Below are 61,005 nucleotides of genomic sequence, written 5' to 3' on the forward strand. Positions count from 1 at the left end.
TATGACATAAAATAAATTATTAATAAAATTATATTTGAGAATGACGGATTATCCGCCCATCCACCATGAATTATCCGACCCGAAACTGCTTAATCCGCCACTTAAACGAGTCGAATATGGATTATGATTTTTTCACCCAATAATCCGCCTTATCCGTCACGGATTATCCGACCCGATCCGCTTTGCCAAGTCTACTGTCTACAGAAGAGTCGGTAGCCACCCACATAACGGCCCCATCCCAAGTTTATTAACTACCCTCACTTAAGGCGGAAGAATACCGTGGTTACAATTAGACCTGGCAAAGTGGATCGGGTCGGTTTATCCATGATGGATAAGGCGAATTATCGGGTGAAAAAATCATAATCCATATTCGACTCGTTTAAGTGGCAGATTAGGTGGTTTCGGGTCGGATAATTCATGGCGAATGGACGGATAATCCTCCATTCTCAAATATAATTTTATTAATAATTTATTTTTTATCATAATAATTTAAATTGTATACGATAACTTGCGATTAGTTTGTGTATTAAATTTTTTAGTAACTAATAGGACCAATAGGTTTAAAATTCCCCACTTTAATAGAATTAAATTTCTTCGGTACCAAGGCTATAAAGGAGGAATTAATGCTTTTACTAAGGACTCCATTATCAAAGAACTGCACTCAACCTATTAGCTAAGACTTTAGTAATAATCTCAAGGTTGATAGATGCATTAAGAGAACCTTATTTTTGTAGGCCTATATATACATGATTTTATCTCTTTATTCTTTGAGTTTGAGTAATAATGCCATTGGCTCTTCTCTAATGAACAAAAGTTGTCAAAAGAATGTGTGCATGCATCATACATGTGTGTGTTTGTACATGGTCAATCTTTCAAAAATAAGTATATAATGTTTATAAATTGCATTAATTGTTTTATAAATCATTACTGAAGTAATTATGTTTTACTAGTGAAGAATTAAATATAAAATATTAAGTTAATATGTTAATGTTTGTATTAGCAAATACCAAGTCTTCTTTAAAGAATTTGCAAGGAATCAATATTTAATATATTTAAAATTAAATAAAAATAGAAGCATGAGGAAGAAAAGTAGAAAAATAAAATAAAAATACAATACACAGTGGAAGTGTGGAACAGACGAACAGTGGTGGAAGGCATAAGCCATAAAGAGTGGAACTCGGAGGGACTACCAGACTACCTTCTGAGTTCTGAAGTCCCCTTAGATAGAGGAGATGAAGAACAGTGGAACACCCGCTAGTTTTGATTCTGAAGCCCCCTCTTGCTGGTTCAAAGGATCGAAGCTCCTACTGGTTCAAAGCTCCTGGCCCCTACTGGTTCGAAGCTCCTACTAGTTCGAAGCTCAAAGCTCCTCGCACCTGCTGTGGCGATCGGGTATCCAAATACTGGTTCGAAGGATCGAAGAGACTCGCGAGTCGCGAAAGGTCAGAGACTCGGAGGGTCGAGGGCTTCGAAGGGTCGAAGAAGAAGGGTCTTGTGCGGCCGTCGGCTGGTTTCCACTTCCCCACTTCTCCTTCTCTGAGTCTCTGTGGCTAGGGCTCGAATGGCGGAATGGGGCTGACTTGGGGGTTGGAAGCCTGGGACTCTAGGAGTGGGAGGGCCAAGGGGCCGAGACTTAAGAGGGGCACACGTGAGTTTGAGCTTTGGGCAGTGCTTCAGTGGGTTGGAGCCGCTGGACCGACTGGCTTAGGGGGCAGTGGGCTTTTATGGGTTAATATTTAATAATATAAGCTGGTTGGTGGATATCCGCCGGATAAACCCAACCCAATCTGCTAAGGGGGCGGATATGAAAATGAAAACTCATATTCGACTCATTTAACAAACGAATGATTATGAATCGGTTAAAATAGGTCAGATACGGTTCGGATTAACGAATTTTTATCCGTTTTGCCAGGTTTAGTTACAATACTGCCTTTGGAAAATTACAATAACCATAACAAATTTTCCCAAAGACCATCCATAATTAAAACTATACAAAACTAACCACACAACTTACTCTAATTCCTCTTTATACAACCATACCCTTACCCATCTGGCACTAGTCCTCGCTGAACAGCTGCGGGTGCTTCTGGCGTATCTCCGTTTCTAACTCCCAAGAAGCCTCCTCAACTGCATGATTTCACCACAGCACCTTCACTAATGGTATATCCTTAGTACGCAGTTCCTGTATTTTTCCGATCCAAAATCTGAATTGGTACCTCCTCGTATGCTAGAGTATCCCTAATCTTCAACGACTCATAACTGATCACATGTGAGGGGTCTGGAACGTACCTCCTCAATAGACACGTGGAACACGTCGTGTATCCTGGACAGCGCTGGGAGTAGTGTTATCCTGTACGCCGCCAAACCAATCCTCTCTAGAATCTCGAACGGCCCAATGTATCTAGGGCCCAACTTGCCCTTTTTTCCATACCTCATCACCCCCTTCATCGGAGCAATGACGACCCGAAGAATAATAGTAATTAAATAATAATTAGGAGAGTGGAAAATGGAAAAGAGAAGTGAAGGTGGCAGTGGCCACGTCGATGAACGCGAAGCTTTCATCGACGAAAATATAATTGGGCTCATTGACGAGGAAATACTAGGGGGATGATTTTGGGGTTTCTGAATTTCATTGACGAAGGGGAGAGTTCGTTGACGAATTTTCTCTTGACCTCGTCGACGAGGTGACGTGGTTCGTCGACGAAGGCCACAGTTTAAATAGGCATAAAATTCATTTTTGGCCAAAATTTCCTACGCATAACTTTTCTCTCTCTCCCCCATACAGCTTCTCCTCCTTCTCACTAATATTTTGGGCCGAATTTCCGCTGGTTCGACGATATGAAGCCACCATGACGCTCCTGAGAAAGTTCTCTGCAAATCTGCCGGAGCGGATCGTCGGTGGGGCTGAGTTGGAAACCATTCCAAATCCAGGGTAAGGTTTTCTACTCAGTATTTGGTTATTTGACAGTTGTAGGAAGTATTATACGCGTAGAAATACTGAACTTTAGTTCTGGGGAATGATGTTTCCAGGGTGTTGAGTTGGGAACTCTGCGGGTGTGGGGCAAATTTTCTTAGGGGCTTTTCAAGAATCAAGTAAGGGGATAAACTAAACTAGTATTTTATGAAAATATGTATATTGTTATAGCATTTGATTTCAGGAATTAAATATATTTATACATAGTTTATATATTTGGGAAAATGTTGTTGAAAATGATGGTATGTTGAATATGCGAAAAACCTGTTAGTGTGGCATGAGTAGAAATTGTTATGGAATATTGTTTCCTAGGAATGTGTTAATGATATGGATTTTTATAATGGAAAACCAATGTATGGGTTGAGATTTTGATATATTTTTCGGTGTATGGGCCGAGCTATGTGTATAATTTGCCGGCGTACGGGCCGAGCTATGTGTATGATTTGCCAACGTACGGGCCGAGCGATATGTATGATTTGCTAGCGTACGGGCTGAGCTATGGATATGTTTGCCGGCGTATGGGCCGAGCTATGGAAATGATTTGCCAGCGTACGGGCTGTGCTATGAGTTGCCGGCATACAGGTCGAGCTATGGTAAAATGTGAAATACCGGCGTATGGGCCAATGATTTTTCATGATATACGTATATATGCAAAATGATATGATTGATTTGATAATTAATGATATGAAATATCCATGTATCACAGTTTCAACATATATTATATGGTATCAAAACCTGGTTGACTTGGTCTAGGCTAACACTTGCACGGTACCGTTGTTATGTGTCCATGGTTTTCATGATCATGATATTTGTATTAATGCCGCTTTATAGAGTGGTGTGATATTGGCAGGTCGATGTGGTTTTTAAGAAGTGTGTGAGCGCCCCTAGTGTACGGACCAGGTTTGGCAGACCCATCAGATTTACAGACTGAACTTTTGACTTGGCAGTGGTTGGCCAACCATTGTTAGGTCCCACCTTCGGGCCACACAACCTAGTCATGTGGGGGTAATACATGACAACAACCAACTAACCTACGAGGAATGTTTTTGTATTATTATTATATGAGATGAAATATGTTTATGAAAATGCAGTATGTTCTGCAATGTTTTGATAATATATATGTTTTCCCAGATTTGACAAAACAGTTACTGAATATGTTCTGTATGGTATATGTATAACACGGAATACTCATGTTTCCACACACTGGTATTATTGATTTTATTATATTTTGGAAAAAAAAATGTGGAAATGAAGCAGGTCATCACATTTTGGCAGTCTGAAATTCGTCGACGAGGGGTGCAAGTTCGTCGACGAACTTCTTCAAGTATTCGTCAACAAGATGACGTGTCTCGTCGATGAATCTGGGGCTATAAGTAGCTACAACCCAGATTTTTGGCAGAAACTGGCACAGGAATTTTCCCTTTCTCTCTCTAAACGCCCCTATCCTCTTCTCTCTTCGATCCCGACCCCGTTTCTGGCCAGATCGATTATTTGAGGCCACCACGATGCTACTGAGAAAGTTCTCTACAAGTCTACCGGAGTGGATCGTTGGTAGGAAAGATTCGAATTCCATCCCAATTTCATGGTAAGACATTTTATTCAGAATTTGCCTTTTTCATAGTTATATAAAAATGTTGTACATAGGAAAATAATGACATTTTATTCTGAAAAATGTTGTTTTCAGGGTGTTAAGTGGGGAAACCTGCGGGTGTAGGGCCAGATATAGAAAAGAGGGCTTTTCAGAAACTAGGTAGGGGAAATATACTATGCTAGGGAGTTTTTACAATATATAATGAGAAGATTTTGTACGTATACCTACAAGCATGTTGATCAATTTGTTTTTCCTAGAATATCATGGGTATTATTATTTCAAAGAAATTACAGCTATGAAGCATGAGACTTTAATTACACAGTTGTGTGACCTAAGTTTATTATAGTTTAACATGTTGATTATGAAATTTTACAGATATTCGGTTATACAGTTTATTAGTAGAAAGTAAGATTTACAGCATTTTTTAGAATAACATGATTTCTAAATCATAACACTCAGACAAATATTACAGATAGATAATACAGATATTTCAGATAAATCTTTCAGATATTACAACTCAGATTTATAGTGTTATGGTTGTTTTGAAATCATGTTAAAAGCAACAAGATAAATATACATATATTAGTATTACACAGTATCAAATCCCTGTGGAAATTTCAGACAGACACAGATAGCAGAGCACGGTACCGTTGCTAGTACAGATAGAGTGCAACCACATAACTCAAATAGTATGTGGATTTTGTCTAACCGTGCAAAGAGAGATTGCAGTCTCCCTAGCGAGCTAGGTTGAGGTGGCCGGTTAGACGATGTTAGATATGGAGATTGCTCGAAGAGATTGTAGTGGGCCAGATTGGCGGATGTTAGATACAAATTGACTTTCCTGGTAGGCCAACCAGAGTAAGTCCAACCTACGGGCCATACAACCTTGTCATGAGGGGTTATATCATAACTTACAAATCTGAGGGTATAGCAGAAGTTCCTATGTATAGATATAACACACAGCAGCAGCTTTATTATTATATTAGCAGTATGTACAGCTAGTAAACTCAGATACACAGTTATATTTTAAGATACATTACATGTGTTTTGTTTAGTATATCAGTTTATTCATTTTACAGTATCAGTATTATTTCAGTATATTATATGTGCAAATCAGCCGCCACACACTAGTAATAGCATATTTCCTCTTACTGAGCGTTGTCTCATCCTAGTGACTTACTATTTTTCAGAAGATCCAGCTAGGCGAGCAGGTCAGGCTCACGGGTAGAGGTTGTCTTGTGCTGCCCTTACTAAAAGGGTAGGTGTATTTTGGTGCCAGTGAGTTAGGGTAGATCTTAGGTTTTTGATGTTGTCACTGGGTATTTTTGCGTTTCAAATATACTTTAGAATATTACAGTTTTCTGATATTGTATATATGACAGTTTATAGTTTCTTGTATACCGCTGCTTAGGTATGCTTGACACACAGAGTTTTCTCGGTGCTCCTTTGAGCCTGGGATGTTTCGGTAGTATCTCAGACAGATGGCATTTATGTTTATATATATGAGAAGAAAATTATTATGTTATATAAGTAACAAGTCATTACATATGGTATTCTGATTATATATGATTTCACGTTTCTTACTGCTTAGGTAATGCTGATGAATTACAGTTTACCCCTGATACCCTTGGGTTCAGGTGAATTATAGTTTATAAGAATATTATTATTATGAAAAAAAAATCTATATGGTAAATTAAGCAGGTCATTATAGTTTGGTAGCAGAGCCTAAGTTGTTAGGTTCTATAGACTTTAGAATGCAACGGAAACGATACCAGAGTATAGGAAAATAATTTAAGGTTTTGTTCTACAGTCTAAATGCAGGACTTTAGTGGTGGTTTCGGTGTTTTTCCTGGGGAGACAATTTCAAGAAAATCAAAGTAAACTATTGTCTGGTTGTGTTCCTAAAATGTAGGACTGGAGTTAGGAATGGGCTGAGGAAGTTAAGATAAGGAACCATGTTAGGTGTGTAAACTATAAGTATAGGGTTTTTAAGTTACGTTTATTATTTTTCAGGATGGATCAAGGAGGAAGTAGTGCCCATGTGAGCGGCAGTGATGGAGCAGAGCCCTCGAGTACAAGCAGGACCGATTCTGATGCAGTACTACACTGCGTGGCTCAGCAGGTTATGGCTAAGATTGCTAGGAGCTCTAGAGAGCAGGGAGGTCAGTCTGCAAGTCATGGGTGCACGATAGAGAAGTTTACTAAGATGAATCCTCTGAAGTTTACAGGAGGAGTTGATCCTGCAGCCACCGAGAATTGGATGCAAGAGATCGAGAAAATCCTGGTTGTATTACAATGTACAAAGGAACAGAGGGTCCTCTTCACCACCTATAAACTGACAGGAGAGGCCAAAAGGTGGTGGACTGTTGTGAGACTTCTGAAGCAGCAGAGGACAACACCGATAGCCATGACGTGGGATCGATTTAAAGATTTATTCTTTGACAGATATTTTCCAGCTACTGTCAGGCAAGCTAAAGTGGAAGAGTTCCTGAATCTAAAACAGGGACAGCTGTCAGTCCAGCAATATACGGCGCAGTTTATAGAGCTCTCTTGCTTCTCTCCATTTATTGTTCCTCATGAGATAAAGAAGGCGAGGCAGTTTGAAAGAGGATTGAGGAGAGGCATGTACAAGAAAGTGGTGGTACTAAAGATTCAAGATTTTGCTAGGTTAGTTGACAAAGTAGCCTTGGCTAAGGTTCGTAAGCGTATGGATGTAGAGGAGCAGGTACAAAAGAAGAGATTGACACCAAAGGCATTTAAAGAACATGTTGATCATATGAGTCTTTGTTGTAATCTTTGATGTATAATAGTGGATCTTTATGGTTTGTTCTATGCATGTATAATGATATCAATTAAAGTGTTTCTAAACCTTAATCTGTTTACCATCATTTACGTAATTATGGAAGATGGATTACTGTAATGGCCCGAATAATAATGGTATTTAAATAATAAGAGGAAAGGAAATGGAAACAGAAACAAAAGGAAGCAGCAGACTTCGTAGATGAACGCGAAGCGTTCGTCGATGACAATGCATTTTGGGAGTAATAACCGAGGAAACTTATCAGGACCTCGTCGATGAACACAAGGGATTTGTCGACGAGGGTATAAGATGGCCTCTTCGAAGAAGACAAGTTTCGTCGACGAGAAGATACTGAGAGAGGATTTTAGGGAAATCTGAAATTCATCGACGAAGGTGCAGGTTCATCAACAAAATTTCTACAGGACTCGTCAATGAGGTGATGTGTCTCGTCGATGAATCCAACCCTATAAATAACTCAAAACTCGGATTTAAACGCAAAAATTAAGAAAAATCACTCCCTCTCTCTCTCCCTTCGATTTCTCTCTCCTCTCTCTTCGATTTCGGCTCCGTCGTTCACCAGATCGATGATCTGAAGCCACCATGACGCTCCTAGGAAAGTTCTCTCCAAATCTGCCGGAGCGGATTGTTGGTGGAAGCTAGTCGAAATTCATCCATAAGTTGAGGTAAGGTTTTTTATGCCAAATTTGGATTTCTCATAGTTACAGGAAATGATATTCACGTGAAAATACTGAAGTTTAGTACTAGGAGTTTTCATTTTCAGGGTATTGATTAGGAAATCCTACGGGTGTGAGTCCAGGAATACATAGGGCCTTTTTAGTTGTCAGGTAAGGGAATAAACTAAAGCAGATATCTTCCATGCATATTATTATTATTTATCACCAAATTAATTTTCAGGGAAGCATGCATGATATTTGAATATTATTGATAAATTGTATGTTATTGGGAAAATACTGCTATTATACGAAAAATGTGATTTTAGAATGAAATGTGCGAAATTACTCAACTTTGTGTGGCATGAATGTTACTTTTCATGAAAAGTAATGATATGACAAATTTTATGAGTAAAGCATGTTTTTAGGAATTATGAAAAGATACAGTATATTATGATGATTTTGATAAGTACATGATAATTGATTTATTTTCAAAATGATATGTATGAAATGTTTTTGGCGCAAGGCCGTATATATATGAAATGATTTCAGTTCGAGGCCGTATATATATGAAATGATTTCGGTGCGAGGCCGTCTTTATGAAATGTTCAGCGCAAGGTCGTATTTATAAAATGATTTCGACGCGAGGCCGTATTTATGAAATTATGAAAAATGTTATAATATCATGTATTATATGTTATCAGAACCCAGATGTTAGTTTAGTTCAGTTTCAAGAGCTCGGTACCGTAGCTTATTGATCAGATATCTATGTTCAAATTGGTGCTAACCACGCCACAAGGGGGTGGGAAATGGATAGTCGATGTGGCTTTTAGTGTAGAGTTGTAGACGTCTACCTGGCAGTCCAGACCAGGGTGTGGCGGACCCATCATACTTAAAGAAATTTTTTACTCGGCAGTGGTCGGTCAGCCATTGTCGAGTCCCGCCTTCGGGATGCACAACCCGTCATGGGGAGGTAATACATAACATCAGCTAGTTATTCATCCTGGGTATGTTTTCAGTATTATCAGCTATAACAGACATTTTATAAACGATATGATTTATTAGCAAATATGAAAGTATATGATTATTCAATACGATATGATGAATGTTTATAGATATATGAAATGTATTGTATATGTATAATTGCATTAAATGTTTATGTTGCCACACAATTGTATGTAATTTATTTTCCCTTACTGAGAAGTGTCTCACCCCCGAACTTAATTAATGTTTCAGGAGACCCTGAGAGACCGGCAGGTCGTGGCCGCCGTTGAGTTTTTTGAGTTACCCTAGGAGGGTAAGTTTTTGTACTAGGATCAGGATTATTTTGTTGTGAGATCCTAGTTGTATTTGGAATGTCATGGGAGATTGAAAATATATATACTGCTGCTTAGATGGTTGTAATTTTATACTCTGTGTAAGTAGACTCTGGTATTATGTTTCATGGTTAGATGGTTGTAATTTTATACTTACTGTTGCTTAGGTTTCCGTTGTTTATGACTGGTCTATCCCCATTGTCGTCGGGTTGGGTTGATCATATATTTTAATATGTTTATTATTTGATAAGTTAAGCAGGTTGTTACAGTTTGGTATCAGAGCCTAGGATACTAGGTTCTGTAGACTTTAGAATGCAACAGTAATAATACCAGAGTATAGGATAAGGGGATTTGAGGTCTGATTTTGTAGTATAGATGTAGGACTTCCGTGGTGGTTTGTGTGATTTTCTTGGGGTGACGATTTCAGGAAAGTCATGGTAAACTATCGTCGGGTTGGGTGTCTAGGTTGCAGGATTGAACCTTGAATTAAGATCAGAAGAGATGAATTAATTAGGAGTAAATATTATACTGATTGGGTGATATGTATAGTGAAGGGGTTCTGAGTTAAGTTATTTGCTTTCAGGATGGACCCTAGTGGCAGTAGTGCCCACGCCAGTGGGAATGAGGGTGTTGGACCCTCAGACGCTGCAGGCAGTCATTTGAATGCAGTTTTACGCAGCATGTTACAGCAAGTTATGGTAGAAATTTCTAGGAGCTCGAACGAACAGGGTGGTCCATCGGCAGGCCACGGCAGTTTGATCGAGAAATTCATTAAGATGAATCCTCCGGCTTTCTCAAGAGGAATGGATCCTTTAGTTGCTGAAAACTGGGTGTAGGAGATAGAGAAAATATTTGTAGTGCTACAGTGTACTGAGGAGCAAAGAGTGTTGTTTGCGACATATAAACTGACTGGAGAGGCCGAGAGATGGTGGTCGGCGGTGAGATTATTAGAGCAGCAGAGGACAGTACCTGTAGAGATGACGTGGGAGCGATTTAAGGAGATATTCTTTGACAGGTATTTTACGACTTCGTCCAGGGAAGCTAAGATTAAGGTGTTCCTAAACCTGAAGTAGGGACAGCAGACAGTACAGCAGTAGACGATATTCATCAAATTATCCCACTTCACCCCGTACATCATACCAGATGAAGCAAAGAAGGTACGGCAGTTTGAGAGAGGCCTGAAGAGAGAAATATATAAGCAGGTATCGATATTGACGTTGCATGATTTTGCTGAGGTGGTGGATAGAGCCACTATAGCAAAGATTGGGTAGTGGTTAAAAGCTGAGGAGCATAGGCAGAAGAAGAGATCCGCACCTTCTGGTTCCCAACAGAGAGTCGGTCGTAGTTTGTGGAAGAGAGGTGGCTATTACAGAGACCAGAGACACGAGACCGGAAATCACAATTTCCAAGGTGTGCAACCATCTCCAGCTTGCCCGTCTTGCGGGAAGAGACACCTGGGGGAGTGTTGTGTCAGGCGAGGTGTCTGCTACCAGTGTGGGGAGCCAAGGCATATGATGAGGGATTGTTAAGCTCAGATTGGTGCAGCTCCTACTCTTGCTCCTAGACCTGCTCGAGGAGGCTATCAAGCGTCACGGGGGGGCCAACAGCGGAATATGGCCCCAATCAGGGTTTTTGCTCTAATGTCGGGTAATGCTGAGGCAGTCGGCGATGTAATGACAGGTACGATTAATATGCTTTCATTTAAAGTTATTGCACTTTTTGACTTAGGGGCCACACACTCGTTTGCATCTGTGGAATGTGTTAAATTATGTGGGGCTGAAACATAGGCATTAGATGTTGAATTATTAGTAGCTACGCCGACCGAGTCAGCAATGAGATGTAGCAGGGTGCTTCGTGGTTGTCCAGTTGATGTTCAGGGGAGAATTTTATCTGCTGATTTGGTGGTGCTGAATATGCACGAGTTTGACATTATCTTCGGCATGGATTGGCTAGCAGCTAATTCTGCTATTATAAACTGTCGTGCAAGAGAAGTGATATTCAGACCTCTAAGGAAACTAGAATTCAGATTTACAGGGTCACGAGTGAAATCTTTACCTTAGATGGTCTCAGCTATTCAGGCGAGGAGGCTGCTCCAGGGTGGCTGTTAGGGATTTGTGGCTTTTGTGAAGGAAATGTCAAAAAATGAATTGAAGCTTATCAATACGCCTGTGGTAAAAGAATTTACAAATGTGTTCACAGATGAATTATCAGGTTTGCCGCCTGATCATGAGGTAGATTTCCCTATTGATCTACTTTCAGGTATAGCACCGATTTCTAAAGCACCGCATCGAATGGCGCCAGCAGAGTTGGCATAACTGAAAGATCAGTTGCAGGATTTGCTTGATAAGGGCTTTATACAACCTAGTGTATCTCCATGGGGAGCTCCAGTATTATTCGTGAAGAAGAAAGACGGGTCTATGAGGATGTGCATAGACTACAGAGAGATTAATAAAGTGACCATCAAGAACAAGTATCCTCTACCCCGTATAGATGACTTGTTTGACCAGCTCCAGGGTACATGGGTGTATTCTAAGATCGACCTCAGGTCAGGCTACCATCAAGTAAAGGTAAAGGCAAAAGATGTATCGAAGACGGCTTTCAGGACCAGGTATGGGCATTACGAGTTCCTTGTTATGCCATTTGGTCTGACAAATGCTCCTGCGATATTTATGGATTTAATGAATAAGATTTTTCATCCATATTTAGATCAATTTGTTATTGTTTTTATTGATGATGTATTGGTCTATTCAAGGAGCTATGAGGAGCATGAGATACTTTTGGGGCAGGTTTTGCAGATGCTCAGTGAGAAGAAGCTGTATGCTAGGTTCAGTAAATGTGACTTCTAGCTCGAAAAAGTTATGTTTTGGGGCATATTATCTCAGGAAACAGAATTTCTGTGGATCCTAGTAAAATTAAGGAGTAGTGACTTGGGCTAGACCGAGGAACGTTCAGGAGATTAGGAGTTTCTTGGGGTTAGCTGGGTACTACCGTCGTTTTGTAGAGGGGTCTCAGCTTTATCAGAGCCTCTGACATGACTGACTAGGAAAAATGCCAGATTTGAATGGGACGACAGTTGTGAGCAGAGTTTTCAAGAATTGAAACAGAGGCTAGTCACAGCGCTAGTACTGATCATCCCATCTAGGGGTGAGGGTTATACTATTTATAGTGATGCGTCCTTGAAAGGACTTGGTTGTGTATTGATACAGCATGGCAGGGTGGTGGCATATGCGTCCATAATGTTGAAAGAATACGAAAAGAACTACCCTACCCATGATCTTGAGTTGGCTACAGTGGTACACGCATTGAAAATTTGGAGGCATTATTTGTACGGTAAGCAGTGCAAGATTTTCTCCGATCACAAGAGCTTAAAGTATTTCTTCACCCAGAAGGAATTGAATATGAGACAGAGAAAGTGGAAACATAGCGGTGACGGCTATGGAGATCCAACGTCCGATCATGATGGATCTAGAGAGACTAGGCATTGAATTTATAGAGAGTAATCCTCCAGTATGTATCGCCAGCCTAGTGGTACATCCTACTTTGCAAGAAAGAATTAAAGCTGCTCAGAAGGAAGACCCAGAATTAGCAGAGGTGATGGATAAAGTATAGACTGGTTAGGGAGAGAAATTCTGCATTTCAGATGATGGAGCTTTACTGTTCCGTTCCAGACTGTATGTTCTTGATGATGCTGGGATTAGGAAGACTATTTTGGAGGAGACTCACAGATCTTTGTATACAGTTCATCCCGGCAATACAAAAACGTACAGGGATTTGCGAGAGTTCTATTGGTGGAGTGGTATGAAGAGAGAGATCGCTGAGTATGTAGCCTAGTGCTTAACGTGCCAATAGGTAAAAGCTGAGCACAAGAGGCCGGCGGGTCAGTTGCAGCCGTTATTTATCCTAAAGTGGAAGTGGGATCATATATCCATGGATTTTGTCTCAGGGCTACCGTCGACATCGCATGGCCAGAATGCTATTTGGGTGATAGTAGATCGGTTGACTAAGACCGCCCATTTCCTCCCTATCAAGATCAGTTATTCTCTCAGTCGTTTGGCGGAGATTTACATTTGGGAGATAGTCCGTTCTCAAGGAGTGCCTATGTCCATAGTGTCAGACCAAGACCCGCGTTTCACGTCGCGGTTCTAGAGAAGCTTGCAAGAAGCATTATTGTAACGCCCCGAACCCTTTTACCCGGGTCCGGCGCGTTATACCTAATAAAATCCCTGATCATTCATAATCCATAATATATGCAGCGGAAATATAATCATAATCTCTATATAACATAATACCAGAGTTTACTAATTCTAACCACTAACCATAATAAATTAATCATCCACCAGTATTCAAATATATACATGTCTCCAAAACATTATCCACAAATACCAGTATGTTTCACAACTATCCTTTCATATCTGACTTAAAACATAAAGACATAAAACATAAAATATACATATCAAAATTAACATAAAAATATACCATTTTTCTTATATCTTCCAAAAATGTTATAAAATCTCGAGCTCTCAAAGCTCGATCTTGAGAAATCCTGAAAAAAAATGAATTCATATTCGGGTGAGACACATCGCAGTAAAGGAAGAAACAATATATTAAACTCAGCGTGTGGCCATCATGAGATTATACGTATCATTTTATAATATTTGCAAATCATTAACATAATACTGAAAGTCATTTTCTAATCCTAAACAAACACATGCAAATGTTTAACCCACGAGATTACCCGAGGATAAGGGTGGTTACCTGCCCATACAAGTAGCACCCCTCTGCTCTGATACCTAGGCAACCCAAAGGGCGCAGCTAAAGCATACCAGGGCACTCACCTTACTCAATAAGCCCTCAAGTGTTAAATTAATCCCGTACTCACGCATTCAACAATAGTTTACCAGCAAAAGCCCTAAGGATAGGGAATTCTACCCACCCATACAAGTAGATTCCCTCTGCCCTAGTGCTTTATGCAGCTACTACCACATCTGAAGCTACTAGTGCACTCGCCTTACTCAACAAGCCATCAGGCGAAAGGTATGCCTCGCCCAATCGTAACATGTTCTACGTACATACATACTTCTATTATCATAATACATCATTTTTTTCTATCATCATACATTCATGCACACTCATTCCTGTTCATAACTTAACTTTCCATTTCGTTTCACTTTAAGTGGCTCTTTCCCATTTACATCATTTACATTTGTCATTTCATTTCATTGTCATTTCATCGTCATTTCATTACATAACATTTCATTTCATTACTTCGTACTACAGCTGGTCTTTAGCCATCATCAGTTAGTCTACGTAGAAACGTGTTAGATCTGCTAACACAGCTCCTTTTAGCTGTCATCAGTTAGTCTACATAGAAGTGTGCTAAATCTGCTAACATGGCTGTCTTTCAGCTGTCTTACATTTACATGGTTACATTTAACATACACAGGCAACATTGTCCATATCATATTTTATTTTCATTGCTTTACTTACTTAGCCTGCATCTCATACATTTAATATATATTTGCACAAAATCTCATGCCACACAATTTAGCAATAAAATTCATACATTGCCTATAAAATAAGCCAACCAACATTTAACATTTATATACTGAAAATACCTTTCATTTCTTACTTAATTATCCTGAAAATATTTCTCACTTTTATCAGTTCATTTTTGCATACACATATCTAATAAACAGCCCTAAACTCAAAAAAATATATTTTAAACAGTTGGCATTTTACCCCTACTGAAACATATACACGTACATTTAACACAATTTATTTTTTTATTAAATTCATAAAAATTATGATTTAATATATATATTTTCCCTTACCTAATTTCTTGAACTACGCCAACAGGGACTCCGAAAAATACCTGCGGCGCTCACCCGGACCTTGAAATTAAATTCATAGTTCCAATAAATTATTCATGAATAAAATATTAATTTAATACTTCTTAGGGCCATAATTCCTAAATAAATAAATATACCCTTAAATTTAACCAAATTGCCAAATTTCTCAAATACCACTCAAAATGAAAAATTACCTACGTCAAAATGACGACAACGACGATTAGGACACCGTGGTGGTGCCTGATCGTCGATTCAACAGCAGATTTAAAGCAAAATTGAGAAATTAGGGAAAATATACCTTTCCCCAGGAATAGGGTCTAAGCCGTTCCCACAACAAATCTACCCCAGTAGAAATGTCAGTGACGGAGTTATGAATCTAACGACACCTTCCATTTTCTGATCTACCATAAACTCGTCGAGAAATAAAGGAAGAAAGAGAGGCGGAGACGGAGGAGTGGCGACGGAGAGTGAAGGAGATTGAGAGAGAGCTTTCTAGAGAGACGCGCACTGAATTCAGGTTCAATTTCTCAGCTTCTTTATCTTCTTCTTCTTCTTCTTCTTCTTCTTCTTCTTTTTTTTTTTACTTTACTTACTTTAAGATTACTTTTATATATATAAATATATATATTATACTTTAACTTTTATATATACATATATTAAACTTACATATATATATATATATATATATATCTTTAATCCTTTTTCTTTTTTTTTTACTATTTTTGTTTATTTATTTATTTAATTTAATAAGGTTTAATTAATTAATAATTACTTTTTTTTTCATACTATCTATTTTTATTTGTTTATTTAATACATTAATTTAATAGTGTTTAACCAATTAATTAATTACTTTAATTTTTATTTTATTTTTTTAATTTAAATTTTTTTTCTCGAGTTATTACAATGGTCTTAGTTCTCGTTTAGCACGACATTCCATCCTCAGTCAGACAGGCAAACTGGGAGGACAATACAGATACCAGAAGATATGCTCTGAGCATGTGTATTAGATTTTGGGGGTAGCTGGACTCAGTTCATGCCATTCGTGGAGTTCGCGTATAATAATAGTTACCAGACCAATATTGGCATGGCACTGTTTGAGGTTTTATACGATAGGAGATGTCGATCTCCTTTGTATTGGGACGAGATGGGTGAGCGGCGAGTTATGAGACCAGACCTTGTACAGCAAGCGTATGATTAAGTTCGGCTTATCAGGGATAGAATCAATACGGCTCAGAGCCGACAGAAAAGTTATGCCAATAATCGCAGTAGGAATTTAGAATTCAATACTGGTGATCATGTGTTTCTGAAGATAGCTCCGTTAAAAGGAGTTATGAGGTTTGGAAGAAAGGGTAAACTTAGCCCTAGGTTCATCAGTCCATTTGAAATTTTAGAGAAGGTGGGACCGGTTGCCTACAAGCTAGCTTTGCCACCTACACTATCTAGGATGCACAACGTATTTCACGTATCTATGTTAAGGAAATACATCTCAGACCCTTCTCATATTATTAGTTATGGTGAGTTAGAGCTCAGTGATTCGTTAGTCTATAAGGAGGTACAGTGCAGATTCTGAACAGAAAGGAACAGGAACTACGTAATAAGAAAATTCCTCTAGTAAAGGTTTTATGGAGGAATCACGCAGTAGAAGAGGCTTCTTAGGATCTTAAGGAACAGATTAGATGGAAGTACCCACAATTGTTCTAAGAAGTTCAGATGTAATTGGAAAATGTGAGTAAATATGTAATGTTTCTTTTGTAGGACCATGTAATGCTTTAGGCAATAAATGGTATTTTAGTTTTGGGGGAAATTTTCTTTTGGTATATGTAATCTCCCAGGACTTGAAATGTAACAACGGCATTCCTCCGCTATAAGTGAGGGTAAGTAATAAAATAAGTAGACAATTTTGCCTTTAAAGGATGAGGAGTTATATGAATAGTAAATTTCGAGAATGAAATTTTATAAGGAGGGGAGAATGTAACGACTTGAATAATGATGGTATTTAAATAATAAGAGGAAGGGAAATGGAAACAGAAACAAAAGGAGGTAGCAGACTCGCGTTCGTCGACGACAATGCATTTTGGGAGTAATAACCAAGGAAACTTATCAGGACCTCGTCGACAAACATAGGGGATTTGTCAACGAGGGTATAAAAGGGCCTCGTCGACGAAGACAAGTTTTGTCGACGAGAAGATACTAAGAGAGGATTTTGGGGAAATCTGAAATTCGTCGACGAAGGCACAGATTCGTCGACGAACTTTCTACAGGACTCGTCGACAAGGTGTGTGTCTCGTGGACGAATTCAGCCCTATAAATAACCCAAAACTCGGATTTAAACGCAGAAATTAAGAAAAATCACCCCCTCTCTCTCTCTCCCTTCGGTTTCTCTCTCCTCTCTGTTCGATTTCGGTTTCGTCGTTCGCCGGATCGACAATCTGAGGCCACCACGACGCTCCTAAGGAAGTTCTCTCCAAATCTGCCGGAGCGGATCGTTGGTGGAAGCTAGTCGAAATTCATCCCTGAGTTGAGGTAAGGCTTTTTGTAATGCCCCAACCTAGGTCTGCCAAGGAGCACTGCATCTCTCCTCCTCCACCTGGACCAGACAACAGGGGGGGCGGGCCTTATCGGACTAATGACTGGTCCCAAAAACCAACACGTGTCCTTTTTAGCGTATTTTGTCCTCACTCACACACTTCCTGAGAAAACTTCCCAGGTGGTCACCCATCCCAAGATTACTCCAAGCCAAGCACGCTTAACTATGGAGTTCTTATGGGAAAGCTCCCGAAAAGAAATGTGCACCTTGTTGATATGGGTAGTAACATCTAATCTTTTAAGTTTTTCATCCATGGGGTATCACATTCTCCCCCACTTATAGAACGCAACATCCTTATTGCGAACCCACATTTCCAAACCTAGGCGATATGAATCTCATCACACTTCCGGCTGGGTGTTGGCTCTGATACCATTTGTAACGCCCCAACCTGGGTCTACCAGGGAGCATTTCGTCTCTCCTCCTCCACTTGGACCAGACAACAGGGGGGCGGGCCTTATTGGACTAATGACTGGCCCCACAAACCAACACGTGTCCTTTTCAGTGTGTTTTGTCCTCACTCACACACTTCCTGAGAAAACTTCCCAAGTAGTCACCCATCCCAAGATTGCTCCAAGCCAAGCATGCTTAACTATGGAGTTCTTATGGGAAAGCTCTCGAAAAGAAATGTGCACCTTGTTGATATAGGTAGTAACATCTAATCTTTTAAGTCTTTCATCCATGGGGTATCACACTTTTTATGCCAAATTTGGATTTCTCATAGTTATAGGAAATGATATTCACGTGAAAATACTGAAATTTAGTACTAGAAGTTTTCATTTTCAGGGTATTGATCAGGAAATCCTACGGGTGTGAGTCCAGGAATACATAGGGGCTTCTTAGTTGTCAGGTAAGGGAATAAACTAAAACAGATATTTTCCATGCATATTATTATTATTTATTAGCAAATTAATTTTCAGGGAAGCATGCATGATATTTGAATATTATTGATCAATTGTATGTTATTGGGAAAATACTGCTATTATACGAAAAATGTGATTTTAGAATGAAATGTACGGAATTACTCAACTTTGTGTGGCATGAATGTTACTTTTCATGAAAAGTAATGATATGACAAATTTTACGAGTAAAACATGTTTTCAGAAATTATGAAAAGATACAGTATATTATGATGATTTTGATAAGTACATGATAATTGATTTATTTTCAGAATGATATGTATGAAATGTCTCCAGCGCGAGGCCGTATATATATATGAAATGATTTAGGCGTGAGGCCGTATATATATGAAATGATTTCTGCATGAGGCCATCTTTATGAAATGTTCGGCGCGAGGTCGTATTTATGAAATGATTTCAGCGCAAGGCCGTATTTATGAAATTATGAAAAACGCTATAATATCATGTATTATATGTTATCATAACCCGAATGTTAATTTAGTTCAGTTTCAGGAGCTCGGTACTGTAACTTATAGATTATATATCTATGTTCAAATTGGTGCTAACAACCCCACAAGCGGGTGAGAGATGGATAGTCGATGTGACTTTCAGTGTAGAGTTATAGACGTCCACCTGGTAGTCTGGATCACGGTGTGGCGGGCCCATCGTACTTAAAGACATTTTTTAATTGGCAGTAGTCGGCCAGCCATTGTCGGGTCTCGCCTTCGGGCTGTACAACCCATCATGGGAGGGTAACACATGACATCAGCTAGCTATTCATCCTGGGTATGTTTTTAGTATTATCAACTATAACAGACGTTTTATGAACGACATGATTTATTAGCAAATATGAAAGTATAAGATTATTTAGTATGATATGATGAATGTTTACAGATATATGAAATGTACTGTATATGTATAATTGTATTAAATGTTCATGTTGCCACACAACTGTATTTAGTTTATTTTCCCTTACTGAGAAGTGTCTCACCTCCGAACTTAATTAATGTTTCAGGAGACCCTGAGAGACCGGCGGGTCGTGGCAACCATTGAGTTACCCTAGGAGGGTAAGATTTTGTAGTAGGATCAGGATTATTTTGTTGTGAGATCCTAGTTGTATTTGGAATGTTATGGGAGATTGAAAATATGTATATGATATCTTGGTGTAAATAGACTCTGGTATTATGTTTTATGGTTGGATGGTTGTAATTTTATACTTACTGTTGCTTATGTTTCCGCTGTTTATGACTGGTCTATCCCCATTGTCGTCTGGTTGGGTTGATCATATATTTAAATATGTTTATTATTTAATAAGTTAAGCAAGTTTTTACAATTACTGTTGAACAGAAATGGTCTTTGACAATGACATTACAGGGACAGTATAGTAACTTCCTATTATGGATCATAGTTAAGTGATTTATTAGTATTGTGGTACATGGAAGGAAAGATATCGCTCTAATGATATTTACCGCCATGACTCATGCTAATGGGTTGCTCAATTATGATATTATGGTAATCTTATTGAAAAATATAACTAAACTAATGTTTTGTGCACATTATGGTTGTTTGTTAATCCATATTAAATATCATTCATATGGGTCAAGTGGGAGAATGTAGGATTTATATCCCTAAGGATATGTCCCACATGAATGATATGGGTCCGACATGAAGGGTATATACCCATATGTTGAAAAATATGAATGGATGTATTTATGGATTAGTAAGAAAATTAGCTTAGTATTAATGGGACATTATGGAGAAAGTTGGAAGGTTATTCCTATATTATATATTAGCTACTGTTATGGGGAGTAGCTGAAGGAGGCATGCTAACCTTAACCTAAACCAAGAAAGAAAGCTAAAAGAGAGAGAAGTAAAAACCTCAAAAGGGTTAGGTATATGTATGGTGACTTATCATAAGTTTTAGCTGAAAATTGATGTGAGCTGCAACGAAAAGATCAAAAGAAATGAATTGTCTTATCTCTGCCTCTACTTCTCTAATTATCAGGAGATCTCATAGATCTGATGAAGGAAGGAAAGAGGAGGAAAAGTGGGAGAAATAGTTTCTTCGAATTCTCTGAATATTCTTCTCGATAAATTCGATATAGCCATTTCCAGTAAGTAAAGTTTATAATTTATGATTTATTTATTTTCCACATAAAGATTATTGATGTGAAATTCATGGTAATCAAAGATCCTTGACTGCAGTATATTTATAAAAGTCACAGCTGTTTTGAATCAAGACCATCATCCCAAATCTATTTCCACTTGTCATGTCCAAACGACTCTTAAGCTTCAAACTATTTAAGTTGATAATAAATAAAATCATAGCTGTTCTGAATCAAGACCGCCATCCCAAATCTATTTCCAATTGTCATGTCCAGAAGATTCAATGCCAACAAGCATTCGAAAACAAATACCAGGATGCGAAGAATTTGAATATTATCTTTGAAAAGCTTAAAACATGTGTACAATTGAACCCTTTGAGAACAAGAGCCAGGAGCACAACGGAACATGATTAAATTACTAAAAAAAAATAAAGGCTGTGGTTGCACACAGGTTCCTATTCCTCTCCCTCTGAAATTATGCACCAATCCATCATTTCAAATCAGCCTTTTTATCGCCTCGTCCGACCCTTTGTGTTGTATGATTATCCACAAAACATAACTCACCAAGTACTCCAAATTTTTTAGCTGAGGTGCATTAAAGAACCCAAAATTCAGTTTACTGATAACTCTTGTAAATCATACAACGGCTGTGAAACACAATGCCCTCTATTGATGGTACAGAATAACAGGCTAAACTACTCTACCCTGTCCAAACAACAATCCCAAACTTTTTTAACCAGTACAATTAAATTAAAATTGGGGTGGTGTAGAAGAAGGGATTGGAGTCAGAAACATGGGACATTTTCCATTGTTTGCAAAAAGCTGCATGTTGAATAAATGGAGGCTGCAGCCGCACGAACAGCTAAATCCCTCTCGGAGTCGTCTCCTTTCTCTGATCTGCTTGCCAGAAAACTGGGAAAATTTTAAAATTTGGGGATTATAAGTTATACGGCCAATAATAGCATGCAGAGAATGACACATATTTACATAATGGTATGAGATCCATGCTGATGTTAACTACTAGAAAAGCTTACTGCATCCTAATTGCTAATATACAAAAAACTATATGGTTTGTAATATTATCTGGCAAGGAAATAATGAAAGTTTTAAATGATCAATGAACTACCATTTTTTTCCTGATCTTCAGTTAATGAACACCAAACAATAAAATCGACAAGCAACACTACATTTTTTTTTTTTCAAATTCAATGGCCTTGTGATGTAGGACAAGATGCTGGACTATGGGTAATCCCTCATTCTGAGACTAATTCAAAAGAACCAGACCAAGGACTTATTCAGTTTAGTTAATAGTTTATGGTGTCTAGTTTAATTAGTATAGGGTTTTGTTTATTTGGGGGCTTGTTTGTAATATTTGTGTATTGTAGGGGCTTGTCGATGATATACTCTGCAACTTTCAATTATAGATCATGGACATATATATATTTGGTGGAGTCCTGCACAAAAGGCTGCTCTTTTATATTTATTTTTAAGAAAAGAAAAACAACACAAAACGGAAATCAACAAAAAGATGAAGTTCACTATCAACTATCTATAGAGAAAAAAAAGCATAGCTGCATCCTAAAGATCCACCAAAAGAAAGACTGCTGCTTGCTGAAAATCGAAATGCAAAGACAAAACAACAAAAAAAGCAAGCTTTAAGTGCCACTAGGGGGTTTGGCTACACGTCTCCCTTGTGCCAATTTACACAATCATGGAGAATTTCTTCCGACGATTTAAGGGCTATTAAATCCTTACTATCTCATTCCAAGTTATTTTAAGTCTAACCCAACCTCTTCTAGTGCACTAAGAGTAACTCACTTCTCATGGGTGCTCTATTGGCCTACATTGTAAATGCCTAAATCATCTGAACGGTCCCTCCCTTAATTTATCTTCTATAAGTGCTATGTTAACTTCTTGCAAACATGTTCATCCCTTAATTTATTTTTTTAACATTATACCACTCATCCACCTTAACATTCTCAATTTGACAACTTCAACTTTCTAGATATGATGTTTCTTTGCCCAGCATTCTGATCCATATACATAGTTGGTCTTATGGCCATCCTATAATACTTTCCTTTTAATATTAAGGGTATTCTACGGTAACACAACACACTCAAAGCACTTCTTTGTTTTACTCACATTACTTTAACTATATGGATAACATCTTCTTTGATTTCTTCTTCAATTTGTATAATCGATCCAAGGCATCTAAATCAAGTAGTGCTATTAACTTTTTGACCATTAAGTTTGATCTTGACCCAACATTCTTCATATCATGATTGAAATTACATTTCATATATTCTATCTTATTTCTACTTATCCTAAAACTTGTGGATTCTAAAGATTCTTTCCATAATTCTACTTTAGCTTCTACTCCTCTCTAGTTTCATCAATTAAGATAATATCACCTACAAACAGCATACACCCATGGAACCTCATTTTGGATAGTCCTAATAAGTTCATTCATCACTAATGCAAAAAGATAACGACTCAAAGCAGATCCTTGGCATGCACCTATTAAAAAAAAAAAAAGAAGGACAGCCTGGTGCACAAAGGTCCCGCGGATCCGGGGTCCGGGGAAGGGGGTGGACCACAACGGGCCTATAGTATGCAGCCTTACCTTATATTTTTGCAAGAGTTTACGCCTCGAACCCATGACCTTCAGGTCACACGGTGATAACCTTACCATTGGCATGAACCTATTGTGGGTGGAAGTTCCCTAGATTCGTCAATTGTAATCCTAATGCTAGTCATTATACTGCATATCCTTAATGACATAAATATACCAACTACATGCTCTTTTTTCTCGAAAACTCACCATAGGACTTCTTTAGATACCTTAGCATTGGCTTTTTCCAAGTCAATAAAAACCATATATAAGTCCTTTTTCCTAAACTTTTCCATTATTCTTCTTAAATGGTGCACGACTTTTGTAGTTGATCTCCCTTGCATAAAACTCAACTGATTTTCTAATACCCTCGTTTCTAACCTTAGTTTTTCTTCAATTATCTTTTTCCGCAATTCATTATAGGACTCATAAGTTTAATTTCATGATAGTTATTACAATTTTGAATATCTTATTTATTTTTGTATATAGATATTAAAACATTTTTGTTGTAATATGTGGCTCATATGTTGAGTGGAACGCATATACAAAGAAAACATGGAGAAAAACAACGAATCTGGTATACAAGAAACAGTAGACAGTTTTAGAAAGTTGTATCGACGGTTTGCTCACGGGTTTTAGGTTCAGAAGAAAACAGTCGACTGTTTTATCGATTGTGTGGTCTCGGCATTAAACCGTCGACGATATGTCTGAAACCGCCTACTGTTTGGCTCGATTATGTAACGCTGGTTTTTGAATTATGAATTAGGAAGTTGTATAGGTTGGGTTTCGGGGGAAAAACCTCCGAGAGGGTTATACATGCATGTTGTGTGTTGTAACTACATGTCTTTTGATAGAAGATAATGAAAAATCACTATCGTTTGCTCCCGTGGATGTAGGCATTGCTGAACCACGTAATTCTTCGGGTCGTTGTTTTATTGCTTTCATATAATATGCGTGATTGCTTTTTTCTTTATATTTCATTGTTGGTTGCTGCGTTGTAAGATTGTTTGTTTGCGATACACATCCATTTGCACAACAAATTGGTATCTGAGCATTAGGTTATAATGGCTTCTGGAATTTTTTTCTGCAAAGTTCGATGTCATTAAGTTCGATGGAACAGGAAAATTCGAACTATGATAGAGGAAGGTTAAAGATCTGTTAGTGCAACAAGATATAGTGAAGGCATTATACGAAAGTCAATCGGAAGGCATGGACAAAACAAGTTGGAAAGAATTGGAAGTGAAGGTTGTGGCAACTATCAGACTTTGTCTAACTAATGACGTATTATATGACGTCATATAGGAGGAATCTCTGGCAGCTGTTTGTCAAAAACTATAAAGTGGGTATATGTCTAAGTCTTTAACGAACAAGTTGTACCTTAAGCAGAAATTGTATTGACTTAAGATGGCGGAGGGCTCAAATTTGAACCAACATATCAATGTATTCAATCAGATTATAAGTGATTTGATGCGGGTTGATGTGAAGTTCGAGGAAGAAGACAAGACGTTAATGCTATTGAATTCCCTACCTGCATCTCATACATATGAAAATTGGGTTACAACTCTAACATGGGGAAATGAAACCCTAAATTTGGAAGAGGTAACAACCGCTCTGCTGGGCTTTCATGAAAGAAAGAAGGCCAACGATGAGATTTCACAAGGTGAAGGGTTTGTGGTGAAAGGTAACCAAGAACGTGGGAGAAGCAAGTTTCGGAACGAATTAAGTTGTAATAAGTCTCAGTTGCAATACAAGGACATACGGTGTTTTACGCGCGGAAAAAAGGGGCACGTAAAAATGGAGTGCTAGAAAAGGAAGAAAGGGAATGTAGAAAATCAAGAGGGTGCTTCGAAATCAAGGAATGTAGTGGAAGAAGGAGACTCAGAGAGCAATGATGGTGATATGTTTCCATTTCATCGGGTTCAAATCGCCTCAGGGATTCTTGAATCCTAGATTCGGCGTACTCTTATCACATGACACCAAATAAAGATTAGTTCAGCACCTACAGGTCAGTTAATTCTGGTTCTGTTCTGATGGGAAATGATGTTTCATGCAAAATTGTTGGAATAGGAAACACCGGGATTAAAATGTTTGATTGTGTTGTGAGAACATTATGTGATGTTAGGCACATACCGGATTTACGAAAGAATTTAATTTTATTGAAAACTTTGGATTGTAACGGGTTTAGTCACAAGTTTGAAAGTGGGGTAATGAAGGTGTGTAAAGGCATTTTAACAGTGATGAAGGGGCGGAAATTAGCAGGGAATATCTATGCACCACTGGGTACTATAGTTGTAGGAGGAACTACAGCTGCAGATTCTTAGTTAGATAATACTGTTTTGTGGTATATGCGATTAAGGCATATGAGTGAGCATGGGGTGAGTGAACTTCATAATAGGAATCTTTTGAAAGGTGTCAAAACATGTAGGCTGAATTTCTACAACTATTGTGTTCTTGGAAAACAGAACAGAGTGTAGTTCAAAACAGCCACTCACAAAATAAAGGGTATTCTTGACTACATTCATTCGGATGTTTAGGGACCAGTGAGAGTAGCATCACGGGATGGACATATGTATCTTGTGCGTTTTATCGATGATTACTCACGAAAAGTCTGGGTGTACTTCATGCGACACAAGTCAGAGACTTTTTCCAAATTTAAATTGTGGAAAGCTGAGGTAGAAACCAGACTAGGAGGAGAATTAAATGCCTCGGGTCATACAATGAAACTGAGTATGTTGATTTCAGGTTCATGAAGTTGTGCGAGCGGCATGGTATAAGGTGACATTTCATAGTACATAGGACATTCCAAATGCAAGGCTTGCGAAGAACTTCTAGGCCGAGGCAGTGAGTATGACGTGTTTCTTGGTTAACCGATCGTCAAGGACATCATTAGATGGGAAAGTTGCAAAGGAGGTATGGACAGATAGTGCGGTAGACTACTCCAATTTGAGAGCGTTTGGTTGTTCAGCCTATATGCACATTTCTAGTGAGGAGAGATCAAAGCTTGATGCAAAGTCTAGACGTTGTATTTTTCTAGGGTATCAAAAAGGTGTGAAAGGGTTCAAGTTGTGGGATCCAATGGCAAACAAGGTGATGATCAGTAGAGACGTAATTTTTGATGAGAAAGTCATGTTGCAATGTACTCAAGAGGAAGAAGAAGAGAAACAGGTGCCAGAAAATTGGAACAAAAATGAGCATGTGGTGCAGGTGGAGTTAGAGACTCAAGGCAAGGATGACAGTGTTCAAAATGCTAAGAGTTCTAGCTCGAGAAACCAGCAAAATCACAGTATCGCTATACACAACCCCAGACGCACTATCAAGCCACCACCCAAGCATGGATTTGATGATTTAGTGTCTTATGCTCTCATTACCAGTTGCAAGGATCCTACTACTTTTAAAGAGGCGGTGCACAACCAAGAGAAAATTAGATGGATGGGTGCTATGGTGGAGAAAATAGAGTCAATGCATAAGAACCAGAAGGGAAGAGGGCGATAGAATGCAAGTGGGTGTGTAGGAAGAAAGAAGCGATATCAGAAAAGAAAGGAGAGAAGTTCAAGACTTGATTAGTAGCAAAGGGTTACTCACAAAAGAAAGGAGGTGATTATAATGAAATCTTCTCCCCTATGGTAAGACACACTTCCATTAGGGTAGTGTTGGGATTGGTGGCGCATTACGATATGCATTTGGAGCAAATGGATAGTCAACCTAGACATGAGCATTTGGTTTGTGAACTGAAAAAGTCACTTTACGAGTTGAAGCAGTCTTTGAGGCAGTGGTACAAATGTTTTGACTCCTACATAATCCAAATAGGCTACAGGAGGTGTGAGTATGATTGTTGCGTGTGTGTTAAAAGTATTGACGATGGTTCTTTCATTTTTCAATTGCTTTATGTTGATGACATGTTAATTGCTGCGAAAGATATAATTGAGGTAAATCAGTTGAAAACTCTGCTAAATAAAGAGTTTGACATGAAAGATTTGGGTGCAACTAAGAATATTCTTAGGATGGAGATTCGTAGGGACAAAGTTGCATAAAGATTGTGGTTATCTCAGAGCAGTTATGTGGAGAAGGTGTTGGAGAGGTTTAGCATGATTAATGTAAAACCGGTAAGTACACGGTTGGCAAATTATTTTAAATTGTCTACCGCCCAATGCTCAAGGACAGATGATGATATTCGTGACATGTCAAAGGTCCCCTATGCTAGTGCAGTGGGGTGTTTAATGTATGCTATGGTATGTATAAGACCAAATCTGACACAAGCTGTCAGTGCGGTAAGTTTCTTTCAAATCCGAGTAGACAGCATTGGGATGCAGTACAGTGGATTTTCAGATACTTGCAGGGTACTTCACACTATGGCATCATGTTCGGCAAGCAACAGAGTGATCTGTCAATTATGGGATATGCGGATGCAGACTATGCAGGGGACTTAGATGAGATGAGATCTAAAACAGGATATGTGTTCACCTTTGTGGGAGGATCTATATGTTGGCAGTCTATGGTACAATCTCTGGTTGCATTATCTACAACTGAGTCGAAGTATATGGCAGTCGCCGAAGTTGCCAAGGAAGCATTGTAGCTTACAAGTTTACTCAAGGAGCTGGGTATTCAGCAAGGTGGAGTTCAGCTGCGTTGTGATAGTTGTAGTGCCATCTATTTGGTGAAGAACCAAGTGTATCATGCAAGAAACAAGCACATAGATGTGAGGTTTCACAAGATCCAGGAATTGGTCTTTTCAGGTGAACTTGTGCTTGTAAAAGTTCACACTTCTGAGAAGAAAACAATCGATTGTTTCATCGACGGTATGTCTAAAATCGTCGACAATTTAGCTCGATTACACAGCGCTAGTTTTTGAATTTTGAATTGGGAAGTTGTATAGGTTGGGTTTCAGGGGAAAAACCTCTAGGAGGATTATATATACATGTTGTATTTTGTAACTCCATGTCTTTTGACAGAAAATAATGAAAAATCACTATCGTTTGCTCCCATGGATGTAGGCGCCAAACCACGTAATTCTTCGTGTCGTTGTTTTATTGCATTCATATAATTTGCGTGATTGTATCTTTTTGTATATTTCACTGTTGATTGCTACGTTGTAAGATTGTTTGTTTCCGCTACGCATTCATTTGCATAATAGTTTTTCTTCTGTTACTCTAGCATTTTCTTAGTTTTTATGATGGTGTTAAAATAAATTGGCTATCTATATTTTGCATTATCACCTATATATTTCCAAACTTCAATTAGGATGTCTTCTGGTCCTTTATTAACTCTAATTTTGCAAATATATCTTAAACTTTTAACTTTTTCCTCACTTGTTAATTCTAAATTTAAGTCTTCTACTTGGTTGTATTAAGCAATTTATTAGAGTAACTTTACCATATTTCTTTCATGTCTTCTTCTTTAAGCAAGACCCTGTCATTCTCCATTTTTATGCATTTTACATTACGTACGTCCTCGCTCTATCTTTCTCTAGCTTTAGTCAGTTTTGTATCTAATCTAATTATTATACATTCTACGTTTCACTTCACAATCTTTTTGGCATTTTTTCTTGCCCTTTATACTTTTAGTTTTCCATGCTTCTATATTTTACCGTATTTTATACCATTTTTTGTCTTTCAAGCTTTTTGAAAATCTTGATCCCACCATCAACTTTCTTTACTAAGAATCTTTCTCTAAATTCATCTAAAATCTCTTTTTGGTATCTTTCTAATAAAGGTTAAAAAGTGTTTGCATCCTCATTATCTCTTATTGTCCAATCACCTTCTTTGATCATTTTATCTTAGAATTTTATTATATTTTCTCCTTTTAGGTTTCACCACCTAGTTCTCTTGCATTGATTTATGTTATCCTTTCTCTTCCATATTTCAATACATATATCTAATACTAGAATTCTATGTTGGGTAGTTAAACTTTCACCTACGATAACTTGATGATCCTTACAAGATAAGTGATGTACTCTCCTAGTTAAGAAAAAATTATTTGACTTTTATTTTGTCCCCTCTAAAATATCATCAAGTGTTCCTCCCTCTTCTTAAAGCATGTATTCATTGTAATAATATCATATGACATGGTGAAATCTAAGATCATATTACCAAACTCTTTTTTTTATCTCCATATCCATGTTTTCCATGCACCTTTTCATGACCTTTATTGTCATTTCCCGCAAATCCACTCAAATCAACTACTATGAATATTTTCTCAATCCCTAATATCTTTTGCATAATACTCTCCATATCTTCCTAAAATTATTTTTTTTATAGTTTTCTACTAAATCTATAACGACTCCAAAAATAATATGTGTGTAAGTGTAATCCTAAAAAAAAAATTAAAATTAAATTAAAATTAAGATAAATAAATAATTAATTAAATAATAAGAATTATTAATTTAATAATATAATAATATATAATATTATAATATAATATACTTATATATATATAAAGGTGAATCCTGAAGCTTTGATTAAGCAATCTACCCCCCCCCCCAAGAACCGACTTCACACACACACTCTCTCTCTCTCTCTCTCCTCAAGCTCTCTCTCCTTTCTAAGATTTTTCTCCGTCTGTAAGCCAAATCAAAAAACGAACACCATATCCAGGTCCCAACTTCACTCCTAAACACGTTAACCGCAGTGGATTCGTCGTTGGGATGTCGTAGGCACCGCTCCAAGGCTAAGGTAAGGGGAATAAATCATGTCAGGCATATTTTAAAATATTTTAGATTAAATCTGAATATATGAATTTAATTATATTTATGTGATTTAAATATATGTCTGTGTTTGGGGATATTTTGGAATTAGATTAAACTATGGGGATTTGATCATATTTGTATTTTAAATATGTTAGAAATTAAATTTAAATTTGGAAAGCGGATCACACCTGCGTTTTTTTAGAATTTATCGAGTATATATTTATAAGAATTTTTCAAGTAATTTATAAAATTTTAATTATTATATAAATTGTATGCCATGAGTTTAATTTATTTAAAGCATAAATAAGCATGTTGGGATTTTTATGATTACGATATTATGAAATATTAACTCAAATTGTGTGGCATGAGTATGTACTGATTTTAGAAAATGTTGTAAAAATTATAGAATTATGATATGAGTACAGATGGCTATGTGCCAATTATAGACGACTACGTGCCGAGTACAGATGGTCGTGTGCCAATTACAAATGGTTGTGTGCCAATTACAGATGGTTGTGTGCCGATTATAGATGACTATATGCCGAGTTATGAAATAATGGTATTATAAAGAATTATGACAGATTTTATACAAAATTGTGATTATATCAAATTATATACAAATTTATGGAAATGTGAAAATGTTACAATTTGACTGTATGAAATGTATTATATGGTAGTAGAACCCTGATGGACTGGTTCAGATTAAGAGCACGGTACGTAGCTATGATGATAGTCAATGCAACCACACTACTCAGGGAGAGTGTTGATAACGGAAGTCGATTTGGCCTACGAAGAGATATTGACCGCCCCTGGGTCCGGACCAGGCTACGGTAGGCAAATCGTACTACAGATGCGTTAAATTTGACTTAGTCTGGTGGTAGGCCAACCATGGCTAAATCCCGCTTTTGGACCGCACAACCCAGTCATGTGGGGTTATTACATGACGAGATGCATGAATGTCCCAGGGAAAGTTTTATGTATATATATATAACAGATGACATCTAAATATAGAGTAATTTATTACAATAAGTATGTTATGATGAAAAGTATGTATTTACCAGGTATAAATATGTAGATACGAGTATAGCTTTACATGTTTTATTAGTTGAAGTTAATTATTTAAAGGATGTGTTTTCAAAATACTAAAACTCATATTGCCACACACTGATATTAATCTATTCCGTCTTACTGAGAGATGTCTGATCCCATGATTATCCAATATTTTTTTCAAATGCCATGTGGAGTATAACAATGATCAGAGTAGCGCAGTCAAGCGTGGGTGGGATAGAAGGTTTTATTTAGAATAGATATTTAATTAAATTATGTTTTGATATATACAGTCTATTCTTCAAGGGTTATGTAAATTGTGATGCTAGAAATGATATTGTTGTTGTATTGGGATAATTTAGTACTCTGATAATTATTATGGAAGTCTTCCGTTGTATGAAATATTCAGGTTATTACAGGTGGTATCAGTGAAATTTAAGCGAAATTTTCCAAGTCGTTAAGAAACCTATTTGAGAAGAATAAGCAATATTCCCTTGACCTAAGACCATCTTGATTTTTATGATTCTATCACTTACTATCTAAAACACTATCTTTAGGTATTTGTCTATAATGATTTCTATCCTATTCTTATGTTTTTTCTTTTTCAATTTCTCTACTTTTCTCCCCTACCTAGTTAGTTTCTTGGTAGATCATGTTGATTTTTCTTCTAATCATTGTGCCTACTATCCCCTTGCTTTTACCTAAGTGTATTTTTATTCCAAATTGTTAATCTAACCTTAGTCTTCTAAACTAACTTCCCCACCTTCCCACTGCGAGACCCTCAGAGATTTGGAATTGTACTTGGATGTTGACACAATGTGTTATATCGAGGTGAAAACGTAGCCCATCCTTGCCCATTTCTCACTACACTCAAGCAGTGCAAGTGCAACATATTGCTTGTAGAGGGTAATCCCAATGCATAATCAATAGGGATTCATTTCATAGAGATCTAATAAGTTTTATGCAAGCTATTATCTACGTAACGCAACCCTTCTCCTTTGCCCAGGCTTAGGACCAACTATGTGTAAAAAGGTTTAGACATGTAGGTATCTAAATAATTGGCATGTTCTTCGACTCAACATCTTTTGATTGCATGTGTTTCCAAACGAGGGGATATGTAAAGAAAACAAGAAAATGGGAACTTCTACAACTGCCAACCCACCAACATTGCAATAATTCCACTGCTAACAAAAATGATATAACTAATTAAATTTTTCACACATTGTATAAGTTGTATAATCAAATTGAAGTTTTATGTTAAAACATTGTTTACAAATTCTGAAGGAAAATATGGACAAGAGAGCACCACAAAAGTGAAAAACATGCTCATAACAATGCAAGCACTCAGCATTTCCACATTAAAGATCATAGGGGATTTCCAAGCACAAGAAAAAAAATTTTGCTTCAATTGTTTCCATCATAAGAAATAAAGGGAAAAAAAAAAAAAAGGGAAAGATTTGCCAACTAGGGTATTTTTTTGGCTAGGGAAATTTGCAAAATGTTTGTGCCCAAAGTCTATAATCTACTTTTATTGTTTGCACCTATAGACTTATTTGTTAAAAAAAAAAAAATTTATCTATGGACCAGCTCTAATCTCATTCCTCGTCTCAACAAAGTGTAAACTGCTTAGTCCGGTTCTAGAAAATAACCCAAAAGGGATGATAGAAGTCACTATATCATGATAGGCCATGAGTGAGCAACAAGAATGGTATTTTTATAGGTAAAACTCACAGACCAGAACCTAGACATAAACCATGTGTAGTGACCCGAAGAATAACATGATTTTAATAATAAGAGGGAGAGAAATAGAAACAGAAACAGAAGGAGGTCGTAGACTTTGTCGACGACATTGCTTTTTGGGGGATAACCATAATTTCAAGAAAATTGTCAAGACTCGTCGACGAATACAGGGTCTTATCGACGAGTGCATAAGAAAATTCATCGACAAACACACGACTTCGTCGACAAGAAAATACCGAGAGAGGTTCTGGGGCAGCCCGAATTTCATCGACAAATACAGGGTCTCGTCGACGAATTTAATGAAGGACTCCTCGACGAGGTGACGTGCCTCGTCGACGAAATCCCCTGTTCTAAAAATATGAAAATCCGATTTTTAATTTACAAAAGAAGCCAACTCTTCTCCCTCTCTCTCCTCTTCAGTTTTCTCTTTCTCTCTCTTCGATTTTGGGCTCGTTTCTCGCCGGATTGAAGATTTGAAGCTACCACGACACTAATGGCAAAGTTTTCTACGATTTGCCGGCGTACGGGCCATGCTATGTGAATTGCTGGCGTACGGGCCATGCTATATGATTTGCCAGCGTACGGGCTGTGCTATGTGATTTGTCGGCGTACGGGCCAAGCGACGTGCCTCGTCGACGAAATCCCCTGTTCTAAAAATATGAAAATCCGATTTTTAATTTACAAAAGAAGCCAACTCTTCTCCCTCTCTCTCCTCTTCGGTTTTCTCTTTCTCTCTCTTCGATTTTGGGCTCGTTTCTCGCCGGATCGAAGATTTGAAGCTACCACGACACTCCTGGCAAAGTTCTCTACGAGTTTGCCGAAGCGGATTGTTGGGAAACGAAGCTGGAAATCATCCCAAAATTGAGGTAAGGCTTTTTAAGCCGAATTTGACTTAGTGGTAGTTATGAAAAATGTTGTACATACGAAAATACTGAACTTTAATACTGAGAGTATTCATTTTCAGGATATTGAGTTAGGAACCCTGCGGGTGCGGAATAGTTTTATTAGGGGCTTTCCAGGAATCAAGTAAGGGGATAAATTTAGCCAGTTCATTTTGAAATAATGTATATATAGTAGTATTTGATTTCAGGAATAAATATATATATATATATTTCATGTGAATTATATTTGGGAAAAATACTGTTGAAAATATGGGTACATTGAATATGTGGAAAATATGTTGTGGCATGAGTATAAAATGTATGAGATACTGTTTCTGGAAATGCGTTTATGGTATGGATTTTTATGATGAAAAACCGGCGTACGGGCCGAGATTTTTATATGTGATTGCCGGCATACGGGCCGTGCTATGAGATTGTGATTTGCCAGCATAAGGGCTGGACTATGATTTGCCGGCGTACGGGCCATGCTATGTGACTGTGATTTGCCAGCATACGGGCCTAACTATGATAAAATGTGTAATACCGGTGTACGGGCCGATGATTTTTATGACACACATATATACATGCAAAATGATATGATTGTTGTGGAAATTAATGATAAAAGATATTCATGTATCACGGTTTCAGTATATATTATATGATATCAGAACCTGGTTGGCTTGGTCTAGGCTATCACTTGCACGGTACCGTTGCTATATGTCCATGGTCTTCGTGATCATGATATTTGTGTTAACGCCGCTGTACAAAGTGGAGTGAGATTGGATTGTCGATGTGGTTATTAAAGAAGTGTGATGTTATCGCCCCTGGTGTACGGACCAGGTTTGGCAGACCCATCGGACCTACAGACTACTGTTTGACTTGGCAGTGGTCGGCCAACCATTGTCAGGTCCCGCCTTCGGGCCACACAACCCAGTCATGTGAGGATAATACATGACAACAGCCAGCTAACCTACCAGGAATGTTTTTATGTTATTATTATGATATGAGATGAGATATGCTTATGAAATGCAGTATGTTCTGCCATATTTTGATATACATATGTTTTCCCAAATTTGATAAACAGTACTAAATATGTTATATATGATATATGTAGAACACATAATACTCATGTTGCCACACACTGGTATTAGTTTATTTCCCTTACTGAGAGGTGTCTCACCCCTAAATCTTATAAAGTTTTCAGGAACCCCAGATAGGAGAGCGGGAAAAGCCCCACTGAGCTAGTGTTGTGTATCTGCCCTTTTTGAAGGGAAAGTTTTGTAGGAACAGTTAGATTTTTGGAGAAATGTCCCTAGGTCTTATTTTTGGGATGTATATATGGAAATACTGTGGACTATAGCAACTCTAGTATATTGTATTATATGGTATTGAGATGTACATTATTGTATGTTGTCTGCTACTTAGGCTTCTGCTATATATTCTGATATATCCTTGGTACCCACGGGTTCAGGTGGATGGTGACCTACTGAGCTGGAATGTATGACGTCGATATTATTATTAAAAAAAAAAATATGAAAAAATGAGCAGGTCGTGACACCATGGAACTAGAGACTCAAGCTCAAGATGAACAACATTTTATCTAAAACAAGTTGTCGCAACGTCTCGGAGAAAGGTCCAAAATGGCGAGGAATAATATTATTATAAATTTGATAGAGTCGCCACTAACTTATTTATTTAATTAGGTACGGTTAGTTCACCTAATTACTACACATTAATTGGTCTCTAAACTAATCTTAGGTCAAAGAATCAATAGTCTCAGTCTACATTTACTAAAGTTGGGATTGAGAGTTCAATTATGCAAGAGAAGGTACTAGCACCCCCTAGACACCCATTCTATAAACGATACCCAATTAATCATGAATTATCCTAATTTAAATATAGTGGTCTTTAATTAACTCCTTTAAAATAAAAAATAAAAATAAAAATAAAAACAAAACTCAAAAATCACAGTGTGATTACGAATGTCTAAGAAGACCTCCAAACGAGAGGATCTTGTTAGATAAGCCTCCCACATAACTAATATAGGTGAGGTTTAAAATACCTCTTTACCCTTTGTTAAATCATTGGGATGCAAACACACAAAAATCAAGTAAAATTATCCAATTTAAGAAAAAAGAGTATTTAAAACATTCCCAATTTTTTCCAAATTTTTTTTAAAATTTTTATGAAAATTGTCCAACATTGTTTTAAAAAAAATTTCAAGGATTTTTAAAGACTTTTCTTTATTTTTTTGGCATTTTCATTTTTCTATTTTTTTGTTATCTGAGTCAAAATAACTCAAATAAAATTTCTTTATTTTTCTTGATATTTTTAAAAATAATTTTCTAATTTTTCCTGATTTTTTTTTTATTTTTTTCCAATTTTCAAAAATTAAAAATTAATTAAAATAAAAATAATAAATAAAACCAGTAGTTCAGAAATTAGACTGGTTCAACCTGATTAGGCTAAGTGGACTACATGTCCACCCACAATGGTGATGTATGGTTCACTTTGTTATTTATATTTTATAAAATTCACTGTAGCAGGGCGACGTCAGCATGAGGTATACCTTGGCAACGATCAACCTTGTAACATTGTCAGCAAAGGAATTGTGAAAATCAAGATGAACGGGTCCGTGTGGAAGCTGAAGGATGTCAGATATATTCCAGACCTGAGAAAGAACTTCATCTCAGTTGGACAACTGACGGATGAGGGATACACAACAACATTCATTGGCAATGAATAGAAAATATCAAAGGGTGTACTGACAATTGCACAAGGTAAGAAAAATGGAATACTTTATGTGACCTCCAATGTAACGACCCGAATTTAGAATGGTATTTAAATAATAAAGGTAGGGAAATGGAGACCGGAAACAGAAGGAAGCCGTCGACTTCGTCGACAAACGCGGACATTGCATTTTGGAAGGAAAAGAAAAGGGAATGGAAACAAAATAAAATAAAGAAGGAAGCTGCCCAGCTTCGTCGACGAACACAGGGTTTCGTCGACGAAGGCTTAAGAGAATTCGTCGATGAACACAGGGCTTCGTCGACGAAGAAATGCCAAGAGGGGTTTTTGAGCTGACTGAATTTCGTCGACGAGGAGTGGATTTCGTCGACAAAATTTCTGAAGGACTCGTCGACAAAGGTCGGGCTCGTCAACGAAATCCTGTTTTATAAGAAGGAAAAATCCGGGAGAAATATTATTTTTTTACGAAACCTCTCTCTCTCCTCTCTCTCTCTACGGTTCCCTCTCTCCCTTCTCTCTACGTTTTCGGCCCCACCAGTCGTCAGATCGACGATCCAAAGTCACCACGACGCTCCTGGAGGAGTTCTCTTCAAATCTGCTGGAGCGGATTGTGGGAGAAAGCTAGTTGAAAATCATCCCAGAGTTGAGGTAAAACTTTTTAAACCATATTTGGTCTTACGCTAGTTATAAGAAATGTTGTGCGCATGAAAATACTAAAGTTTAATACTGGAGGTTTTCAATTTCGGAGTATTGGTCAAGAAACCCCTCAGGTGTTAAACTTGAATGCTTTTGGGTGAAAACTTTCTACCAAATACTTGGGTTTTTGGCAGTTGAGGAAAATATTGTGCACTTCGAAATACTGAACTTTAATTCTGAGATTTTTCATTTTCAGGATGTTGAGTTAGGAACTCTGCAGGTGCGGGGCAGTTTTATTATGGGCTTTCCAGGAATCAGGTAAGGGGATAAACCAAGCTAGTATTGTTTGGAAAATATTTATATATATAGTTATCATTTGATTTATGGAAAATATATATGATTATGTATATATGTCTTATATTTGCAAAATACTATGAAAATGATCGTATGTTGAATATGTGGAAAATCTACTGTGTGGCATGAGTAAAAATGTTGTGAAATGTTGTTTTCTGGGAATGTGGATGAGATGGATTTTTATGATGGAAAACCAGTGTACGGGCCGAGATGTTTTCATATATATATATATGGATGTGATTTGCCGGCGTATAGGCCGTGCTATGTGATTTGCCGGTGTACGGGACGTGCTATGTGACTGTAATTGCCGACGTACGGGCCGTGCTATGAGATGTGATTTGCCGGCGTACAGGCCATGTTATGTGATTACTGTTTGCCAACGTACGGACTGTGCTATGTGTAGCTGGCGTATGGGCCGAGCTATGATAAAATGTGTAATACCGGCGTACGGGCCGATGATTTTCATGATACATGTATATATGTGAAATGATATGATTGATGTGAAAATAAATGATATGAGATATTTATGTATCACGGTTTCAAAATATATGTATATGATATCAGAACCTGGTTGGCTTGGTTTAGGCTAGCACTTGTACGATTCCGTTACTATGTGTCCATGGTCCCTGTGATCATGATATCTATGTTAACGCCGCTGTACGGAGTGGTGTGAGATTAGATGGTCGATGTGGTTATGTTTGAGGAGTGTGCTGTTATCGCCCCTGGTGTACGGACCAGTCTGGGTGGACCCATCGGACCTACAGACTAGACTATCGACTTGACAGTGGTCGGCCAACCATTGTCAGGTCCCGCCTTCGGACCACACAACCCAGTTATGTGGGGGTAATACATGACAACAGTCAGCTAACCTACCAAGATTGTTTTATGTTATTATTATTATTATTATGACATGAGTTGAGATATGTTATGAAAATGCAGTATGTTCTGCCGTGTTGATTTATATATATACGTTTTCCCAGATTTGATGAAACAGTACCAAATGTGTTATATATATATGATATATGTTGAACACGAATTACTCATGTTGCCACACACTAGTATTAGTTTATTCCCTTATTGAGAGGTGTCTCACCCCTAAATTTCATTAACTTTTCAGGAGCCCCGGATAGGAGAGCGGGAAAAGCCGCACAGAATTAATGTTGTTTATCTGCCCTCTGCGAAGAGTAGGGACAATTAGATTTTGTAGGAATTGTCCCTAGATTTATTTTTGGGTTGTAAATACTGAGAGTTAGTGGTTGTAGTACTCTAGTATTTGTTATGCACATTATGATGAGATGCATATGATTTTATATTTCCTGCTGCGTAGGCTTCTGCTGTATGATTTATTATATCCCTGGTACCCACGGGTCCAGGTGGATGGTGACCTGCTGAACTGGATTGTGGGATATGTAGTATTGATTGTATGATGATATTATAAAAAAAATGTGGAAAAAAAAAAAAAAAGCAGGTCGTGACATCCAATGTCTGCATGTCTATTTCAGTTGCTAGAGGAGATGTCGATAGCAACATTTAGCATCGATGACTCGGTCACATGAGCGAAAAAAGACTCATGATGATGCACTCAAAGGGAAAATTGAGTGGTCTACAATCAGTGGAGATTAACATGTGCGAGGATTGCATACTCGAAAAACAGTAAAGGGTCAGTTTCCAAACATACACCCTTACCCCAAAGAAGGAGAGACTTGAACTAGTCCATTCAGACGTATGGGGACCGATGACCATCTCATCCTCAGGTGGAAGGAATTACTTCGTGACATACATCAACGATCATTCTCAAAAGGTATGAGTTTACTTTCTAAAACATAAATCAGATGTCTTTGATGCTTTCAAAATATGGAAAGCAATGGTTAAAAATGAAACTGGTTTAAAAATCAAGAAGCTGAGAACTGGCAATAGTGATGAGTATAGACACTAGGTTCAAGAAATTCTGCTATAAGCATGGTATCAGGATGAAAAGAACTATGTTAGGTACGCCCCAGTACAACGGCATAGCCGAGCGGATGAACCAATCGTTGACCAAAAGAGCCAGAAGCATGCGTATGCAGTCAGTCCTACCAAAGCAATTCTAGGCAGAGGCAGTCAACACAACAGCATACTTGATCAATAGGAGTCCATCAGTACCAATGGACCACAAACTACCATAAAAAGTATGGAGCTGAAAATAGATGAAACTTTCACATCTGAAAGTTTTTGATTGTGTTGCAAATGTTCATATTAGTGATCATGTCAGAAACAAGCTTGATCCAAAGTTCCGGAAATGCACCTTCGTCGGCTACGGTGAAGATGAGAACAGGTATCACATTTGGGGCAATGAAAACAAGAAGATCAAAAGCAAAGACGTAATCTTCATTGAAAAAATGATGTACAAGGACAAACACAACAGAACCCACCGAACCAGTTCAAAATGAAACAACTTATGTAGACTTGAATGATGTCCCAGAAGATGTCAAGACACAACAACAAAACGCCGAGAATCCTCAAGCGGAGGAGCCTATGGAGCATATCGTCACACCACTGCCTCCTACTCCAACTCCGAAGCTTAGGAGATCTCGGCCCCATGTAACAAATAAAAGGTATATGGATTATTTACTTCTTACAAATGGAGGAGAGCCTATATGCTATGATGAAGCATGTCAAGCGGGAGATTCGAGTAAGTGGGAGCTTGCAATGATGGACGAGATGAAGTCCCTCACCTCCAACAAAACGTGGCAACTAGCTAAATTGTCCAAAGGTAAAAAGGCTCTTTACAACAAGTGGGTGTACAAGATCAAAACGGGGCATGATGGCTCCAAGAGGTACGAGGCCCGGTTGGTAGTCAAAGGCTTTGAGCAGAAGGAAGGAATCGACTATACCGACATCTTGCACCAGTTGTGAAGCTAACAACCATCATATCAGTCTTGAGCATTGTTGCCTTAGAGGGCCTACATCTCAAGCAGTTGGATGTGAAGATGGCAATTTTTCACGGTGATCTAGATGAAGAGATTTACATGCACCAGCCAGAAAGATTCTCAGTGATAGGTAAAGAGAATCTTGTGTGAAGGTTGAAGAAGAGCTTGTACAGTCTCAAACAAACTCCTAGGCAATGGTACCAAAAATTTGATGACTTTATGCACAGGAAAGATTTTCAAAAGTACAACACTGACCACTGTTGCTACTTCAAGCGGTATTAGTCTAGCTATATTATCCTATTGCTATATGTCGATGACATGCTAGTCGTAGAACCAGACAGAGAAGAGATCAAAAAATTGAAGCAGCAATTGTCAAAGGAGTTTGACATGAAAGACTTGGGTTCAGCAAAGCAGACACTTAGGATGTAGATCTCCAGAGATCAGCAATAGGGAATGTTACGGTTATCTCAGTCGAAGTACATTAGCTGTGTTTTACAGAAATTCAACATGAGCAACGCCAAAACAGTAAATATACCATTGGTCGGACACTTCCGCCTCTCTAAGGATCAGGCTCCCCATATAGATGAAGAGAAGGACTTCATGACTAAGGTACCTTACGCCTCAGCCATTGGAAGTTCATGTACGCCATGGTTTGTACCAGACCAGACATTGGCCAAGCAATGGAAGCTGTCAGCAGGTTCATGTCAAATCCAAAGAAGACTCACTGGGAAGCAGTGAAGTGGATCTTGAGGTGCCTACGTGGCACTATTGATAAGTCTATGTTTTGGCAAAAGAGACTTGAAAATTTAAGGGTATGTAAATACAAATTTTGCTAAGGAAGTTGATCACCGCAGAAGCACCACCGGATATATGTTCACTGTTGGCACAATAGCTCTTAGTTGCATGTCACAAATACAAAAGATTGTTGCTCTATCCACTACAAAAGTTGAGTACGTAGCAGCGACAGAAGCCAGCAAAGAGATCATTTGGCTTCAAGGTTTGTTGACAGAACTTGGAATAAAGCAGGTGAGGAATATTTTGCACAACAACAGTTAGAGTGCGATACATATAAAAAAGAACTCTACATTTCATTCCAGAACCAAACACATTGGACTTCGTTATTACTTCGTCACATCTCTATTAGAGGATAGAGTGCTGACACTTAAAAAAACCCAAAGTAGTAGGAATCCAGCAGACATGCTGACAAAGGTGATGACTACAAAGAAGCTGAAGTTCAGCCCAACTTCAGTTGGTCTTCATGCTTGAAGACAGATTTGAGCACATCCTTTACCTATATACTGGTTGAGATGGTGTCTCCGTCTCCAAGTGGGAGATTGTTTAGCTGCAGTGGAGACGTCGGCAGCTACCTCCACCAACCCCAGCACACCTCTGTTGAATTGTTAAGCTGCAGTGAAGACGTCGGCAGCCACCTCCACCAACCCCGGCCCACCTCTGTTGAATTCAAACCCACCACCCTTGAATTTCATCTCCACATACCATTACCACCCATCCCTATCCATGGCTATATATAAGGAGATGTGTGTGTGTAATATATGTGTATAGAGTTGAAGAAGAAGAAAGAGAGAGAGGTGTGTGAGAGAGAGAGTGAGTTGTGTAATGAGTCGAGTTGAGTGGAGTACGGTTGCCTCCTCCTCCTTGTATTTTCTCCCAGTTTTAGTGAGATTGGTGTGCTCCGTGGACGTAGGCCAGTTTGGGCCAAACCACGTTAAATCTTGGTGCTCATTTCTTGCTTGTTTGTTTATGTTTGTGGTTTAATTGTTGCTCCCCGAACCCTAACACTCATTCCATTTTTTGTTTTGCAAATTTGAACCAGAGAAGGGGGATTGAATTTCCTTGCTTCCCAACACGAATCAAACTCTCGAAAGATAAGTTTCTATTTCCCTTACTTTTTTTTCTTTTTTTCATTTTTTGGTTTCTTTAAATTTTCTCGATATAATTTTCCCCAAATTTTCTTATTAAACAAATGACCAATAAATTGGATTTTTGTGCTTGAATTAATTTGGTTCTATTACATGGGTCGAATAACATTCATTTTGGGCATTGGGCCTAAACTTAATTTGGGCATTGGGTTTAGGCAAATGAACTGGGTTGGGCCCAATTCAAATTGGAATACTGGGCTCAGGCAAATTAATTGGGTTGAACTAACTAAGTTTGGGTATTGGGCTTGAACTAGTTAAGTGGGCTAGGCCCAACTCAACTTGGATATTGGGCTAAGTGTTGGGTCAACGGTTAATGGACCCAAGTCCAACTTGGACCTAAGTTTTGGGTCAATGGGTCGGATCCAGTTTAATGGGTCGAACCTAGATCAATGGGTCAAATCCAATCCAATGGGTCGAATTTGTATCAAAGATTCCGAGCATTCGAATTAAATTATGCACACTATTTCCTACTTAAAATGTTAAACACTGAATTTAAAATTCAATATTTTGCTGGAAATTAACAAAAAAACTAGTACTTACCTCTCTCTGAGTTTCCTTTCAACAATTCTTTCTTCCCCTTTATTTGAATTCTCTTTGAAGTATTCTAAATTCCTTGCCTCAGAACCCTTCACTCTGCAACTAGAATGACTCTGAGTTCTCTCGATTCCAAAATTCTAGTTTTGAAGCTTCAAACCTTCTGAAATCCTTCTACTACACTACATTCGGCAATTCTTTAATTCTCCAGCAACATCTCTCAAATTTTGTATTCACTCTGAATTGCTTAAATACTATGATTCTGTCTAACTATCTCTTAACCAAAACTCTCTGATTTTTCTCACACGATTTTTTGAATGCTCTCTAAGATTGTTTGTCTGTGTGACTATGTCCTCCTCACCCTATGCAATCTCTATTTATAGGTTTTAGGATTCAATTAGTTTAATATTGATTTAATCAATCAAAGAATTGCTTGAATACTATGATTCTGTCTAGCTATCTCTTAACCAAAACTCTCTGATTTTTCTCACACAATTTTTTGAATGCTCTCTAAGATTGTTTGTCTGTGTGACTGTGTCCTCCTCACCCTATGCAATCTCTATTTATAGGTAATATTGATTTAATCAATCAACACTTAACTTTATTAATCAACATTTATCTTAACTTTCGCACATTTCTCACATGTTTAATTTGCTGATTTGTAGGTTTGATTTTGAAATTGAAGATTGCTGGCCCACTTCTTTATCTTTGTTTTTTTTTCCTTTTTCTTTTTTTTTTTTTCATTTTCAATGTAAAAATTTATTTCCCTGTATTTCATTTTTTTTCTCTGTATTTTCTCCTTTTTATGGAATAAAATCTATATAATTTTGTTATATTGGCCCTAGACAAAATGTAGTGTTTACACAAACAAAGATTTATATAAAGAAAAATTAAAACTAGATCATAACAGTTCCTGCTTGTCATGCACTTTCTCGATAAACTATGAATTGCTAGGCTTGTATCAGGTAAACCTTTTATTGCAGCAATTGCATTATCATTTTTCATATGTTAGTCACGAGCCCAACCCCAACATGCTACTTAGTGTAAATGTATTTTACACATACTAGTCGTAGGCATGTGCAATGTGTATGCTTTTCAGCTATTGAGTGATAATTGCAATTAAAAAATTAATAAATAATGCTACAAAAATAATAAATAAATATATTTAAAGAGAAATACTATTTTAGGGTAGTTTTAAGTGGGTATGGGGTATTTTTTGAATATTTATGGGCAATAATAGGGGTTTTTTGGAATATTTATAGGTAATTACAGGGGCAATTTAGGAATGGTAAAAACTACACTAAGAAAGGGGAATCCCCTTTCTAATAGTAGAGATAGTGTACGCTGGAACACATCCAACGACTAAAAAAGAAATGATAGGTCCATAACAATATACTTTACATTTTTTGGTTCATTGTGTGTGCATTGTTAGGAGGGGCGCACCGTGGGGAGGGAGAGAGAGAAGGAGCTATACCTGGAGCATTTTTCAGATGTTCCCAATTGTCGCAAGTCACATAGTGCATTCCAAGGGATATTTTGCAGGCCCCATTCACAGTGCACTTGCATTTCCTTTACTTGGTTCAACCAATCTTCCTAAAATCATATGAGGAAAAAAAAAAAAGAGAATTTAACCCTATTTGTACAAAGAAGTTTTATTGTACTTTGAGCAAAAGATTCCATGACAAATCGAGCCAAGGAACTTGAATAAGAAAATAAACAATAAGTATGCAGCCTGCAGCCTCTCATAGAGAGGCGATGAGTTTAATTAACTAGTCCTGCAACACAATTATATTTTCTCCCCCTAAAAGCATGAAAAGGCTAGGATCATATGTTTCCTATTTCAACGTAACACCTACAAATGCCACTAAAAAAATCACATGGATGAAATCAGTGAAAGTTTATCGAAAAGCAAACATGACAGGCGATCAATGAGTTTTTATATGACAAGATGAACAAAGTTAATGAACTGATGGAAGGATTTTAAAATTCATAGGCTTGTCTTATGCACTAAGTAATCAGCTCCTTATACTTCTCCCTTTGAGGCAAATAAATATAATAAATCAAAAGAATCAAATTGAAATAAGATTGAACTGTCTAAAATCTCCAGAAAGTGCACGTGCACCAACCTATTGGATAGATGGTAAAGCTTAAATTTGTATCTTTACACTGCATACTTTGCAGTGCACAATGAAGCAAAATATTATTTTTCTATCAAACTCACAAGCTGTTTCTCCTCCTCGGAAAGTGCTTTGTCCATCTGATCAAACAATGCAGTCCACCTAGCTCGATGCATGTCAGCAGCTGATTTGAATGAACATTCAGTAGCAGAAATTTTCATAACAGAAGGATCATTCTCCTGATTTGCTGAGAATTCTTTTGAGAGCAAAAAAGGCAATTCTGTGTGAATTACAGCCCGAACCCTTTTCTTACTACGTCGCAAAGCTGCAATAACAGGAAAAAAAAAACAAAACAAAACAAAAAGAACACATTACCCTTATAAATATAATCATCATTCTACCCTCAACAGCCTCAAATAACCCATTTAATAGGAGAAGCATTACCTCCAAGACGTCCTTTAATGTCTAGATGAAGAAGTTCCAACCATTGAGATGCAACTGTAGCCGCTGAAAAAATAATAATATGTAGAAATTTATATAACCAATTAGCTTATGAAACTCTTTACATTCTCAAAGTTCATCTTTAACTTTAAATTAGTGGTGCTCAAATATTTTTTTATAGAAAAAGAAATTTATTAGGAGAGAAGATGTACTCAAAGGATGAGTTCTCAAAAAAATAAAAAAGAAACAGAAGAAGGTATTTCAAGAAAAAAAAAAAACTGGAAAAAAAAAAATCAAAACTAAGTCAAAAGAGCCAACGAATCGCAATGAATTAGCCGGTACAAGATTTCAACCAGAGCAAGCCAGTCCGGTTACCACCCAGGAACCAATTTTGATCTAAACAGGGATTGAATGGGCCGACCCAGTCAAAACTGGACCAACCCTGTCTGAATCAGGTTCCCAGACGAGTTGGCCGTCTACAAAAGAAAAAAAAATTGCAGTTCTGTTGGAACCACAACTACAACCTGGTACATCATGGATGAGGAAAGACTGAGCTATCACAACACCAACCACCACTTTCGTCTATATCAAGGAAGAGGAGAGAGTGACCTGCCAATAACCAACTTTAGTAATAATATATCACCACCATCTGTCTGTGTATGCTGTCACCAATATATAAAGGTAGTTTATATAAATGCATACCAACCTTAGTAATTTTTTAGTTGAATCAAAAATTTTTCTCTTACCTTTCAATATTTGGTCTGACTACTAATAATAATAAGTTTCAAAATTATTTGGTCTGACTATGAATAATAATAAGTTTCAAAGTTATTTCTAAAAAAAAAAAAAGTACAAATGTTCTTAGATTGTTTCTAGAAATTATTTACTTGTAATTGACTAAAGGTGATAGTCGCCAACATCTTTAATATTATTTCATATTAGAAAAATATCATCATTGTAATTTATGTGCATGTCATACAAGCATCACTGGCTTGACCCACCAATCTATCCAGTCCAACTGACCCGGTGGCTTCATCAGGTTGGTCACCGGCCCAGGTTTCAAAACCATGGCCAGAACCTCTAAAATCTACAATCAAGAAAGCCTCCAAGGAATAAGGACACGCCCAACACTCTACCGACAAACCAAGTAGTAGTATGATTCCATTACTACTATTACACATAACACTTACATCTAGAGATAGATCCAAAATGGTCTTTGAACCTACGACGGATCATTGGTATTAACTCTATTAAGACGGCAATCAACAAAAAAGCCTTTAGCTTTGAAGGAACTTTAGCTCTCCGCAGCCTATTGGCATGGTGAAAGGAATGAAAAGACCTGTTTAGAGAGTAAAGAATGATTTACAAGAGAAAAGACCAGAATTATCTGAATGCCATATCCTAATATCTCCACAATGAAAACAATGAAACACCTCACAAGCGAAGAAAGTTCCCCCAATGCCCTATCAATGAGATTACGATGAAACTGAAAACCCCAAGAGACCCTTAGTTATCCATGACAAGAAAAGAAGATACAGGTGCATCAAGATGCAAACGAAGACGAAAAATGGAAGGAGAAGCAATAGAAAAGAAAACATCCCCGGCCTCTGTAGATGTCAAATATATGTTTGATATAAAAATCTTTTAAAAATCTACAGATCATTTGGCAACCAAACCCCTCTTTCCCTATGCCGAATAAAAAAAGGGAAGTTCTATTTGATGCTTTCTTACATCAGATTTTTCTACTGATCATTCCTAGATGCAAGGTCAGAATTCTAGAAATAAATAATTACTAAGCTTGTAATCATCAATAAGCTGATAACTAGCTTGACTGTGCCGTGGATGCTAATGATTCTAATAGCTATGATGTAATCATTTTTTATATTGTTCTGTTATGTGCATGATTCTAAGGGGATACCTGGTGAATACATTATTTGTTTCCCACAATTAGTCGTTACTAAAGTATCAAATATATTCCCTGAATTCTAACCGTGTTGCATACTAATGGCATAGAATTGGTAAATAAAGAAGCATGAGAATCAGAAACTTGAATACTGACCTTTTACAGAAAGGGAAGGAACACTGTTTTTGCTGGGGGAACCATCGTTCGATAAGGAGTTAGTCATCTCTGGCACAATTGGTGTAGATGATGACAACTTCAATGCAAGTATATCATCCTTACTTTTGTGAGTACAGTGCGAAGTACAAGAAGTTTTACAACAGCTCCTTCTTTCAACTATATTCGAGTCACCATTTTTGTCCACTGAACTCAAAAAATATGTTTTATTTAATGACATGGGGTATTCTCGTGTTAGGCTGTTCAATGATAGAGTATTTGGAGGTCCATCTTTACGAGAAAGAGAAATAGTATTCATTCCCGAATCATTTGTATTTTCTGTATACTTGTCACTAAAATCATTGGATCGGGTATGAAATTGGCTTTTCTGTTTGCTTCCAGCACGAGCATTTTCTCTTTCTTCAGATTTTACGAGGGCCTTAATTATGGAATGAACCTGCTTGCTATTTCTCACATGGTTTATAATTCCAGGGTTCAATTCATTGAGGAGCCCACTTGGCGCAGCGATCTTTGTAAACTTGTCAATCTGTTCTCTCTTTGCCTGCTCCATCTTCTTTTTATACTCATCATTTTTACTTTTCCTCCCACGCTGCTTTGGCACCGGTATGCCACCATGAGAAGATGAGAGAAATCCATTTTGCTTCATCTCTTTCCAAACTCGCAGTGGATCATTATCCTCAAATGACCCAGTAGAACTCCCACACTCAGAAACATCACTTGATTTCAAATGATCATGATTTTTGTATGGATTGAACTGGCCCTGATTTACCAAACTCGAAACATCTTCTGCGTTGAGATCCAAGCCAGTGCCCCTTGATGCTGCAATACCAACATCACAATCCATTGTGTGCTCTCTAACTGAAGATAATCTGTTGCCATCCGTCAAAATGGGCAGGGGGTCAACACACGCCGAATTTCTAGTGGTGCAAATTTTCGAATTGAAATCAGAAGATCCAGGAACACGGTCAACCAGGCGGTGTAATGTGAGCCTTGCCGTCGTTTCTGCTTGAACAGCATTTGAATTTGTAGTGACAGGCCCTTCTATAACTTGGGACCTTTCAATTTCACAAGAATGAGACTGTTCAATAGCTTCTTTGTCTTTCATAAAATTTGGTTTATGCGTATCAATTCCTGTGGCGTATAATCGCAAGAATGAGCAAATAAATAATAAATTTACAAGAACTACGAATAGACTTCAAAATCCACGCAAATGTACGGCCCAAAAATGATGGTTTCCCCTGTAGTTTTGGTACCATCGAATGCCTCGCACATTGCACAAGTGGACGGTACCAAACACCGGCTCTATTGGTTAAGGAAAGGGATAACAATTGAACTTCCAAGTTCAAAACTGAAAAACATATCTATATCTACCCAAACACAATGATCGGAAATGGTTGAACAATGTCTACATAACAGCGAGGAGTTGAAACAAGTAAAGATCTAAAAGAACATCACCAACCTTCGGCATGCAGCACGGATTCAAGGGCTCGCATTTTGACCCGCTTGCGATCGATTTCGCGTTTTAGCCCAAATTCTAAGCCACCCCGTTTCTCCTTCTCCCCCGTCACCTAACATAATTCATCGAAGAAAAGAAAAATAAAGGAACGACGAGCAAAAGAACAAAAAATAACTCAAGAACACACTATAGAAAAACAGGGTATGTATGTAGCCAAACCCTCGAATCCGGTCTGGTGCTCGGAAACGACCGATCCGACGCAGTCCCATGCGCGCATTCATCCTCCTCCACCATTTCCTCTTTCCAAAGTCCAAACCCAACCCAGCCCTTATTCAAAAAGCAAATGACTTTTCAGCTTGGGGCCGTCCTAGGGAAAAACCCAGATGAAGAAAGTGGTTGATTCTAGATTGCAGGGAAATTAGATGCGATCTCTGAGGAGGAGGAGGAGGAGGAGGAGGAGTTAGGGTTTTTGAATGCGGAAGAAAAAGTGGTAGAAATTTTGAAATGGGGAGGAGCGGGGCGTCACTGGGAAAGCGTTTTCCTGCTGAGAAAGAATCGAATCCATCAATTCATCCATCCGCATCCGCACGCACGTCAACATTAATTTTTTTTTTTTATATATATATTTATAAATTTAGTGACTTTCTTCCATTAAACAACGTTGTTCGGTTTTTTTCAAATTCAAATAAGGCAGTGGCAAGCGTTTGCCGCGCGGCTGGCGCGTGGATCGAACCACGCCTCGCCCCCTTAAGGCGTCATTTAATGCCGCGATTGTTTTACATAAATGATTGAAATTTATTCACTTTAATTTTGAAATCATATTTAACTTTTTCTTCTTCTTTTTCTTTACCATTTTATCTTATTTTTCAGTCACAATATTTACAAAATTCAAATATATTAAACTATAGCAACGAAATAATCAAAATTTTAAATTTAATAAAATAATTTTTAATTTCTTCTTTGTTCACTAAAAATTAATAAAATCGTGGCTCTAAACGCACATAGTGTTTATCCACAACTAGCCTCTAATGATGAATGTTTTTTAAAAGCAAAGGTTTGATTGCAAATTTAGATGTAATTTTTTAGGCATTTACTATGATTTTTTTTTTTATAAATTTGGTAACTAGTTCAATCAAATAAATAATTTGTGTAATGTCGAATCTACTTAGAGTCGATTGATGGCAAGTGTTTTGAAATTCGTTTTTCTCATTTTCTTTGTGTCTATTGAATATTAAGCTCAATAGGAGAGGTGCAAGTACTTAACAAGGACAAATGTCTTCTCTTTGTTATTAAAACCCAATGCTCATGTGTTATATATTTTTATTTTAGCCAAGCAATGTTAATGCATATTTTATTATGTGAAAAATATTTTTTAATATAAAATGGTAATATAAAGAAAATGAATCCGACAATAGCCCCATTACTATGCTTGAAATATTCTCTTAATATAGAGACCCTGTGACACCTCGACCCATTAAAACCCGGGTCCGGCGCCTTATACCTAATAAAATCTCTGATAATCCATAATCCATAATATATGCAGCGGAAATATAATCATAATCTCCATATAACATAATACCAGAGTTTACTAATTCTAACTACCAACCATAATAAATTAATCATCCACCAGTATTCAAATATATACATGTCTCCAAAACATTATCCACTAATACCAGTATGTTTCACAACCATCCATATCTTATAAAACTTAAAACATAAATTATAAAACATAAAATATACATATCAAAATTAACATAAAAATATACCTTTTTTTCTTATATCTTCTAAAAAATGTTATAAAATCTCGAGCTCTCAAAGCTCGATCCTAAGAAATTCTGAAAAAGATGAATTCATATTCGGGTGAGACACATCTCAGTAAGGGAAGAAACAATATATTAAACTCAACGTGTGGCCAACATGAGATAGATAGATATCATTTTTATTTCATTTGTAAATCATCATATAACATTGAAATCGTTTTCTGAACCTAAACAATCACATGCAAATATTTAACCCACGAGATTACCTAAGGATAGGGGTGATTACCCGCTCATACAAGTAGCACCCATCTGCTCTGATACTTAGGTAACTCTAAGGTCACAATTAAAACATATAAGAGCACTCACCTTACTCAGTAAGCCCTAAAATGGTAGATTAATCTCGTACTCATACAGTTCAATAATAGTTTACCGACAAAGGCCCTAAGGATAGGGAATCCTACCTGCCCATACAAGTAGGTTCCCTCTACCCTAGTGTGTTATGCAGCTACTGCCACATTTGAAGCTATTAGTGCACTCGCTTAACTCAACTAGCTCTTAGGCGAAGAGTATACCTCGCCCAATCGTAACATATTCTACGTACATACATACTTTTATTATCATAATACATCATTCTGTTATGTCATTATACATTCATGCACATTCATTTTTGTTCATAACTTAACTTTACATTTCGTTTCACTTTAAGTGACTCTTTCCCATTTACATCATTTACCCTTGTCATTTCATTTCATTGCATAACATTTCATTTCATTACTTCATATTACAGTTGGTCTTTAGCCATCATCAGTTAGTCTACGTGAAAACGTGTTAGATCTGCTAACACAGCTCCTTTTAGCTGTCATCAGTTAGTCTACACAGAAGTGTGCTAAATCTGCTAACATGGCTGTCTTTCAGCTGTCTTACATTTATATAATTGCATTTAACATACACAGGCAATATTGCCCATATCATATTTTATTTTCATTGCTTTACTTACTTAACCTGCATCTCATACATTAAACATATATTTGCATAGAATCTCGTGCCACACAATTTAACAATAAAATTCATACACTGCCTGTAAAATAAGTCAACCAATATTTAATGTTTATATACTGAAAATACCTTTCATTTCTTACTTAATTATCCTGAAAATATTTCTCATTTTCATCAGTTCATTTTCGTATATACATATCTAATAAATAGCCCTAAACTCGAAAAAAATATAATTTACACAGTTGGCATTTTACCCATACTGAAACATATACACGTACATATAGCACAATTTATTTTTCCATTAAATTCATAAAAATTCTGATTTAATAAATATTTTTCCCCTTACTTGGTTTCTTGAACTATGCCAACAGAGACTCCGAAAAATACCTGCGGCACTCACCCGGACCCTGAATCAAAAATTCATAGCTCCAATAAATTATTCATGAATAAAATATTATTTAAATATTTCATAGGGTTATAATTCATAAATAAATAAATATACTCTTAAATTTAGCAAAATTATCAAAATTTTCAAATCCCACTCTCGCTTTTAAGTAGGGCCTAAAAAATACCAATTGAAAAATTACCTACGTCAAAATGACGACAACGACGATTAGGACCCTGTGGTGGTGCATGATCGTCGATTCAACAACAAATTTAACTAGAAATTGAGAAATTAGGGAAAAATTACTTTTCCTCAGGAGTAGTGCCTAAGTCGTTCCTATGACAAATCTGCTCCAGTATAAATGTCGGTAGTCGAGTTAGGAACCCAACGGCACCTTTCATTTTCCGATCGATTGAGTATTCGTCAAGAAATGAGGGGAGAAAGAGAAAGGTAGAGACAAGGACAAACGTGGCGTGAGTGTCTGTAATTCTTCTTCTTCTTCTTCTCTTCTTCTTCTTCCTCTTTCAATTTACTTTAACTTTTACTTTATATATATATAACTTATACTTTAATTTATATATATATATATATATATATATATATATATATATCTTTATTCCATTTTTTTTACTATTTATTTATTTAATAACATTTAATTAATTTATTAATTAATTAATAATTTTTTTTTCATACTATTTATTTTTATTTGTTTACTTAATACATTAATTTAATAGTGTTTAACCAATTAATTAATTAATAATTGTAATTAATTATTTTTTTAAAAAAAAATTTCGGGTTATTACAGACCCTATTTTCCTTTTCAAAATATATGAGAGATGTTAACACTTTGCAAGTTTAAAATCAATTGCATCCAAGGATTGCAAAACTTGAGAGCAAGATTATCAACCTCAATATCCAAAAAAAACAAAGAAATAAATATTTTTTTCTCATCGACTATATTTGGCTAACTAGGATATTGATTCTTTATCAATATATTAAAAATATGATTTTATATATATATATGTCACTCACACACATTTTACTTTCATTTTTTTTTAATGTCTTTTAACATGTTTAGACTTAAGTTGCTCAATCCCCTTTCTACTAGCTAGCCAACTAACCAATATTATTGTACAGTTGTATTGGGCCAAACAAAACTAGACCTACCCATAAAAACACTTACACTTATCCTACATTTGGGTGCATGAATTCCAAGTATGAATTTGGATTTATTTGAGTTTGGTCAAAATGTAATATAAGATTGTATTAAATTTCTTCTAAATGTACACAATTTTTAATGCAAGGCTTAAAATTCATACTTCCAAATACTACATTGACTCTATGTTTGGAGAAGTCTTAAATTTGGAATTGTATTCGATTTGCATAAGATGTAGTATAAAATTGTATTCAAATTTATTCAAATCCACCCAAATCAAAATCCAAAGTCCGAAATTAATCTTTCAAATACTACCTAAAAAGGAAAAAAAAAAAAAAAGAGCAAATAAGAAAAAAAAAAAACTATTTTTACCATTCAAGATAAGATGGAATAAAATAAAATATAGTAAAAAATTTAAGAATGAAAGCACTAGTTATTTTGTATAAGTTCCTTGGTAGTTTATTCAACATGTAATAACAAAGGATTAGAAATTCTTATAACAGTTAATAAGCTTTTAAATGACTATCATAAAATATGGTTATATGATATTATTATCTTATTTGAATTGATATTTCGTATTTGAACCATCATAAATGGTTGTTTTATTAATCCACACGAGTCAATGAGAGAGAAGGAATGCTACCAGTGATCACAACCTAAAAATTTCATAATGAATGTCTTAAGTTTCAATTTTGAGAAAAGATATGAAAAAGTATAAGATGGGGAAAATATTAATTTTTAACGGACTAAAAAAATAATGTTAGCCACCACAAGTCACAATAAACCTTTTATTTTTTTTATTTTTTTTTAGGAAGTGGAGAGTGGCATAGATAAGAAGATTTTTCTGAGAGGACAATCTAAATACGTTGTCATTTTCATGAAAGGTGAGAATTTAATTAATTACATTATTGACTGTTTAAGCTAAGAATAATTAACAATTTGACTTATTTTTGTTGTGTTAAATTATTGCTTAGTATTAACGTCTCTTTAATAAATTGATAAGACTAGTCATTAATTTTGAAACGCATTTTAAAATTTTCTATTAGATTTTAATAAGAATTTTATAATATCTTGTATGTTTATTTTTCATATTTAGTTTGTACAATAATTCATGAGTGCTGCAAAATTTTGAAAAAAAAAAATGCAGCGTAGTAAAATTTGATTTGATTTAATTATTTATTATGATTTTTTTTTTTTTCATTTGCATAATCTAATGATCAAAAGGAAACAACAAACCGACCCGAACAAACAACTCTAGTTATTATTATTTTTAGTTTGTTTCTTTTTGCTAACTAAATGACGAAACTATCAAATTTAACAAAAAAAATTTCCCCTAATTCGGCACTAAAAAATTGATACAAATTCTAACAAAGACGTAATATTAAAAAAGAAAATACAAATTGAATCCTTTCACAGAGCACAAAATTCATTGTAACAACCAACAATTGCTGAGCAGGGATTGAGCCGTCTCCTTGAAGCTCCGAACCCTAGCCACACAAAAATGAGTGCACGACGCCGGGGTCGGCGACCTCACGCTGCTAGTCTCCAGCACGTAACACGCCGGTCCGCAGTCCAACCCTCTCCCCTGAATCACTACCCCCCACGCCTTCTTATTCTTCTCTCGTTCTTCACCCAGTTCTTCCACAAGCATAATCCCCTGCGGCGATTCCCTCTCCCCCGTCTTCCATTTCTTCGAGAGCGCACACCAATCCTCCGCGACCGCCTTCTCCGTCCTCACCCTAATCTCGCCGTCGTCGTTCTTGTTCTCGACCACGTGCACGAACAGAGGCGCTTCACGTAAGTTCCTCACGATCTCCGCCGCCGATTCTCTCATCCACTCGTCCAGCTTCTCCGAATTAACGACGCCGGGGGATTCCTCGTCACGACCGGTCGCTTCGGATCCGGCGGCGATCGATCTTCGTATGGGGGCGGAGACAGTGGGGAAAGAGGATCGGGCGATGATAGGGCGACGGTGGGCGGGATCTTTGGGATTCAAGCGGAGACGGAAGGATGGAATGGAAACCGCCGGAGACGGAGAAGAGAATGGAGACGGAGGGGGTTTCCATGCTCCGCAACCGCAACGAATGCCCAAAGACGCCATCTATGGAGAGATGGCAAAACTCTCAAGCTCCAAAAATATTGTGAAAATAAACCAGTCAATAGATATGATTAAAAGGGAATTTCTGGCTTTTCTGGTGATGAATAGGTGACGGTGGAGAATGGGAACTGAACGGAGCTTTCCTCTGATTTATGGATGAACGCGGGGAATTCGGATTGGAAAATTTGATTTTGTTTTTGTGTTTTTTGAAAAAAGAAGATAAGGAGAGGGGAGGAGCCGTGGATGGATGGATGGATTGAAAGAAAGGGGGAGATGGACTGATTTTGAACCGTCGATTGTTGGAGGCCGGCCAAATATGGTGTAAATCTCTCCTCTGAATTCCAAATAGTTTTCAATATGTATTTTTGAAGGCCGGAAGTGAGTTAAATTTATTCACCAATTATTTGAATTTTATTTTTTTTTTAATTTGATTTGATTATATTCGATTTTAAATTAAATTTGAACGCATTTTAACAAGTGCGTGATCAAAAATAATACTTATCAAGTTTCGAGTTTAATTTTTTTTTTTTTTTATTTCTTACATTATATATGTTGTATAATACATATCTTATAAATAAATATTTAATATTATATGTATATTATATATTTAATATTAATTTATAATCGAGATACTTATTTTTATTACTGGGTGACATATGATAATTTTTAAATATAGTTTAGATTAAAAATATTAAAATTTGTTAATTAATAATTAATATTAATTAAACTTAATAAACGTTGAATATTTTTATTAAAAAATAGTAGAAGATTATTATTTTTAATTAACAATGATTTGTTATAAATGTATATTTATAACATATGGCTATCATATTAATTTAAGATAAAAATAGTATGATTAATTAAATTAAAAAATTTTAGTTTATCTATTGTTAATTTAAATTACTAGATGATTCTTCTTCATTCCAAAATTTAAGTATATTTAATTAATGACTAACTTGTCATACTATATACTAAAATAATATATAATTAATTTTCGATATAATATTTTTATAATTAAAACTTAATTGATACTTATACTAATTTTTAAGTAAAATTTAAATATTTACTATTCATTAAAATAATACAATACTATTTTTAATTAATAATAATCTTATTATTAATGTATATTTATAACATATAATTATCACATTAATTATGTTGGTGGCATGTGAAAACTTGAAGAATATAAAGACCCAGAATGTTTATTTTTCTTGTAATTTATATTCTTTTAAATACGGGTATGTAATAGTAAAGTATGAAAGGTTTGTAATAATTAATGCATATCATGCATGTAGGAAACTATAAGCTCAAGATCATTGACACTGGATTTTTGGGTTTAGGTAAAAAGACCTTAGAAAGACCCTAGGTCCTTGCACTTACACTTAAATTAGTCCACATTATCCCATATACTATCAAGGGAAACTTTGGATTTGAAATAGGACTTAAGATATAAAAAGAATAGGATCTCGGGCGACCAAACCTTGGTGTTCAAAACACCTCGATCAACCGAATCGTTGAATAATTAGCGCATTGACCTGATTTCGGGTGACCGAACCAAAAAGACTTCACCGTCTTCGGTCAACCGAACATTAAACCTGACCTTGTTCAACAACTCGGGCGCTCGAATGTTTACGTTCAAATCATCCTCAGGCAACCGAACTTGAGACCAGGCGACCGAACCTCGAACAGATTGGAAAATCACCTTGGTCAGCAAGTCGAACCCTCATTTAGGCACCCGAACATTGAAAAATTACTTTTGGTGATGTGTTTGTTCGAGCGACCGAACTTATGGTTCGGTCGACCGAAACTCTTGGGTTGACCTAATTTTTACCGACATTAACTAAGATTAAACGGGATTAATTTTTAAAACTCAATTAAAACAATTTTAATAATTTTCTTGGTGTCCCCAACGGTTATAATTTTGGTCATCTCTATAAATATGAGTTCATTTGCAAAGATTAAAAGAGATTAGTGATTTGATTAGTTGAAAATTCTCTGAATTTTTGAGAGATCATTTTACTTATTTAAGCCAAAAATACTCTTCCATTTATCATTTCTTTGAAAAATAATCTTGTGTGAGAGTATCCTATATCATCCTACATTGTTCTTACTTGCTCAAACTTTCATGGTTTAGTTGTTTGATTGATTTTTGATTGAGAGTTTAGTATAAGGTTTTCTCCCTCATTTAATCAATAAATCCATTGTGTGTGAAACTTGTGAGTTTTAGCATTCGTATTGCAAGACTCCTAAGCTTGTATTGTGATTTGTGAAGTAAAACATTTTTACAAGCTTTTACTATAAATATCTCTTGAGCTAGAATTTTGAGAAAAATCATTTTGAGATATTTCGATTACAATATTTAGAAATCTTTAAAACTCTACTTGTGATTGAGATATTGTCACTCCCCGAACCTGCAAATGGGTCTCGGGGTGTGATTTAGTAACCTAACTTGTCCCTGTGTTATACAAACATTCATGATGCTACACAAAATGAGGGTCCGACCTCGTAGGGTTCACGTATACCCTATACACAAACATATACTCATGATCAACGCAGCGAAATAATACAACTTATTACACTCAACATACCATATTAGAGTTTATACAATACCAGAGTCTCAGTTTGACATAATACAAAGCATAAGCCCTGGGTATCTACATAACCCAAAATGACACCCCGACTATCATTCAGTACTCACACAAGTACTTATACCACGCTAACCAACAACCACGCTCCCAAAATGCTAGAACGCTAGTTTCGGCTACTCGAGTGACCTGAAACACATTTGTATAATAGGAGTGAGACACTTCTCAATAAGGACGAAACAGGTTATATTAGTGTGTGGGCACATGAGTGTTATTTTAACAGTAAAACATAATACTTCACAATTCCAGTATTTTCACAACACAGATCCAATATAATTCACAAAATACATCGGTCTAGTGTCGTCACACCCTTTGGCCTAAGTCGGCCGCTTTACATGGCGCCCCCGGTAACCTGATATAGCATAAACCTCCACAGCATTCGACCGGTGCAAATATGGTGTCTCACACCCTTCGGTGACCAACCGGTATCATAAGTGGTATTTCACACTCTCAACCTCAAGTCGGATATCTTAGCTTACGGTAGTTAACCGACTTGGCCGCCTACGATATTATTCCGACTCGGTTCAATATCTCAGCCTACGGTAGCAAACCGACTCGGCCTAAGCATCTAACCTACGGTATTATTCCAACTCGACATTTTCACAAAACCTTGAACAATTTGGAACTCATGTTCCTATATCTCTCTTCAACATTTCATAAGTGAACTCATTTCAATATACAAGCTCATGCCACACTTATTTGGGTAAATAATTAATCACATCACATTTGTTTCGAGAATACAATTTAACATAAATAAAGGTACGGTCATCTCTATACTATAATTTATTGAAATAAACTGTTTTCCAACTGAAACTGAGATGATCCTCGAAACCCCAATTTTTTCCAAATACTGTAACCCAAAAATCCCGTCATTTTGTCTAGTAGATTTTCCTAAATAAGTAGCCAAAACATTTGTATCATTAGAAACCACAGTTTTATCGAAACTTATTTCACAAATAACTAATATAAACAAAATCACCTTACCTTTTCCCGATAATCAAAACACGAACTAAACGGCTCCAAAACAGCGAACTAAGTTCCCAAAACCTAAAAACCACAGAACAATACTTCTTTACAATCCTATCTACTACAGATCTACCGAACAAAAAACGGATTTAGACCCTTACCTCGATTTTGGGATAGAACCTAAAAGTCTTCAAAACCTAGATCTGATCCGCTATAAACGTAGAGATTCTCCTCTTGATCCACATAGTAACCTCCAATCGTCAAAATAGGCGACGAACGGTGAAAGATCGTAGAGAGAGAGAGAGAGAGAACTCGCCGGCTCTAGAGAGAGAAAGAGAGAGTTTGAGGTTTCTTAGCAATGAAGCAATGAAAAATGATATTTATAGACCCTTTGACCCGGTCAAATTCGTCGACAAGATGGCGCCTTCGTCGACGAACCATCTTAAGCATTTCGTTGACGAACCTCTACCTTTGGCGACGAACCCCATTCTAATATTTTACAACTCGCTCGGTTTCTCTTCGTCGATGAGACTCTAAATTTTGGCAACGAATAGTATAAGGGCCTTCGTCGACGAGAATAATGGCTTCGTTGATGAAGCATGCTAAATTTACCTATTTACCCTTCACTTGTTTATTTAATCTGGATTTCTTAGGTCGGGTTCTTACAGATATATTCATATATTGTTTCAAATATAGTTTGAGAATACACTTTTGCTCTTGATTGACTATTAACATTAGATTGAGTGTTATCACACATATTGCATTGAACTTATAGTTCATATCTGTTTGAGGTGCGTTGATTAGTGCTTGTGCGTATTGGTACAAATCTGCTTGTATAATAAGAAACTTTATTTGTACGCAAAATTTGAGTTAATTGATTGTATTCCAGGCATGGGCCTAAAGAGGGAGATTTGCCCTGTGAAAAGTCCCGGATTGACTTTAACCCAGTTAGGAAAATTAGGTGCACCATCCTAATAAGGTGTTGTAATCGGTGCTACTCCACCTGTTAAGTGAGCCATAGTAGAAATCCTCTTACTTGTGAGCTCAAGGAGGGGATGTAAGCACAATTGGCCGAACTCCGATAATATTTCTCGTGCCTGCTTTTAATTTCCGCATTTTAAATTTAAGCACTTGAATGTTTATGTTTTAATATTGTGAATGATTGGGATAAACTGAGTCTGCTACACTTACTTTGATTATCTATTTAGTTATATTTTTGTTTGGTTATTGGAATTTGCATAGACAGACCCTAGATTGTGTATATACTGTTGTTAGATTAGTTGAACCTAGGCATAAATTTTTAAATACCCAATTCATCCCCTCTTGAAAATACACTAATTCCAACAATTATGTTAATTGTTATCTTTGATTAATATTTAAATATTTTTAGTAAGTAAAATTAATATAATAATTTTATGTAATTAACAATAATATTATTCTTAATGTATATTTATAACATATGATTATCAATATTAAATTAACAGATGATCAATTATTCTTCTTCGTTTCAAAATTTAATTATAATTTATTAATGATTAATATGTTGTAATACATAATAAAATAATGGACAAAAGACACTCTCCTCCCCTGATGTTTGACAAAAAGATAGAGACATCTCCTAAGATTTTAAAAATATTACATCCCTCCTCTAAAGTTTCAAAAATATCATAAATCTCTTTTGAAATTTGTCAAAAACATAGAAACTTATCCTAAAAAAATTGCCTTTTTACAAAATACAAAGGGAGATTATTATCTTTTTGTCAAACCTCAAGTGAGGTCAGTGTCTTTTACCCTAAAGTAATATATAATTATCTTCTAATATACTTTTTAAATTAAAAAATAAGAAAAAAAATTTCTTATATTTACAAAACTGTCTTGTCAATGAATAATACTATTTATAAGTGACAAAAAAAGTTATTTTTACTTATTCTCAAAATTCACTTAAGTTAAGCACTTTTCTGATAAGTTTTTTTTTTCATGAAAATGCTTTCTATAAGTTCCAAATGATTCTCTTAGAGCTAATAATAAGTGCGGAAT

At 36.7% G+C, this 61,005-nt stretch overlaps 2 protein-coding genes across 3 annotated transcripts; both read right to left on the minus strand.

Annotated features, from left to right (window-relative positions):
- Positions 1-21,106: 21,106 nt before the first annotated feature.
- Positions 21,107-49,555, minus strand: LOC131165506 (uncharacterized). Of its 2 annotated transcripts, none has more exons than XM_058123384.1 (7): positions 49,182-49,555; positions 48,966-49,074; positions 47,489-48,637; positions 45,433-45,495; positions 45,093-45,313; positions 44,346-44,464; positions 21,107-21,686 (listed from the first exon to the last, which is right to left on the minus strand). In XM_058123384.1, exons 1-7 carry the CDS (start codon positions 49,254-49,256, stop codon positions 21,575-21,577), a joined length of 1,848 nt encoding a protein of 615 aa, XP_057979367.1. In that variant the 5' UTR covers positions 49,257-49,555; the 3' UTR covers positions 21,107-21,574. The 2 variants fall into 2 exon arrangements, with proteins under 2 accessions (XP_057979367.1, XP_057979366.1); XM_058123383.1 differs by having other exon boundaries at positions 21,107-21,701.
- Positions 49,556-54,498: 4,943 nt separating this feature from the next.
- Positions 54,499-55,812, minus strand: LOC131165507 (uncharacterized). Its single transcript, XM_058123385.1, has one exon. It carries the CDS (start codon positions 55,358-55,360, stop codon positions 54,686-54,688), a length of 675 nt encoding a protein of 224 aa, XP_057979368.1. The 5' UTR covers positions 55,361-55,812; the 3' UTR covers positions 54,499-54,685.
- Positions 55,813-61,005: the final 5,193 nt, after the last annotated feature.

The sequence above is a fragment of the Malania oleifera genome, chromosome 10, assembly GCF_029873635.1.
Source record: "Malania oleifera isolate guangnan ecotype guangnan chromosome 10, ASM2987363v1, whole genome shotgun sequence".
Lineage (NCBI taxonomy): Eukaryota > Viridiplantae > Streptophyta > Magnoliopsida > Santalales > Ximeniaceae > Malania > Malania oleifera.

What these genes read in the sequence shown, in the direction of transcription:
- LOC131165506 (XM_058123383.1), bottom strand. Translation starts at nt 49,256, where the DNA reads ATGGTGGAGGAGGATGAATGCGCGCATGGGACTGCGTCGGATCGGTCG. An exon ending in CATTAAAGGACGTCTTGGAG is followed by an intron (nt 45,314 to 45,432) that starts GTAATGCTTCTC and finishes CTGTTATTGCAG; the next exon opens with CTTTGCGACGTAGTAAGAAA. An exon ending in CCGAGGAGGAGAAACAGCTT is followed by an intron (nt 44,465 to 45,092) that starts GTGAGTTTGATA and finishes ATATGATTTTAG; the next exon opens with GAAGATTGGTTGAACCAAGT.
- LOC131165507 (XM_058123385.1), bottom strand. Translation starts at nt 55,360, where the DNA reads ATGGCGTCTTTGGGCATTCGTTGCGGTTGCGGAGCATGGAAACCCCCT.